This window comes from Micropterus salmoides, unplaced genomic scaffold (genome assembly GCF_014851395.1).
Source record: "Micropterus salmoides isolate LMB-PRFRI ecotype aquatic unplaced genomic scaffold, ASM1485139v1 Ms_hic_scaffold_4, whole genome shotgun sequence".
NCBI lineage: Eukaryota > Metazoa > Chordata > Actinopteri > Centrarchiformes > Centrarchidae > Micropterus > Micropterus salmoides.
In genome coordinates this window covers 7849758-7921846 of record NW_024043372.1, presented here as the reverse complement: position 1 = coordinate 7921846, position 72089 = coordinate 7849758, and the positions used below count along the sequence as shown (strand labels likewise).

General features: G+C 40.1%; 3 protein-coding genes across 4 annotated transcripts; 2 read left to right on the top strand and 1 right to left on the bottom strand.

The window, feature by feature from the left end:
- Window positions 1-16526: 16526 nt before the first annotated feature.
- tgm8 (transglutaminase 8) lies at window positions 16527-32841 on the top strand. The gene is made up of 15 exons (XM_038697984.1): window positions 16527-16738; window positions 18024-18194; window positions 19673-19927; window positions 20124-20242; window positions 20970-21098; window positions 21857-22034; window positions 22841-22976; window positions 24270-24379; window positions 25643-25758; window positions 25923-26049; window positions 26139-26281; window positions 28385-28559; window positions 28714-28877; window positions 29610-29743; window positions 30203-32841. Exons 1-15 carry the CDS (start codon window positions 16714-16716, stop codon window positions 30348-30350), a joined length of 2130 nt encoding a protein of 709 aa, XP_038553912.1. The 5' UTR covers window positions 16527-16713; the 3' UTR covers window positions 30351-32841.
- A 3498-nt stretch (window positions 32842-36339) lies between these two features.
- LOC119886892 (mitochondrial import receptor subunit TOM34-like) lies at window positions 36340-46006 on the top strand. Of its 2 annotated transcripts, XM_038697865.1 has the most exons (8): window positions 36340-36626; window positions 37958-38107; window positions 38842-38941; window positions 39062-39214; window positions 40070-40242; window positions 41379-41526; window positions 42118-42244; window positions 43926-46006. In XM_038697865.1, the coding sequence occupies exons 2-8, from the start codon at window positions 37978-37980 to the stop codon at window positions 44025-44027; spliced, it is 933 nt and encodes a 310-aa protein (XP_038553793.1). In that variant the 5' UTR covers window positions 36340-36626; window positions 37958-37977; the 3' UTR covers window positions 44028-46006. The 2 variants fall into 2 exon arrangements, with proteins under 2 accessions (XP_038553793.1, XP_038553794.1); XM_038697866.1 differs by lacking the exon at window positions 38842-38941.
- A 2722-nt stretch (window positions 46007-48728) lies between these two features.
- On the bottom strand, window positions 48729-69316 carry ywhaba (tyrosine 3-monooxygenase/tryptophan 5-monooxygenase activation protein, beta polypeptide a). The gene is made up of 7 exons (XM_038697867.1): window positions 69182-69316; window positions 61579-61738; window positions 60445-60585; window positions 56622-56745; window positions 54094-54257; window positions 53429-53524; window positions 48729-51618 (listed from the first exon to the last, which is right to left on the bottom strand). Exons 2-7 carry the CDS (start codon window positions 61729-61731, stop codon window positions 51562-51564), a joined length of 735 nt encoding a protein of 244 aa, XP_038553795.1. The 5' UTR covers window positions 61732-61738; window positions 69182-69316; the 3' UTR covers window positions 48729-51561.
- Window positions 69317-72089: the final 2773 nt, after the last annotated feature.

The following is a 72089-nucleotide window of genomic DNA, read 5'->3' as shown; positions in this document are numbered from 1 at the left end:
GGATGGTGGTGATTGCCAGGCTGAGCGTCAGCAGAACGAGCAAAAACGTTGTCTGTTTGGAAAGAACGCACGCGGTTAGGACCATTTTGAATGTATAGTACAAGTCAGTCTAAAAGGATTTCACTGGTTCTATTGGCCGGAGTTTCCCCCCTTTCCTTTATTTGGCCGTTATGAGAGCTTGAGGTCACCTAAGGGATCGGTGAATTCTGGAAATCTGTGTGTTTTGAAGTTTGATTAGACAACCCCCCCACTCGTACCTGAGTGGCGGGTGGACTCCTTGCAGAGGAATCCTTGGCAGTGGTTAGAGCTGTTAATGGTAGCCTGAGTAAGAGATACCTGGCCGATACCTTCTCAATGTTAGGTTTTAACCTTTCACGCACACAGAAACTCTTTCTTTAACCACTAGGCGCTCTCGTTACTGATTATTTATTGATTCAAACGGACATTGGCGTCCCCGACCTGTCTCATGGAGTTTTGGTGTGGCTTGATTTGGTTGCGGTGAACACATTTGAAGATGGGTTCTTTCTGACCCTTTTGTACTCTGATTTGGTACACGACTGGTGAGAGTTTGTCTGTGACCACGTGAGGGCCTGTCCAGTGGGGGAAAAACTTGCGAGCACGCCTTCCTGCACTCTGGCTATCCCTTTGCGCTAGTGGGGCGAAAATGAAATACCACACCTTGTCTCCCACTTGGAGCTCATTGTGGGACGCCTTTTGGTCGTAGTAGGCTTTTCTCCCTTCTGCACTTTTGTTCAAGTTTTGTTGGGCAAAGGCGAACGTGTCCCTGAGGTGTTTGCTTAGATCGTTCATATACTGGTGTGTCGTATATGCGGTGGCGATGCTAGCTTCGCCTGGCTGGTAGAGCAGGTGCAATGAGAGGGTCAGTTGTCTGCCTGTCATCATTTGAAAGGGGGAGATCCCTGTTGTCGTGTGGGGTGTTGCTCTGATTACCATCAGCACCAGGGGCAGTTTTACATCCCAGTCCTTGTGATTAGCAGTCACATATTTCTTTAATATGTTGACCACTGTTCGGTTTGCTTGCTCCACTTGGCCAGAGGACTGAGGGTGGTGGCTGATGTGGAAGTTGGCTTCCACACCGAACAGCTGCCACAGCTGTTGCATTTACCTCAGCTGTGAAATGCGTGCCTCTGTCTGAGTCGACGCGACAGGGCAGACCAAATCGTGAAAAGTTGTGATTCATTAGCGGTGGTTTGGGCCGTATCGTTAGGCGCCGGTAAGCCCTCCACCCACTTGGTGAATGCGCAAGTGACTGTGAGGAAATATTTATTTCCTCTGGCTGATTTGGTTAGAGGTCCCACCCAGTCGATCTGTAGGTCTGACAAGGGGAAAGAGATGCCTCTCCGCTGTAACAGGGCTCTGTGAAGCGGTGTTGCAGGTTGGAATTGGCAGCATACCAGGCAGCCTTTGATGTAGTCTGCTACATCTTTTCGCAGTCATGGGCATGTATTAGCATAACCCCCCTATGGCTCTGAGGTACCACGAACGCAGGTGAAGTGAGGGCCTCAGAGACATACACAAGGAGGCCCTTGACGAGGCGTAGAGACTGGCGTACGCAGTAGAGGTCATTGAAACCAGGCACGGAAGCAAGGTCATTGACTGAGGTGGTGGGAGTTACCGGTTCAGTAAGGCAGAGTACCATTTTGTGAATGGCAGGATCCTGAGTCTGCAGAGTGACCAAGTCAGAGTTTGTGAAGGCGGGAGCTACGGAGACCGTGGTTGGCTGAGGGGCAGCGGCCTGAGGCACATGCACCGCTTGAGTTCAGGTTCAGGCACGAGTCTGCCTGGAACTGCCAGGGTGTGACATCGACGGCACCTTGTTTGGCTAATGCGTCTGCCAAATCGTTCAGGTCTTTGTCCTGGCCAGGGACTCGGGAATGGCCCCTAACTTTCTTCCAGTAAACTCACAAGTCGTGTGTGTTTACTAGGTATTCTCAAGCTATGAACAGCTCTTTGTGTTTGTCCTGCTGTCAGGAAACCGTTGTGTTGCCATGTTGGTAGGTGACAAGAGAAACTGAGGCGTGCATTGTTGGAGTCAGTGCACAGCACAAAAGTTTTGACGTTGTGGGCAACTGCCATTTCAAGTGTGATCAGGACACCAGCTATTTCAGTGTAATGGGATGACTGAGATCCCAAGTGGAACCGGCGAGGTTCGTATGGGGTGTCGTGGATCCACGCCACGCCCACGCCAGCACGGACATGTGTCTTGTGGTGAAAGGAACAGCCGTCTACATATGCCGTGATTATGCCTTTGCAGACGTTACCATCGAAGTAGTGGTGACGTGTGTCCCTGGGGGGTGTGGGGTTGCAAAGTACCGCGGCATGTGAGAGGGTATCGTCAGAGCAGCGCCGGCAGGCTGTTCTGGGGCAAGCAGTGTTTTGCTGGCATATGCAACGACTCGTTTGTCCACGTCATGCAGTTTGTACAAGCCAGCGCTCAAGCAGTGGGCAGAAAGTCCCACTTCCAAGTGAAATTCTTTGGAGCAGTCGGGGTAAGCTAGACAGGGAGCTGTACCAAGTTTCTCCTTTAGCGTTTGCATGGTGTGCTCCTGTGGTTTGTCCCAGGTGAAGGGGACATCTTTCCTGAGCAAATTTGTTAGCGGTTTGGCTGGGTCTGCGTAATTTTCAATGACCTGTCGGGAATAACTGCAGACTTCCAGAAAGCTGCAGAGCTCTAACACGTTCGCAGGGGCTTTGATATTGGAGATGCCCTGTACGTGATTCGTTTGTGGCTCTACACCAGCGGAGCCTACGAGGAGACCGACGTAGTTGACTTTGGTTTTACACCATTGACATTTGGAGAGTGAGATCTTTGCGCCGGCGGCGGTTAGCTGTCCGAGCACGTGATCTATTTCCAGCAAGTGGGAGTACAGAGTGGAACTCCTCATCAAGATGTCATCGACGTATATGCGACATGAACTGGAATAGTACAGAATCCAGATGCCACATCCATTGACAAAAAGTATTTGGCATCCCTGATTTTAGGGAGCTCTTGGCCCAACTGAGTCATGGGCCACCTGGACAGGGGAACCTGTTGGTTTAACCGGTGGTAGTCAATGGTCAGTCGCCATTTGCCGTTTGGTTTCACCACTGGCCAGAGTCGAGCCGAGTAAGTGCTGTTACAGGGTCAGATGATCCCTTTCTCTAGCAGGTCGTCTATGATTTCCTGAACGGGTTTGTAAGATGCGAGTGGTATTTTGTACTGACGTAAAAAAGTTGGTGGTGCGTCAGGAGGAGTGGGAATGCGCACCGAATGAAGTGTGGTCAGACCACAGTCAAGGGAATCTTTGGCAAAGGACGCTTTGTATTTGAACAGGAGGTCACGGAGTCTCCCGCGTTCTTCATCATTATGCAAGGCGTTGGCTTCCGCTACGATTTGGTCTACCTGAGCTGTAAACCTCGCATCAAGTTCAGCAGTGGCATCACGTGGAGTGGCGCCGGGCCCTCCCCCCATGTGTTGTGGGAGGGGCATTGACTGTGGTTCTGGCGACACGTTGATAGCCGTGACGCTGACTGTTTCGAGAACCATGTGGTTGTCGTGGTTAAGGTCGACTCTGCAAACAAATTCATCGTTTAGTGGCAGGGAGGCAAAGACAGCAATAGCCCCGGAGGGTTTGGTATACACCACTTTTTCTTCTGAGGGATCAGGGGACAGGAAGGGAGGTATACTCCCTGTCACTGGGATCCTGAGCTCAAAATCATGGAATTCTGTGCTGATCAACCATCCCAATGGGGTGGATTTAGGGATCAGGATGTCCTAGTTGCTATTGTTTTCCACCAACAGGTGAGTTGATCTAGCGGCTAGTTCCATCAGAGGTGTAGCCTCGATGGAGAGCCCTAGTCCAAAAAAGAGCGGAGATGGCTGAAAGAATGCCTGCAAATGGTTAAGGTGTTGGCCCGGCTGCATGTCCACGCGTATGGACACATTAGCCGTGTTTGCCGGCACCATTGCATGGTACCCAGTAGCTACCTGGCAAGCTTCAGGTATGGGTTGGCCAGATATCATGTTTTCGGAATCAGGGGCAGGCGTGTTCTGGACCCCTGTTAAGGACCAGAGGATGTTGTTGACCGTGTCTATCTGCACATCTAGTCTGACAAGTATGTCACTGCCGATCAGACGTGGTATGGAAGACCAGGAATGACTAGAAAGGAGTGAGTCAGCTCTCTTTTGCTCCAGCACACTTTTAGAGCCCTGCTGTCAGCACCCTATGGGGAAGAGGGTCCAAAGGAAAGCGGAAAGATTTCTTGGCCAGCTGGAGATTGGGGCTGGTTTTTGAAAGTGCTTCAGGAGATATGTACACCGGGTGAACGAGTACCATCGGGCTTATGGTCATTCGAATCAATGCCATGGCTGTTAAAATGGTTGGACCTCAAGCACAGGTCTGTAGTTTTAGGTTTCTGTTAGAGGCTCGAACCATGGCCTGCAGTTTGTTAAAAAGAGCATATGACATTAAGGTAATGTCTGCAGCGGTGTCAAGGAGTGCTTCATGCATCAGTCCATCCTCAAGTGTGATCGACAGATAGAATTTTTGTGCCACAAGAACTGTTAACTGAAAAGGTGGGCTGTCTTGAATGTTTGGGGAATTTTCTTTGTGAGGACTTCCTTTTGAATCGGTCTGTACCACAAGGATTGCGCTGGGGGGAGTTATTTCCCCCGCCGGTGCGCCGGACGGTTCAGGTGCGGTGGCTGGTTCTGTTGAGACGTTGGCTTGGAGTGGTGGACTGGCTACATCGGGTCCCAGATATATGTCGTCCACCACTACTTCAAGTTGTTTTGTTGTAGTATCTGGGGAAGAGGACTCAGGTTTAATGGTGGCTATGGTCAAGAGATTTGCCGTCTTGTTGTCATCTTTAGGCAGGGTTTGGAGCCACCGTTTTGAGGGTTTTAAGCTCTTCCCTACTGAGTGCAGGTGCGTCAGACTTCAGTGTCGTCTTTCTTTTTGTCCTTATTGGGGAATCTCGGGTGTGTGTTTCCCTGCGATTGCCTGTCCTAGCTAGAAAAGTTTTGGGATTCGCGCTGGTTGTATCTCCCCCCTCTTTCGTGAAAGGGCCGACTGTCCCAGCAGTTGGCCGTGTGCTGGGGCCGGTGTAACTCAGACCTCTAGTAGTTCTGGTTCTTATCGGCCCAGGGTGGCCGCGAGTGGCCCCGACCTTGTTCAGGTCGGCGAGGCGGTGCGTGCCTCTGATCCTGAGTCGGCTGGGGAGCCTGTGAAGCTGTTTTTTTTGTTTAGCTTCTCGGTGTTTACTGTGGACCTTGACTTGTGATTTTAAGTCTTTTATTTCCCCAGCTGCCTGTTTAAGGAGGGTCTCTGATCGCCCAAGGGTCTTAGTTGTGTCTTTAAGTTTTGATTTAGTTAACTCTAACTCCTGTTCTTTTTGATGGAGTAACTGTTCAAGCTGGGAGTTCTTTCCCTTGAGTTCAGATTTCTCCTTGTCATCCTCGTCATCCTCGTCATCGCTTTGGGAGGTACGAGGAGCTTGCAACTCAGTGATGTGTTCTTGCGCTTCATTGAGCAGCTGCTGGGTGTTTTCCAGCTGCTGTTTAGGGGCTTGATTTTCCTGAAAGGCAGATTTCTGTGCGGCTGTTGACTGTGCTAACAGCCTATGTATGTGTTTAGATTGTGCAGACATCACAATCGCCATTTTCCCGAGCATCTGTGCAAGGGCTTTGTCTTTCAGCGGAGTGACTAGTGCAGTTGTTAGCAGCTGTGCCAACACCATCTCAAGTTCAACAGCATCAACATTTTGGATGTCATTTGAGTAGCCAGGTATCAAATCATCGGTCATGTCTGCCAGTGCCAAGTTGTCCAACGGGTTTTCCCCACTTCTCACAGATTTTTCCGATGTGTCTTGGTTTGCCATGTTTGAAAACAGGTGGTCGAACCTTCTGGTTAGGGATTTTGTTTTGGGTCCCAACCCAACAATAAGCAAGTGTGTTAACTCAGAGGAGATGTTTCTAAATTAAAATGGGTGTTGCTGCTATGGCTTACTGGAACTGTGTATATGGTCCTTTAAGTTATTTTGGAAGGTGGGGATCTGAAGAAAAGAAGAGTTCAAATCAAATCTATGGACTCTCAGTTACACAATTTGCTTTAAGGGAATCAAGTGGACTACAGGCGTTCGCTGGTACAGCAGGCCTGAGTCAGTTAGTTCAGCAGTGCGTTTAATAGTTGGGGAAAACAAAGGTGTGTCAGGTTGGAGAAAGCTGACTTTCAAATCAGACTTGAATGGTTAAACTGGAAAACTAAAACTAAAACACAGATTTAACAGATTTAGGATGAAAAATAAAATAAAAACTTTAAAATTAATAAAAAAACAAATGAAATTAAATCACTTGGGGTTAAAGTTAAATGCTCTAGATCAACTCAAAGTTAAGGTTACAACTGGCTTGGTAATCAAAGCTCAAAGTCATTGACGATCCAAGTCAAAGTTGAGAGACAAAATTAATACTATTTAAAAAAATGTATTTCCCTTTTTTTTTCTTTTAGATTTAAATTATTAAACTTTAAAATCAAAGTCAAGATTGGGGGAAATTATTAAAATTTGGGATTAAAAATAATTAAATTTCTAAAATCAAAGTTCGAAGTCGATGAGAATAAACTCAAAGTTCAAAGTCAAATTAACAAAAACCCCAAGTTGATTAATGTGGGTCAAATTTAAGATGAGAATCTATGATTAAATTGAAAGTCTTAATTATCCTGTGGTAATTATCAAAGTTATCAAAATCCAATTGCTATAGAAGTCAGAGTCCAAATTACATCTACCGTGAGTAGGGATTAAAGAAAGTCTGAGTGGGAAAGTGATCAATCCAAATGATCAAGCTTAATGTGGGCTTCTGAATTCCAATAATAGTCCAAATGACAAAAGCTAGCAACAATGAAATCAAGATGTTATTTTTTTTATGTATTTCTTATTCCTGCATGGATCAAAATAATAGCACTACAGAAAAGGCTTCAAAATGGCAAAGTTCAAATCAGGGATATTGCAGCAGTAGTGAGAATAAAGCTTTTATTCCAACATAGCTGGATCCAAAATTAGCTAAGCAAAACTTTGAATAAAAGATTGCATCAAATTATTAGAACTATTCAGTGTAGTTCCCGGTTAGGGTACAAAGTTGGCTTAGTACCTTTGCTAAAGCAACACCCAAGAGATCTTTAAAATTAGTCGGTATTCAAGGAAGGAGAGCTTGGGCTCTATCCTGCACTCAAGGAGCAACACTCCTAATTAACTTAAAACACTGGCTTACGTGTCTGAAGGCAGTTACCAAAATTTGATCACAAGATTCTGGTGTAATTTGCCAGACTCTATAGTTCCAGTTCTGCCACTAGTGACGCAGAAATCGATTTAGTGCAGAGCATGTAATTTGTTCCGCCAGCCAGGAGGGGAGCTGTGGCGCCGCCTAGGGCTGTTTTGTTCAATGGACCTGACTTGCCACTTGGAGCGCTGTGGGTCGGTTTGTTTCGCAATGTAGCAAAAGAAAAGAGGCTTCCTCTCTGGGCTATGGTCCTCGGACCCAGTAGCTGTTAGCCTCAGGCTAACGCAGTTAGCAGACCGTTGCCGCAGCAACGCAATAGTTCACCAATCAGAGTTCGCACTAGTTCACCCAGCTCTCGACACAAGTCCCGTACGCAGGGTCAAAAGGGGATTGTCTCCCGTTTATTTAATTCAGCTTGATCCAAGCCTCAATTTTAGCGTGGCTTGGCTCGGGGCAGGAACGCCTCCTAGTCAAGTTTCGGACGCTGTAAATAGCTAGTTTAAATAGAAACGGGAGTAGTTGCTGATACCTTACGATCAACGGCTCCGCGGGTGTAACCGTTATTTATAGCTGCAAAAAAAATTATACTGGCGCAGCGCAGCTATAATCTTTTGCCAAAACAATAACCGGCCACAGTAAATTCACAATTTTGGTTCTCGAGTTTATTTCGTCAAAGCGGGTTTGTCTACTCGTCAGCAGACAATTAAATGTAGCTCAATCTCATACGGTTACTGTAAGTTACTCAATCAGACATTAGTTCTGCGGCTGGAACGCGGTACAGTTTAGCTCAATTACAGATTATTTTAATCATAAACACAGGCGCGGCGGCCATTCAATTGCATTAAATTTCAAAAGCAGGTTAAGGCGTAGAGAGGCCTACTTTACACACACATTACAGCAATAGGTCAAACTTTTAGCAGTGAGAAAGCATTCTGAGGAGCGACATCAATGTTGGTTAATGTTGGTATTAAAAACCAATATGGATGGGGGATTTCAGTATTTCAGTTTATAATTTAACAGTGTCAAGGATTTCGTGTGTGTACTATCAGAGTCCAGAGTTTTTTACACGCCTGACACGGGGCACCATGTTGTAGCAGATCTAGGCTACGCATAATTTTAATACAGTTACGAAAATGAATACTTCCGGGAATATTAATTTATGCCTCGAAACTAGGAGCACCACCTAAAGATTTGCTTGTCCGCCCAAGGCTTTAGGCCTGAGAATTACACGAATTTCTAGTAATTCATTAGTTGTTAATGGTTCAGTTATACTGAAATCGTAAACTCTAGTCAATCAGTCAATCTCAAATCTGAGGGCGAGTTCTATGTATAGGGACTCTAGATTCTTAATAACACACATATACACAACATCACTGTGCTCAAGGTGAATTTATTAACTAACAAAAGAGAGTACAATAATGGGGTAAATGTGGTAATATTACAGCGACAACAGTCAATATGACAACCAGGAGGTAATGAAGAGGGTAGCCTATGTAAGGCTCGATTGAATTTCAGTTTATATTGTAGAGGGAGAGAATTCTACGAGTATGAGGGAACGAATGACCGAAATTATGTTGCAGATTTAGTTTGACTAATCTAGGGGTTTATTAACTGTAGATGGAGCCAACTAGAGAACACCAACGAGTCACAGAGTGTGGATTGTTTTGCCCTACCGTTGACGCAGGTCCCGTAGCAAGGCTCGACTGCCGGTTGGCTTGTGGAGTTGGTTCTGGCCCGACCCCAGTGGTGTTTTCGAGTTGAGTCGAAACCGGTGGATTTCGAACAACTGAGATCAGAGTCCTTTGTGGAAAGCGCTTGCAGCAACGGGCCGTCAGCCCAGGCTTTTACTCTGATCTCAGTTCGTTTGGTGTCGCTATAGCGGAACCCACTCCGGGTTCTGTCGTCAGAGCCGTGGTTTCATTCATTCAAGGCCATAAATGAAGGCTTCTGAGTTTCTGGTCCAAAGTTGTTCAAAATGATCGGATGATCAAACAACAAAATCAAATAAACGGGAATATAGGCTATTTAATGTTGCTGAGATTAAACAGGTCTGGGGAAAGACGCTAAGAAAATTGGGATTCAGGGTCATAGCTTTCTCAGCTCGTCTGAGAGAAAACTTAAGTACGAAATGAAAAAAAGATGGGAATTTCAAAAGTAAAGGAAGTTAAGAGAGAGTATTCGTTGAGTTTTTTTTAGAAGAGAAGAGAGAGACAAAAGACAACAAGGCCCTTTTATCTGCCTCCATTAGGTAGTGGTGACGTCAATTTGGGAGTGGGTCTCAGGGGAAGTCACCCCAAAAGAGTTAACTTTCTTTTGGGGATAAAGAAATATACGTTGCGCGTATTTCCCTTAAATCTCTCTCTCCACAATATTGTAGTGAACAACGGTGTGGATTTGTGCATTTTACATTGAATAAATTTGGAGCTACCCTAAATTCCTTTCTCCTCCCCAGAGAAGAAGGGGAAGGGTCAAAGTTGCTTTCTCTAAGTGCTATCCCGACCATAAAACTGGCACCTTTTTGATTCCGAAGTTGGTAACGCGGGGCCTGACTGTTAAACTGACAAAGGGACACGAACCAGCCATTGGCATTTCCCTAAACAGCCTATCAAAACTGGCCCCCCCACACATGTTTCCGTGGCAACTGACCTTATTCTTTGTTTTATTACCACATCAAAAAGGAAAACCCCTGTCTCACCCAAGTGTGACATGGTCCAGACACTGAACTTTCAATGTAAAAGGACTGCAGTAGGAAAGTGTATATGAAACATTTAACTAAAGCATTAGTTAATACTGAACAGACAGTGATTACTACGGAGTAACAGGGATGAATTAAGACAAAACAGAAAGAGGTTAGGGAACTCTTCAAGATTACTTTCTTATGGGTCTGCTACTTTTCAAACATCACTAAAAGGATAACAACGGGGTCATTATTTACTAAACTCAGAGGCAAACGCCACTGCTCACTTAGCAAGGTTATTATTTAAACAGAACAAACACAGTTATAATGGAACCTTGCTTGGTTTGAGAAACAGGGGTTGTTATGGTCTCTTTTCTTTGCATTCCTGGCTTATCATATTGGCTATTAGAGAACGAAATGGTGGTTTATGGCTCAGCCGTTCTGTGGAGGTGACCTGCGGGAGGGAGAAAGGGGTCAGATGGCCCTTTTTGCTGTCCTGTTGACTGTCTCTAGTGACACCTTTACGGTTAGGGAGGTTCACTAAGGCTCTTTGAATACATAATCCTTAAGCGATGCATTGTCTGATTGAGTCTCTGCCAGTCCTTACCAAACACCAGGCGATGTCTCTGGGTTTTGCATGTGAAAAGGTCAACTCTTGGGGAGGAAAACTTCCCTCCCTCTTTTGACACCATCTGACCTTCTTTGAAGTGTGTCTGGTTGAGTTCACAACAATGTGAAGTTGAAGGTGGGGGGATGGAAGTGATTGGCCAAACAGAAGAGAGTGTTGACCACACCATCTCTGCCTCATACCGGGTATAGATGGAGATCTCTGGAGCTTCTGTTCAATAAAGAGAATAGAAAGTAATGTCTGACGATACTTTTTAAGGGTGTGATTCACTACATTATCACCAAACTATGAAATAATCCAATTAAATAAAAAAAACATGTGCAACTATTTCTTTTACTTTTTTAATTTGTCTTATTAATCACAAGTAATCAATGTGCTGAGGACAGCAAATTAGATCATTTTCAACTGTTGTCCCACAGATTTATTAAGATAAAGAAGAGAAGGCAGGATGAGCATGCAGGGGGTGTTTCTATGACTTCACCTTAGCTATAGTTTGAAGTCAAAAGCTGATGATACACAGAGCAACTTTCAGAGCAATGGTGCTGGGGAATGCTGCTATCAATGGTAATGAGTAAAGATTACTACAGTAATCCTCTTCCCCCACCACTCCGCCACCCGCCCCGCCCCACCGCATTCCGTTCAAAAAATAGTCCGGCTTGCCACCAGCAAGATTGCCCAGCAACACTGCTCAAAAAGTTGCCCCCATGTATCAGCAGCTTTAAGACTTTACCTACATAGTCTGGAGCACAGTCACCCTGATTCTGGTTAACATTAATAAAAACATTAATTGCAAGTCTGTGATGACACTATGATCTATTAATATTTTACATGGCCATCCACCACCCACACCTTCACACTCGCATTTTCCACATCCTGAGGGACAGAATGGTGTAATATTTAAGTAATTCAAAGTGATACTGGGCTGGGTATAACAGACATTTAACAAAACCTGCTGCAGACCTGATCTAACAGACCATTTTACACTCTAAAGTTGTATTCTATTCTACAATGGTTTTCAGTTAAACTGAAGATGGTGATGACACTTTGTTTTTTTGCGTCAGGACAAATGCAGCAATGCTGATGATTTTGACTCGTCAAAATAGTCTGCAACTATGAGCAGTGATTTGGTGATATGCAGGTTGAAGAACGTCTAGGTTACATGTTGCCATTTAACTTGACAATTTTTCATTGTAAATCACTACTCAACTACACAGAAATATAGTTACTGAAATGCTGTTAAGACAATAGTTATGTGAACCTAGACACCCAAAGGCACATGTCCTTAAAGATTTTGCCCTCCAATGAAAGGACTTTCAAGGATATTCCAGTGCTTGTTGAACACTTCGATTTGCTTTAAAAAAGTCACAGCTACAGAAGATGCACTGCTGGTAATGTTTAATATAATTACTAAACATGACATGCATCCTAAAAAAAACGTACTTTTATTATTTTAAAGGAGGCTTTCGTGGATTTTTGTTCAGCTATTAACTCTTTAAAATCCACATGTCCTTTAACAAAGATTCATCGATCTTTGGATTAATGGTGACTTAATTTAATCGACCACAGAGAGTCTGTATCAGACAAACAATGTCTGACTTGCTCTCTACAGATGCCTCTCAGGGTGTGGTTTTTCTCATGCAAAAGTAGCAATGTATAGACCAGGGATGATAAGATTTAAGATGTGATCATCTATGCATACTGTCAGGATAAAGGAGTCTAACATATCATTCTCATCTGTTCTTTTTTATCTGTTTTGGACTCAGCACTCTTTTTTATCTATATTCTTTCTTATGTATTGTATTGTACTCTAGCCTTGTCTCAGTTGATATGTTACTTGTTTTACATGTTAGCCTACCTGTGCTCATGCTGCTTTTATGTTTTGGTGAGACAAAGACCATTTTACACTCTAAAGTTGTATTCTCTTCTATTCTGTCTAAAACCTTTTTAACCTGGATGTCTGGATGTTTGTCTGGGTATTTTACCTGCAAGTGATCAAAATCGTGCATCATACTGGGTACAATGTTACAGACAATGACATACAATTTGCATAACGTTATTACACAATGAGTTTCCACAAGGTCACAGATCACTTAATGCCCCTTAAAATGTAAAATGGAGAAATTAACAATGGCGTGGTTTAAAATCTGTCTCAGACAGACAGATACTGAGTTCAATGCCCCAGTTGAGCCTGGGAGGGGTCACGCTCAGTTAACTCAACTGAGGTTGTGCAGAGCCTGGGCCGGTATTTATCAAGCTTCTCAAAGTGCCATTTTATTCTTAAATGCTGAGAAATCATGAAATTTACTCCTACTTTTAAACTTAAGAATAAAAGCAAGTTATCAAATTCCTTAATGCTAAGAATCACTCTTACTCTCCCAGTTATTTAAGACAGCTGGAGAGGTCTCTCAAGTGGTTTGGAGCTGTCAGTAGGGCCTGTGATGGACTGTGGAGACAGAGACATGCTCAAATCTTTCAGGAGAGGAATATTGTTTCCGAATTATTTGACGCCGAGCAGTTAATCAGACGGGGTCAGACTGCGCAGACATACTCCTTGTCAGCGAGTTGGTGAGGGACGTCATCTCACCACTGACTTTACGCAGTAATGCTTATGGTTTTCAGTTAAACTGAAGATGGTGATGACACTTTGTTTTTTTGCGTCAGGACAAATGCAGCAATGCTGATGATTTTGACTCGTCAAAATAGTCTGCAACTATGAGCAGTGATTTGGTGATATGCAGGTTGAAGAACGTCTAGGTTACATGTTGCCATTTAACTTGACAATTTTTCATTGTAAATCACTACTCAACTACACAGAAATATAGTTACTGAAATGCTGTTAAGACAATAGTTATGTGAACCTAGACACCCAAAGGCACATGTCCTTAAAGATTTTGCCCTCCAATGAAAGGACTTTCAAGGATATTCCAGTGCTTGTTGAACACTTCGATTTGCTTTAAAAAAGTCACAGCTACAGAAGATGCACTGCTGGTAATGTTTAATATAATTACTAAACATGACATGCATCCTAAAAAAACGTATTTTTATTTTAAGGAGGCTTTCGTGGATTTTTGTTCAGCTATTAACTCTTTAAAATCCACATGTCCTTTAACAAAGATTCATCGATCTTTGGATTAATGGTGACTTAATTTAATCGACCACAGAGAGTCTGTATCAGACAAACAATGTCTGACTTGCTCTCTACAGATGCCTCTCAGGGTGTGGTTTTTCTCATGCAAAAGTAGCAATGTATAGACCAGGGATGATAAGATTTAAGATGTGATCATCTATGCATACTTTCAGGACAAAGGAGTCTAACATATCATTCTCATCTGTTCTTTTTTATCTGTTTTGGACTCAGCACTCTTTTTTATCTATATTCTTTCTTATGTATTGTATTGTACTCTAGCCTTGTCTCAGTTGATATGTTACTTGTTTTACATGTTAGCCTACCTGTGCTCATGCTGCTTTTATGTTTTGGTGAGACAAAGACCATTTTACACTCTAAAGTTGTATTCTCTTCTATTCTGTCTAAAACCTTTTTAACCTGGATGTCTGGATGTTTGTCTGGTATTTTACCTGCAAGTGATCAAAATCGTGCATCATACTGGGTACAATGTTACAGACAATGACATACAATTTGCATAACGTTATTACACAATGAGTTTCCACAAGGTCACAGATCACTTAATGCCCCTTAAAATGTAAAATGGAGAAATTAACAATGGCGTGGTTTAAAATCTGTCTCAGACAGACAGATACTGAGTTCAATGCCCCAGTTGAGCCTGGGAGGGGTCACGCTCAGTTAACTCAACTGAGGTTGTGCAGAGCCTGGGCCGGTATTTATCAAGCTTCTCAAAGTGCCATTTTATTCTTAAATGCTGAGAAATCATGAAATTTACTCCTACTTTTAAACTTAAGAATAAAAGCAAGTTATCAAATTCCTTAATGCTAAGAATCACTCTTACTCTCCCAGTTATTTAGAGAGGTCTCTCAAGTGGTTTGGAGCTGTCAGTAGGGCCTGTGATGGACTGTGGAGACAGAGACATGCTCAAATCTTTCAGGAGAGGAATATTGTTTCCGAATTATTTGACGCCGAGCAGTTAATCAGACGGGGTCAGACTGCGCAGACATACTCCTTGTCAGCGAGTTGGTGAGGGACGTCATCTCACCACTGACTTTACGCAGTAATGCTTATGGTTTTCAGTTAAACTGAAGATGGTGATGACACTTTGTTTTTTTGCGTCAGGACAAATGCAGCAATGCTGATGATTTTGACTCGTCAAAATAGTCTGCAACTATGAGCAGTGATTTGGTGATATGCAGGTTGAAGAACGTCTAGGTTACATGTTGCCATTTAACTTGACAATTTTTCATTGTAAATCACTACTCAACTACACAGAAATATAGTTACTGAAATGCTGTTAAGACAATAGTTATGTGAACCTAGACACCCAAAGGCACATGTCCTTAAAGATTTTGCCCTCCAATGAAAGGACTTTCAAGGATATTCCAGTGCTTGTTGAACACTTCGATTTGCTTTAAAAAAGTCACAGCTACAGAAGATGCACTGCTGGTAATGTTTAATATAATTACTAAACATGACATGCATCCTAAAAAAAACGTACTTTTATTTTTTTAAAGGAGGCTTTCGTGGATTTTTGTTCAGCTATTAACTCTTTAAATGCACATGTCCTTTAACAAAGACGCATCGATATTTGGATTAATGGTGACTTAATTTAATCGACCACAGAGAGTCTGTATCAGAAACAATGTCTGACTTGCTCTCTACAGATGCCTCTCAGGGTGTGGTTTTTCTCATGCAAAAGTAGCAATATATAGACCAGGGATGATAAGATTTAAGATATGATCATCTATGCATACTTTCAGGATAAAGGAGTCTAACAAATCATTCTCATCTGTTCTTTTTTATCTGTTTTGGACTCAGCACACTTTTTATCTATAATCTTTCTTATGTATTGTATTGTAGTCTAGCCTTGTCTCAGTTGATATGTTACTTGTTTTACATGTAACATATAGGGCGGCTGCTCAGTAGGTAGAGCGGGTTGGCTGTTAATCGGAAGGTCGGCGGTTCAATCCCTCGCTCCCTTGCGTGTCGAAGTGTCCTTGGGCAAGATACTGAACCCCGAATGTTCCGCCAGTGCATGAATGTGTGTGACTGGTGAATGCAGATGTAGTGTAAAAGCGCTTTGAGTGGTCGAAAAGACTAGAAAGGTGCTATACAAGTACGGAGCATTTACCTGTTAGGCTGCTTTTATGTTTTGGTGAGAAAGACCATTTTACACTCAAAAGTTGTATTCTTTTCTATCTAAAAACTTTTTACTCTGGATGTCTGGATGTTTTACCTGCAAGTGATCAAAATCGTGCATCATACTGGGTACAATGTTACAGACAATGACATACAATTTGCATAACGTTATTACACAATGAGTTTCCACAAGGTCACAGATCACTTAATGCCCCTTAAAATGTAAAATGGAGAAATTAACAATGGCGTGGTTTAAAATCTGTCTCAGACAGACAGATACTGAATCAAACAATCCCACCCCCCCCCCCCCCCCCCCCCCCACACACACACACACACACACACACATACACACACACACACACACACACACAAACACACACACACACACAAACACATCCATAGACACATTCCACACCTGAAACTTTCATCACGTCACATCACAGCATCAGTAATAAGAGATGTTACATCATTCAAGCCAACAGTGATCTAACTATTTAAAACGCTAAGGTAATATGGAGCAAATAGGGATTTATTCATTTTGAAACATGATTGTTATTACATCAGCACATTCAAGTCATACATGTTGCAACTTCCATCTATCACATAAGTGGAATCAGTGAATCAGTGTCACATCATTTGAGAGATAATGGTTGCAATGGTGGTATCAACTTGATTGATTCATCTGTAACAAGTCGAAACACAGCTTAAGCTCCTAGGAAATTAATGCAGGTTGCAAGACCTGTTATATGTTAATTTGAGAAGGGGTTGGGCCAGGACGATGCTTTAAAATCAATCAGCACTAAGTCACCTGTCACTGTGCATTTTCCTGTCTTTACATCTACTATTTTAAGAGAGAAAGTTCTGGAAAGATGACAGCCGACGTGAAAAAAAATGGTAAGTACACCAGAATTTTTAATATGGGTATCTGATTTAAGTAACTTTATCATCATATCTTGTCTTGTGTGGGTCTCTGCATTCAGTGAGACACCATCAACCTGTTTGCATACATTGTATGTGAATGAACGAATTCCTTAATGTTGTGTTTGGTTACATATGTTTGGGCAGAAGCATACACTTTTCCTTAGTGAGCTGAAATTTCATATTTTAGGAGTCAATGTGGACTGAAATTAAATTTAAAAAATGTTGTAAGATTACATTTCTCATCAGCTAGTTGCTAACTTTGTCTGGTTGTTTGGTGATGAGCAGGACATTTACAGTAGATGTTTTAACATGCTAAAAATGCCAAATGTCTGATGTTGACCTGTGGGTAAATATGGGATAAAACGCTATGCAAAATAAGCTATGGGACAGTAAAGTATGTAGAATTATTCACATCTTTAATGTTTTACCATTTAATATAATGATGCATGTAAAGGCATTGTGTTTGAATCAAAGGACTTTCAAGGATATTCCAGTGCTTTTTGAACACTTCGATTTGCTTAAAAAAAGTCACAGCTACAGAAGATGCACTGCTGGCAATGTTTAATATAATTACTAAACATGTCATGCATCCTAAAAAAAACTTACTTTTATTATTTATTTTAAAGGAGGCTTTCGTGGATTTTTGTTCATCAGTATCAGGTGTTTAAAATATGTAAACATAGTCAGCAGAGTGTAAAGTGTCAGGGGTAGGTGGCGCTGGGGGGGGGGGGGGGGGGGGGGTAATACAAACTCATTATGTGCACTGTGTCTGTACCTATAATTTAAAAAAAAGATTTGAACGTATAATGTAATAAATAATATTTACAAAAATTTTGTACTAACAGACAGAATGACAACTTAATGGCATTTTAATAATTTACAGTATGACTAACATACTTTTTTACATGACCACTCTGGGTAACCATAAAAATGATAGTAATTATATCTGATATGTTTCCCTTGTACACAAGTTCAGAACATGAAAAAGATCATAAAAATTGCATTTAGTCAAAGCAAATTAATGAAATGATTTCTTATTGTCACGGATGAACAAGGTCTTTGCTTCTTCTACTTGGGGATTTGCTATTTATAAGAAAAGTGGAAAGTTACAAATTACCGTCATCAAATAAATCAATTTTATATTAAAGAGTTGATGAACTTTTCATAGCTTGCTTTCTCTTTGATTAACCTGATGTACTCATATTCTATTAAGAGCTTCTAGTCACTTGTTAATGTTTGTATGTTTAATATCTTTCAGTTTATAAGGGAGTAGACCTCCACTGTCAGACCAACAACACTGAACACCACACCAGTGAAATCTCTGTGGATCGGCTGATTGTGAGGCGAGGCCAGCCCTTCACCCTGACCCTAAAACTGACGCAATGTTTCAACCCGGACCTTTACCCGCTCAACATCGTCGCAATGACAGGTTGGTCCTTTATTAAATGAATGAATTAATGTTTTTTTCTGGTTTAAATTATAATGAACAAAGAATGACAATTTGTGTGAATATGCAATTTACAAATATCCTATATTATGCCGACACCAATCCACTCACGCAAAATAACTTGCAACATTTAAAACCAAAAAAGGAATAGGCTGAAGCCCAAGGCTTGCCATTCCTTTACACTAAAATGCAGAATACCAGCAGTACAAAAGAAACAAAAGAAGAGATTTATACTGTTTCTCATTTTCCTTTCTTCGGTTTTGAGAAAATTCTCTATAGAGGCTATTTTTTGTTAGCCATGGCTTTCCCAAACTTTTGAAATTTTGTCTAGATTCTTTCAACGAAAAATGTCATAGAATGTCAAGAATGTATCTGAAAATGCATCATATAATACATTTGTATCCTCCACGTAAACTTCCTGTCAGTCGTGATTTATAAGTTCTTTCTTAAGAACCTGTTTTTGGAGAAGCTTTTGGACAATGATGGAAGTCTATGATGTCCTACAAAGGCAGAATTTAGTAACTACTGTACATATTTAGTAGCCTATAACTTGAGTTATGACTGAAATCTCACTAATTGGCATCTGATTTGTCATATGAAAACATATAATGTCATAGAAAAGTATAATTTCTGTAAAAACAGACTGTAATATTGTCACAGATAGACAACTAGCTAGACAGGAGATCAAGTGAAGGCAGCTCACCAACCCCTATTCTCAATAGATACATAAAAATATAAACAATATTGTGTTAAAATAAAGATGAACAGGTTCACCAGTAAATGATCAATCAATAATAAATACATCAAAACATTTTTTAAAGAATGTATCCGATGAATGCCTATAGTAGACTTTCCAATCAATCAGAATAATAATTTGATTAAATTGACAATGAGTTTTATCAGATACAAGACAATTTCATTGTCACGATATGTAGTTAATGTGCCTTCAAGTGTTTAGGAACAGGTCGTGAAGTCCTGAGAGTATAAATGTGACACATTCATAACATGCTATGTTGGACATGAGTTCAAATTCGGTGTTCAGATGACGTGACTTGCATGGTCTCACAGCGATTCGGCATCCTGTCTGCACAGAACACATTTAGTTTGTAGATACTATGTTTCCCCTGGTAATTGTCCAATGGCAGTTCTGCATTTTAGGTGTACTTTTCACTAGCCTGAAAACGTCACATTATTTGTACTCAATTTGCATACTTTTGCAGTCAACGCTCTCTGCCTTTTTTAGAGCAGTAGGCATAGAGGAAAACCCAGCTATGTCAGGCTTTGACGACACAGTAACAACAATATAATAAACAATACTTATTTGTAGTGTAAGTATTCCGGGTGTGGCCTTTTTAAGAGATTTGTTGACCATGAGGGAATCACAGTCAGTAAAAACCAACAGATGGTTTTGTTACAACAGTAAATGAATGTCTGCCTCCCTCTGTGTCTCCTCTCCTCAGGAAAACACCCGTCCGATGTTCGGGGGACGATGTCATTCTTCAGTGTCCCAGACAGAGTGCAGGGTTCACCATCAGCAAAGGCAGTGTGGAAGATAGCGCTTCACAAGAGTTCCTCCCCACTAACAGGCCTCTTGAACCTGACCATTACGCCCCCGGCCGACACCCCCATAGGGGAGTACTTGATGTATGTGACGCACAGGGATGAGAAAATGTTACTGGCAACGCCGGTGGTGCTCTTCAACCCCTGGTGTCCTGGTAAGATGTCAGTCTATTGTTATATAGATTGTTATTTTGATATATATTGCTATCTATATCTTCTTTTGATAATCTATGTGCCTTTTGCTGATGATGTACTTTTACTTAAGTTAAGATCTGAACTTATAACATATATTATCTAATCTATTGACCTATCGTCTGTCTGTCTGTCTGAATTAATTCACTCTCTCTGCAGATGACTGGGTGTTTCTGTCTGATGGGGAGCAGAGGCAGGAGTATGTAATGAATGAACAAGGAATCATCTACCGAGGAAGTGGCAGCTACATTTCCCCTATGAACTGGGACTACGGACAGGTACTCACTCACACATATACACACATACATAGACAAAACTGACTGACATTAAACCCAATGCACAGTCAGACCACAAATGGCCACATTAGTAACACTGTTGTTGATCAACGACATTTTTCTTCTTCTACGTTTCAACACGTGTGGCACGAATCACAATCAGGTATGGCATATCCAGAGCACCCAGGGTGTGCCAGCACAGTTTAATGTTTTATAGGTAATTTTGTGGCCAGTGGCGCTCTTGCATCATAAAATAAACTATTATCATACTTATTTTACATAGTGGATTATCGAGGTTGTGAAAGCCAATCACATTTGCTTATTTCATCCCCTAAACACAGACCTCTCCCCATCTTCAATCCTGTGGAGAGTTTTTTGGAAGCACGTAATGGCCATAAAGATTTTATGCTTATAAGGAATTGAATACCTAATTGTAAAATTGAATCACTGTTGAATACTTTCTGTTGACATTTAAATGCCATTAAATTTATATCACGGAAATTATCTATCTATCCATCTATCTGTTGTCTGATGTCCCAGACAGGGGTATCCTGAGTATCCCAGATGTTCAATTTAGAATTTTATGTCTTATATTTTAGTTTCTGACCTTTACCCGCTGCTGAGCAGTTGATACTATAAACATCTGCAGTTAATCCCAATGTATTACCATAAATAAAATACAATAAGAGCAAAAAGAGCATCTCCTCTTTTCCTGTCTGCTTCTGCCCAGTTTGAACACAACATGGTGGACATTTGTTTGAAGATGTTGGACATGAACAACAAACACTTGAATGGCCCAGCTGACGATGTTTCTGCGCGCTGTAACCCCATCTACGTCAGCCGTGTGGTCAGCGCCATGGTAGGTCACACTGTGTTTTTTAAACATACCTCCACAAACCTTTTATAGCAGCAAAGAAATGTTTCACAGATATTTATGGGCTTTTTTAAGGGACATTTTTGAGTTTTTTGAGTACCAAAATCCAGCAATGATGCGATGCCAATTGAAACTTTCCACCGCTAGATGACAGTAAAAGTGGGATTTTCAGCTTAACTTCTTCAGGGCTAATTAGCAAATGTTTGCATTCTAACATAAACTAAGATGGTGAACATGATACATTATACCAACTATACATTTATATACAAATATTAGAGTTATCTTTGTGAGCATGTTAGCATGCCTAGATCAGCGTTTAGCTCAAATCAATGCTGTGCAGTACAGAAAGAGGCCAGAGAGCACACAGTAGCACAATGCAGGTTCCACATAGAGATGTAAAATATTAAATGTAATGGTAGTGACAATAATAAAAATATGAAAACAATTAGAATAGCAATTCACAGGACTAATAATATCAATTGCAGCAGTAGGTATAGTGCAGGAAGATTAGGTGTGGTAGGTGGCTTGCAACCGCAGATCCAGACTCTACAGCTCCGGAGGTAGAAATACCTGCAAAAAGTGACAGAAGGAGAGAGGACAGTGACGAGGTAGAGAGTTTAAGATGTAATCCTCAATATATATGGCAAGTGTTTGGTGTGTTTGGGTCATTCTTGGGAGGGGAAGAATGAAAATGTAGTTTTGAGAAAAAAGTCACCTTATGATAATTTCCTTGTTTGTCTCAGGTCAACTGTAATGACGACCGTGGTGTCCTGCTGGGACGCTGGGACGGTTCATTTTGCGACGGGGTCCCACCCTTTCAGTGGAATGGCAGTCATGCCATTCTTAAGCAGTGGATAAATACTGACTGCAGCCCGGTCAAGTACGGGCAGTGCTGGGTGTTCGCCGGTGTGATGTGCTCAGGTACAGTAACATCTGACTCTGCAGGTCCTCACACCTGGAACAACATCTGGAAAGATAAATGCTAGTTCTGAAACAATTACTCAAATAATTTATTTGTCAGTTGATGGATTGTTTAATTAAGCCATTCATTAAGGTAAAATCCCAAACATTGGCTGTTACCATCTTCTCAAATGTGAGCATTTGCTGCTTTTCTCTGTTTTTTATTGCTTCAAATTGAATGTGCGTGGGTCTGGGACTGTTTGGGCAATGCAAGTAATTATTACTATTATTAAGTCATTATTTTGACACTGATCACATGACACTTGGATTGGATGGATTTCTGGATGTAACAGCTTGCATCCATAAATAACAGCTGCATTTTACTGTTTTATTTATTTTTTATTTCATTCATTTGATGAACAATATGAAATTAATTAGCAACACACACACACTTACTGTTTTACTTATTTATGTTTATTTTTTAATATTTGTTTTTACTTTATGTATTTTATTTTATTTTATTGTAATTATTATTTAACACACACACACACCTTTAATGATTTATTTACTTATTTAATGAAATGTATGAAACTAATTCTTTTGTAAAATTGACAGCAAATAAGTATGTTGACTCAAGTACTGTACTTAAGTAAAAAAGAAACGAGGTATTTGTACTTTACTTGAGTATTTTCTTTTCATGACACTTCTACTCCACTACATCTCAGAGAGTGATATTGTACTTTTTACCTTTATTACATTTATGTGACAGCTGTAGTTACTTTAAATGAACTTATTTGAATGACTCAAATCTCTGTGTGTGGTTCCAGTAATGCGCCTGCTGGGCATCCCCTGCCGTGTGGTCACCAACTTCGAGTCAGCCCACGACAACAACAGCAATCTGGTCATCGACATGTACTACGCCGACTACGGAGTGAGAGAGAAAGAATCCCCTGACAGTATTTGGTGAGACAAAGAATCTACAATTTCTTACTTTGAGAATGCACAGATGGCAAGATGCAGACCAGTGTGAGCTTCAAGTCCATCAAACTTGCACAACTCCAGAGCACCACTCACACCACACTGTTTTATTCACCAAACACTTTCGGTTAGCTTGCTTTATTTCCTTTTTCATTATAGAAGTTACATATATCTGTCATTTGACTGATATATCCATAGGAACCATATGTAGTAGTAGTAGTAGTAAGTATAAAATAGATAATAATCACATGCCATATGTCCATTGAAAGAGCTGGTCGCTGTTATCATTCCTCCTGTCAATACTGGCCATGAAAATACCCCAAATTCCCAAAGTAGCTGTCTTACTTTCCTTGTTTTGTGCAAAAATGCATTTCAGCTGAAGCTAATATAATGCTCTAGAAGTCTGAGTCAACAAATCAAGTAGGCATCTTCACTTAAGTCAGACTGCTGAAGCCTCAAGTTAACATTAGGTGAACTTTAAAAGTCATTTATGTGCAGCATGAGGACTGTTGAAGGTAATGCTTTACTGCCATTAAGGAGAAGAGCAAATATTTGTGTTAGTGGAAAAACACTGTAATCACAAAACTGACAAACGTGTTAGGAATGCATACATGCATCCAGCAGGCACAGTGCAATATTAGCATTTATTCAAATTCTCTCTCCTTTTAGCTCCGGTTTGGTCTCCACAAACTAATCTGGCTCTTTAGCTGCTAAATTATCCACTTTCTTCTCCAGCTGACAGCTAACTATGTCTGCTGTTTGGTGCAGAGCAGGTAGTGTACAGAGGGGATTTAAGAGCTTTTTATTTATTTTTTAATCAAAAACAGCAGCATCCTGAGGCTGGAAACGACACTATGAGAGTGGTGAGAGTGAACCAAAAAAAAACCTTTTTTACATATAAGCAGTAATGTGATCCATTGTCAATATAAAAATATTGATTAAATTAGATTTCTTTTTCAATAGTTTTCAAAATAATCCCAAACATCCTAAATGTGTTTTGTTTATAGTTATTCACTTGATGTTGGACCCTCACTGTGCAGAATGATGCATGTGCAGAGTTTGACACTAAAAGACACATTCATCTGCTGAAGGGGGCTGGACTATTCTATGTATTTTTAAGTCTTTAAACATGTTCGGAGCAGTTCTTTAAAGAAAGAGTATTATTGTTGAATATAATTTCAGGTGCTGTAGTATGTACACTTCTTTCAAACCAAAACCTGATAGATTGTCTCATCCTACTGCACTGCTGCAGAATCAGACTAATGTTTTTTGTTTTAGGAACTTCCACGTGTGGGTGGAGGGGTGGATGAGGCGGCCAGACCTGGCAAAAGACGGCAAATATGACGGCTGGCAAGTTTTGGACCCAACACCACAGGAGAAGAGCGATGGTACAGACTCACTTGTTTATCTCCATAAACTTAAACTGGTACATATTTCCTGTTCTAATGACCTTGTTTCTTGTCCTATTTGTACATCCTGACCTTCTAATCTGAGATTTTATTGATGTAAAATAAATCCATTAAATTCAATAAATCCAATTTCATCCAAATAGGGATTGTGAATAAAAAGGTTTTATCTTTTCATGCAAATTAACATTTCTAGAAGCATATTCTTAGTTTCTAATAATGATTTAACTTCAGATGTCTTGTGTGAACAGTTGAACATTTTGGTGGCACAAGCAGAAAGCTCATGGAGATGAATGAAAAGGTTTCATCCTTTGGGGTTCATAATTGTTCTCAGAAAATATCAGGGTAATCTGCCTGACAGATGTTTATATTTCTTGTGCTCAAGAGGAAACTTTGACCTCATGGTGCTATCAAGATCAGGAATCAATGAAAACATTATAATGATCCTCTGGGGGGCATGAATATACGAAACAAAGCATGTGTATAACTGGCTAGTAGTAGTAGTGAAGATTAACATCACTGCAGCAAAAAACTCTGGCTTCCTCATCATTGCTTCTGCAGAACACATGGGGAAGTGAATGCAAGGAAGTGCAACAAAGTCACAAACAAACTGCAGTGGCTAATCAAATATGTACAAGCACACATAAAAAGGGTTCAGGGTTGAACAAAGGAGTATAAATAAAAGAATGCTCAAACTGAATTTGCTGTTTTGCATTTCACCTGCAACAACACACCCACGTCATCCTGCTTGCTTATCCTGTTTGCTTACATGTAGGACAAATAAAGCCCAAAATCCTCACATTTGAGAAGCTGGAACCGACAAATATTTGGTATTTGACTAAAACAATATTTCAATTATCAAAATAGTTGTGGATAAATTTTCTCTCAATTGACTAATCGACTAATCCTCTTAGCTCTACACTTACAGTTACGCTGCCCGTTTTATTGATTTGCCATAGTACTCCTGTTGTATAACAGGACTATGTCTACAAGCTCTATGTGACTACAGCAAGTTATGATGGCACAGGCATAGGTTTTTGTTTGGATCAAAGTCAAACACAGCTTTCATCATGCGACCACCATGTGGCACCAAAGTAAGAACATTTTAAATCCTACAGATAGTGGCTTAAAGTCGCATTACACAATAGGTCAGGATGAAAACTGTTCTGTGGAACAAAAACCTTCAATGTCAGTTGAGAAGTTTGTTACTCCATTTTATGATTTTAATTGTCTGTCCTCCTGTAGGTGTATACTGCTGCGGTCCTGCCTCGGTCACAGCCATTCTTAACGGAGACACAGACCTGAAATATGACGTACCATTTGTCTTTGCAGAGGTCAATGCCGACTGTATTGACTGGCTGGTCAGTGAGCAGCTCAAATCTATATCTATATCTATATCTATATAGATAGATAAATAGATAGAGAGATAGATCAAATATATATTTGAGGTCTGCAGCAAATTTCAAAAAGCTAATTTTGTTTCAGATGTTTTGTTTCTATTGTCTGTGTTTGTGTGTCATGTCAGATCAAAGCTGACGGTTCAAAAGTGAATATCTTGTCTGATACTAAACGAGTTGGTCAGAATATCTCCACCAAGTCTGTTGGCTCCAACAAGAGGATGGACATCACCGACTCTTACAAATACAGAGAGGGTGGGTTCATCTGACAAACAGATCACACACAAACTTCAGCTGTAGCAACTGAAGAACAGTGGAAATTGACTGAATTACTACCCTAACAGGATCAGAGAAGGAGAGGTCTGTCTTCAAATACGCTGTCAGCAGACTCTCCCCCAATGTAAAGCCAGTCGAGAGTGGACCGATGAAGGTGAATGATGAAGTAACCCCAGACTGCATCACTCCACTGTCCATACGATTTGAAGAGGTTCGTCACAGTACCCAAAGTTTCCCTTTAGAGTTATTGAACAGGATGTTTTATATCTTATTTTAAGTGAAATTATTAGTTTCTGAGGTTTTTCTTTTTGGTGTTATAACTGTAATTATGTATGTGTGGTAGTGTTGTATAGTTGGTGGAGTTTAAGATTTTGCATGTAGATGATGAACACAAAAGACAATGGAGCCTTTGGGGGGACTGTCACAAATTATCCTTCAAGTGATTTTTACAGTAACTCCTCAAAGAGAGAGACATTTGTTTCAACGGGGCAGCATTTCCCTAAATAATTATGAAGATTATAAAATTCATCTTTCAGACCTTCATAAGCTAAAGAAGTGTTTACCAGAAGCATTGTAACTTAAGATGCTCTTAGAAATGATTGTAAGTGCCTCATTCCCACTAGTCAAAAGCTAAGAGCATCGTAATTATTTTTGTTCTTTTCTTGCATCTTGAAGTCTGCACTACTTTTATCATAACCACTGTTTATTGCTGATAAATTTCATGTAAAATTTATGACATTTGAGAAATGTGTAGGCTGCTGGATTTTTTATTTTTATCTATTTGGCATATATTCAGCATTACTTATGGTCAGTTAATTATGCCAAATTACATTGAAGTGTGGTTCACCATACTCTGGAGCACTACAGATAGCCAATGTTAAGAGGCCCTTAATGGCATGTGCACGCACTTTGTGCCCTGAGTATTTCTATAGGTATTTCTTTGATGTTGTATACAACCACCTTCACCAATAATGAAAAGCACCTGTATGTACTGTAGCCTGAGAGGCGAGCCCAGGGCAGAAAAGTACACCATGCAGGTGCTGCATCGCTCGCTGCTGTTTATTAAGCTTCTTGCTTTTTACTGTGACCGAGATGACCATCAGTGTTTTAATCAACTCAGATCTTCTCTCTTCTGGACTATGGGGGCAGTAAGACAACACTATTCAGGGACACTTTAGTAAGAAAACCGCAGCGGTTTGTCTGGGAGTTGAGCTCTGTCCCACCCCTATTGGCTACTGGGGGTCTTGCCTGCCTGTCGCTGGAGACAGTGTGGCCCGGTTGTGGCATCCCGCTCTCACTATGAACTACATTCTGTAACAGGCTTATTTACACAATTATATACACACACATACACATGTACAGACACACTCACCCACACGCACAGACACATGTAGACACACACACAAACAAAGGTTCTCCTCGGTAGAATTATTCTTGATGTTTTTCATTCAGTTACTTAAATTTATTGTTGTTATCTCAGTTTATTGTTTGTTTATTTATGTTGCCTGATTTATTTATTTATTTATTTTCCCTGTTTTCATTTCTCTCTTAATTGTCTTCCTATGTCAGCTGTTTATTGCTGCTATTCGGCTGGTTGTCTCTTTGTTTTAGTTTGTTTATTTTGTGTTTGTTGTTTTTTGTTTGTTGTTTGTTTTTCTCTGCCCCAAGCCCCCCTCCCCGTTCTCTTGCAGGTTTTGTTGCTTTCTGCAATTGGTGTTTCCTTCTGCTATTTCCTGTTGTCCCCACCCCCTATCCCCGTTCTCTTGCAGGTGTTGCCCTCTCTCTGTGCTGTCTGTTTATGTGGTGTTTCTGTTCCCCATCCCCATGTCTGTCCCCTGTCTGGCCTGGTGACAAATAAATTTGAATAAATAACAATACAGACAAAGGAGTATATTAATACTCTCTTGTTAAAGTAAAATCAGTCTGGCACAATATATGGTATCCAGCACCTCATACTCATTCCAGGCTGCCGGGCAGGACAGGTAAAAAAACCCCCAAAAATTAAGAAAACCAACCTGAAACTCTTAAAGTGAGGTGCACATGTCCCTCCATCCCCAGTAGAAATTATTCCTTTGATCATTTTTAGTGTCCTTGTTGGAGCCGTTTTTGCCACCATCCCTCAAAGAATCTCTGCAACCCACTGGTTAGGACTTTGGTTAAAAGTAAATAAAGCAGATGATTAGTCACTTATACTATACTGAAAATTGTTTATAGCTCTGGCTCACACAGGATTCAATGGGGTGATATCCCTGTATACAGGATAGGTCTGTGAATGACAGTACATCATTATTTTTCTCATTGTGGGGTGCTTCAGGTGTCCAAACCGATGAACGGCAGGGATGTGAGCCTAAAGCTGGTGCTGGGCACTGAGGGCAATGCTGCCAGGCCGCTGTCTATCAACATCAGTGTCCAAGCCATGAGGTACAACGGCTCACCAGCTATGACCATTCAGACTGAGGTGAAAAAGGAGACACTGCAGCCTGGGAGAGGTGAATCTTCGTCTGTAGATATTACTCTGGACAGAGATGTTGCTTTTGAATTTTGGATGCAAAATTCTCGAAGACAGATATCTCAAAGTACTGTATGTTTTTGTGAAACTGAACCGATGTGAAATCTCTCTTTTCTTCCTCTTGTCTCTTGAAGATCTGTCCATCCCTATCCTGGTCCCATTCTTGGCTTACAATAAACACATGGTGAAGTGTGAAAGCATGAAGGTTTCAGTCATGGTCACGGACAAACAGAAGCCAAATAACATATACCTGGCTGCGCAGGACATTGTGCTGCTTAACCCTCCCATCTCCATCACCGTCAGTAGAAAACCTCTGTCTCTCTGTCTATCTATCTATCACCTGTCATCAGACTTTGTTCAGGTGTCTGTTACACTAGTTAGAGCTGTTAGTATCTCTTATCATACTCAAAGTCTGGGTCTTAGTTATAATATATATATATAACAAGACAATTTATAAACAAGACCATATAACAGGACTCTACAGCCATGCGCAGCTCTGTGATGATGTATTTTTTTGATTGCTGTTTTACTAATATATATGTGTTGGTTTTACCTGTAAACTACAGGCTGTCTTACTTTTTGATATTTTTTCCCCACTGGTAAGATTATTATGTAAGTGCAATGTGTTCAGTGTGTGAGCTAAATCAGTGTGCTGCTGCAGGGTTTGCCCTCACACACATAAACAAAGAAACATGTACTTTATGTTTATGAAAATAAGTTTAGTCCCACTAAGAACCAGAATAGTATAAAGCATTACTGACAAAAAAATGTTTGCAATGAGGTTAATTGTTTTCTACAGACTACCAATATTTGGAATTTTGTGATTACAGACATGATATAATAAGATATCCCTTTAAGCATACTTTGCAAACTCCTCGGCATTAAGAACATACTGTACCTTTTATTTGGGCTTTCCCACCTTGTTTCTCCATTTTTCTCTCTCATCTTCATGCATGATGGGTAGTGTTGTTTCAGTTTAGTTACCTGACTGAGTGTGTTTGAATTATCTGTTAAAATGTGTGTGTTCCAGGTTTCCAGTCCAACCAGATGGAACTGTGAGGCATCTGGGGAAGTGGTTTTTATGAACCCAGTTGACGAGACGCTGAAGGACTGCACCCTGACTCTAACTGGAAGTGGCCTTTTGAAAGAGGAGATTGTAAAAACGTGAGTGTGTGTCTAAGATAACGTCATGGGGATGATCCTGTATAAAGTTTTATGCTGCTTACAGTAGGTCCAAATAACAAATAATTGTTTTTACAATGGATCAGTCTGTGGGTTATCTTTATTTATTTTACAGTCTATAAAATGTCACCAATAATTACAAAGTGATGACTTCAATTTCAACTTGGTCTGATAAGCAACCAGAATTTCCCAAAGTAAAAATTTGACTTAAATCAGGAACTGAGATCAAAGAATAAGCATACAATATTATGAATCTAATGAGAGATTGGAAACTAGCTTTTGGTACTTGACAGTTTTCAATATGTTATTGTGGTTCAATACAGTTGAGACATTTTACTGCACAACACTGCCATCCAAAATCTGGGTAACACCAGTCAATATAAATATACAGTGTGACCCTCAAACTATTGTTATTCTTATTACTCTTTGTGTTACCCACAGGTTTCCAGATCTGAAGCCAAACAACCGAATATGCCTCAAGTTCTTCTTTGTTCCCAACAAGATTGGCGACAAGACTCTGGTGGCCAACTTCGACTGCTCCACTTTCAGACACATCAAGGGTAGCTGCAGTGTCAATGTCAGGCTGTAAATTCTCAGTATCGCTGAGTAAGAATCATGGTTTTCATACACTTTCTGTAATAAAACATCAAAAAGCAAAAGTCCTCAGATAAGGGAACCTTGGGACAAAATCATACCAAATAATCCTTTTTGAGTAAAATCACTTCATTGTTGCTTTTGGTCTTTTAATGAGATTTACCTGCAAGACGAAAAATATAGAATATCACCAAACTAATCCTGTAAGTGACAAAAGGACGCCACTTTAGGAGTGATGCTCTCCATTTCCTTCATCCCTACAGAGTCATGGAAATAGTGAATTTGGCAAAGCTGATGTTAGCAAGAAACACGAGTCAGACGATCATACAGATTGGAAACAAACCTCCAGGTTAGCCAAATTTAGACAAGAAAAGCAAACAGTAAAATTGTTAGCCAAACTGTCCGTTGTAAACACTCAAAACACTTCCTGCTTGGACTTTGACCTCTTCTGCTTACTGTAGTTATGCACAGTTTTTCTGTCCACCAAGAGATTATTACAAACATTTCAGGCGCAGGTTCTATTTTGCTTTTAAATAAAGTGGTTTAGATAATCTGGATTATATCTGGATATAATATGGTGCGTTTACAACCTCTCTGGTCGTCTGACTGCTCATGTTTGTTGCCATGTTGGATCTGCTGAGTATCAGACAACACTGTATTTGCTAAAATAAATAAGACTATATTTTGAGGCATTGATTGAATAGTGATGCTGTTAATATTTGTGGCAGTTTCTTTAAGAACTGAGTTAGAGACCATCTGACACTGAATCTGGTACTGATGACTTTTATAGATTGTCTTCAGAATCTTTATCATTAATAAGTGATCCATCCCAAAGATATGCAGTGGAATCAGGATATTTTTCATTTGAATAAAAAAATTATTCCTACCTGACACAAATATCTCCATAGTTATGATGCTGCACCACAAGCTCTATATTGTTGAGAATTATTTTAGAGTATTATAGACTAAATTGATATCATTAATTGCTAGAGCAGTGGTGGTCTGCATTGGCATCATTTAAGGTATTATTTTATAGTGTAAAGTTAAGATCACAACGTTGAAACTCTATAGCTCTGAGTGTGGTCCTCTCTGTGTCTAATTGCCCGGAGGCAGTAGCACATGTGTGTGTGAGCAGGCATGTGTGCTCTGGGAGCAGAGTGAGTGAGCACAGCAAGACATCATCAAAAACACCAGCAAAAGTTAAAAAGTAGAAGCAGAATTAGTGAAAATGTGTTAATAAACATAGTCCATCACAGTAGGGATGTCTTGTGTTTAGCACACTGTACAAAAGACACCAGCTTATTCCACAAAGTGAGGCTTTTGGTGAAAGTAGCATGATCAGCAAATGGCAGGTCATCATTTTTGATCATTTTAGTATCCTTAATTAGTAGTAATCATTAATCATTCTTAATTCATCATTTTTAATCAATCATTTTATTATCTTTAATCAATATCAATAAGTAATCAGTCTTAATTCATCATTTTTAATCATTTTATTATCCTTAATTAGCATTAATCATTAATCATTAGTAGGTAGTTTATTAATTATCCTTACTTACTTCTTAATCTTTATGTCTTATTTTCTACTTAGAAGTGCTGTGCTGTAATCATGAATGCAGTAACAAGTTCACTGTGATTAAGATTCCTGAGTGGGTGCTTTGACTGCAGACACTGAGACTATGCACGCCTTGTTCAACTGTTACCTACTGTAGATTTATGACAGCAGGAGAGGCTACAGGTGTTCAAAATCTGCTGTGACAAGTGCATGCTTTGGTCTACTGATATCCACTGTTGTTATAATATGATGAACTGCCGAGGTATCAGTCTGTTGATATTAAGACTACATGCTTAATTACTGATTAAGGGGTTGATTGTCAACTTTCAACCACTGATGCTTAGAGCCTGTGTGAACTTCGAGTGAACTTACCCATGGGCATTTGGTGAACTTGCTGATGAAGCATTTGCTGACTCTGCTTGGCAGAGTGGGTGAGTTTCTACGGTAGAAAATGGATGCATAGATCCAGACAAGCAAAAGTAGTAAAAAGCCAGTATAACAACAAGATTACTGTAAGAAACCAAGCATCAATGAGAGGCATAGCACAACATATGTTATTCCTGTAGTTATTTTTTAAAGAAATATAACTGTGTGTCAAATTATATACGCATAACTGCTGAAAAAGGGTGACATTTGAGTTACAGTGTAAATGATGAGTTTCTTATCCTGTAATATAACAAAATATAGAAAGTTAACAACACAGAATGATGAATGAAAGCTAGAAAACTTGTAAAAGTGGTATAACAACACGTGTGAACAGCATAAAAGCAGAAGATAAGAAATTCAGCATGAAGAAAGGAGGGGGGCACACCAGCCCAGAAGGGATATATAAGGCTGTCTGCAGACCATAGGGTTGACTTCATCCTCTGACCTGCAGGGATGTTGTACTGGTTTGTTTGTCCTGTTTTGGAATAAACTCTTTTGCACTGACTCTTGACCGTCTCCAGAGAAGTTTTTGATTGCAAAGTTACTGACTATAATAGAAAGTTAATGGAGTATTTTTTGACAAAGTTTATAAAGCTGGTGAAGGTGGGGACCAGGCTTAACTGGCCCAGCCTGGTCGCAAATCTGACCCAACAATCTGCTGCAGAAACAGTGTAGTGCTGAAGCTGTCTATATATATATTTATATACACTTTTTTACATTTTACTTTGATGTTTTGACCCCGTCGACAGAAAATATTTAATAAACCAATATTAGCCTGCTTTACATTTTGACCTAAGGTACAAAGTCTTAACAGGAAATTGAAAGTTTGCATCACAGAAGAATGCAGCTAAACCTGATACACACAGACAACTGTTTTCTCAATTTGTGAGGAATGTTCAGGCTACAATTGAACCTGCAGTCTTCTTAACTCTTAGCTTGAACTGCACCAAAAAAATCAATCCATCAATCCATCCATTAATTCTCTACATATGCTTGTTACTGCCCCTGTGAGGAAATGAGATGGTGTTAAAGTTTGTCCTTGTGGCTAAACAAAATAAAAGGCCAAATGCTATGTAATCTGGACTGTGTGTGGTCAGTTTTATTTGCACTGTTTTATGGTTTTATTTATTTTATTGCATTTGTCTTGTAAATTTCAAAATATTAAACACTTTTACCTTCACATGAAACAATCCAAGATGGATAAATAGCTCTTTGGTTTAAACTCCTGTCCACACTAAGGTGTGATGAGGGTTCATACAAATCTAAAGTCACTAACAGGCAAAAAAAAAAAACACCTTTATTGATAAATTGGAGATACAGTGTGCTGGATTTTAGAGAAACATAGATACAATGGCACTTTCAAACACAGAGGCAATTCAAAGTGCTTCGCTTGCAATGTGCTTGCATCCGAGCAACCTTAAAAAAATCAAAAGAAAGAAAATGAAAGCAAAATCAACAAAAAAAAAGGTTGCCCCAAATGTAGCCTAATAATGGACATGAAAGTGCAAAAGAGAAAGTGATCACTCCAAGTCTGTCAGTCTGACCCTCCTTTCTCTAAAATAGAAACCAATGGACTTCTGCCCAATGATGCATTCATAGCTGTGGGAGTTTTCACTTCGAAAATAAAACAGGCAACCCCTAACTAAACAAAGTACAGGTGCATCTCAAACAGTTTTTTTTTAAAAGGTAGGTTTTTGGTCTGGTTTGTGAAAAAACACATTTTCTGTAACTAGTAGGATGTACATACGAATTTAATTTGGATTTGAAATCCGATTGCAAAGTTTGATGAATGCCTAGACTTACAGGCGTAGCTAATTTTTTTTTGTTTGAGATGCACCTGTATTAGGGTGCCACTCAATGTAATGGCCAATGTGTTTTTCAACATTTTCCAGGTCCCACCTCCTCATTCTGTTCCTTTTATGATGCATAGTTACTGTGAGAAGTTTCATTCAGATATATTAATATTTACTGGTACTGTACTGCACTGGGCTCAGTGTTTTTATATTTACTTTCATTGCGACAAAATGTTATTTAATTCAAAATTTCTCTACCAAAGTAAATTAATCCTTGAGTATGTATTGTTGTAATTTTTTATATCATTTAACTGCTCTTTTTCATATTCTGATTTGTTATTATTTGGTTTAAATACTATGTAATCAGAATAATATTTTTGGCTTAGCAATATTGCAGCCGTAGTCAGTAGTATAGTTAACTCTGTGCAGAGTGGCGAAGGGGCTGGACCCAATCCCAGCTGTCATTGGTGAACCCTGGACAGGTTGCCCGTTCATCACAGGGCTAACACACAGAAACAAACAAGTCATACACAGGTTCACACCTAAGGGCAAAGAGTCACCAATTAACCTATGTATGTCTTTGGACAGTGGGAGGAAGCAGGAGAACATGAAGAGAACCCACACAGACACGGGGAGAACATGCAAACTCCACAAAGAAAGGCCTGGACCTCGATCCACAGAACCTCTTGCTGTGAGGTGACAGTGCTGACCACTGCACCACCATGTCACATCTGTGTGTCAAGTTAATCTATATATACTTTATATATATGTTATTTTCTGGTACAGTAAAGAAGGACACTTCAAGAGAAGTCACTTAACAAGAGCTTCTTCTGCAGCTGTCACTTCTATTTGTTGGAGCGCAGTGCGGACGTACTCATTTAGGCTCTCAGAGCTTTCCACCGGGTTCAGTGATTCAGCGGCTAAAGACTGAAAATTTTCCGGTTTCGCCCCCAATTCTGAATGAACTGTCACATATTGGTAAATGGGCTGTATTTGTATATCACCTTACTAGTCTTTTCGACCACTCAAATTGCTTTACACTACATCACATTCACCCACCTATGAGCAGAGACCCAACTGCTCATCAGAAACAGAAATTAACTCATTCACACACTGATGACACAACCACCAGGAGCAATTTCGGGTTCCCAACCTTCCTTTAAGGTGACGACCGTTCTACCCTGAGTCAAAGCCGCCCACTTATGCCACTTTCATAATTAAGGTCTATCTGAAAGTCTGTCTGGTTTACATGTGCATGTGTTTTGTCCACTTCATAGAAATCTGCAGCTACTCTGTGAGCTGGAGAGCTAGCCTACAACAAAACACATGCAGCTGTTTTTTGAGCTGCAATACAGTCATTCTCTGGACACTTTTGAATACTTGTTTATTATTAACTTATGAAGTGACTGTTAGCAGCAGAGTTTTACATTATTCTAACTTGTGATCTTAAAGTTAATATTACATGATAAAATTGGAAAAATGTTGAATATTGTAAAACTTTGTCAGTGTTGAGCTGCCAGTAAAAATTATTAGGAAACTTATTTTTTTAACACATTTGGGGGGTGAGCAGATGAAAATTAGAAACTTTATTTTTGAGTGGCACCCTAACCTGTATTGTATTGAAGACTCATCTCTGCGTTTAACCAGTGAACACTGTTTGATGATGGACCAATTTTCTTCCAGTATTGTGGATTTTCCAAAGCAAAAACAATCCACTTAAATACTGAATCATTATAAAACTTTGACAGGAGTGATTTTGCTGTATAATGACTTTCTTACTTTTACTTTTGATACTTTCAGTGCAATTTTCTAACAACGGCATTATGTTTGTATTATTTTACTGTACTAAAGTAACATTTTCAATGCAGGGGTTCTGCGTTGTATGTGACTGTTCTCAGTCATACAGGTCATAGTTATCCAAGGAACCAAACCCAGTTGCCCTTGATTTGAACCTTCTTTGGATATTTATTTGCATTGTTATAATTTAAGAAAAAGATTTACTATGGTGTTTTTATATGTATGTATTCATGTGTTTGTGTGGGCATGTATTTATTGTTGTGGGTAAGATTTACACAACGACTTTATAATAAACAAGTTTTTGATTGATTGACTCATGTGTAACCTCTTAACATAAATCCCATTTGACCACCAGAGGGCGCACTACGTTCTTCCAAAGTCCTATAATTTCCTCAGTACATGAACGCGGCGTGAAAAACGAAGCGAAACCGATACGGTACCGTAGCCCCCCTAAGAACAAGACCGAGAAGTTACTAGAGCCGGCCGGCAAGTTCCTTACCTCAAATACCCCCGCACGGGCAGATGAAAACCTCGTGGGTCTGAACAGCCAGGAGAAAACAAGTACACAGTATTAATAACGTACTAACGGGTACAGATAGTTTTAGGTGCCGGTAGCCGTTCAGACGTTTCGACCAAGTCATTGGTGTTGTGAAGAGGAGGACTTCCTTGCTGCGTTGCTGTCTATCAGAATCATCACCCGGTAAGAAGCTGCCTAACGTTAGCATAGCTAGCAGTGGCGGTGTGGTTAGCTTGCTAAGTTAGCTATTTTAAAACACCGTTCAAATTCCACTTGTATTAGCATAACTTAGCTAGCGAGCTAACTTAGCACTTGACCAGCAAAAAGGGTGGAAGTTAACGCCTGTTAAAACAAACTCGAGAACGTAGTCCAGGTGTGCCTCGGTGTTATTCTAACGTTAAACTTTAAGTGTCAAAAATGTAATCTGCTGCAGCAACTATTAGTTAGTTAGCTAGGGTAACTAAGGTAACAGGCGACCGCACAACTTGTTAGTTAAGCTAACATGGATTTAGGATAAGCTGTAGGTAAAATAGAGTTAAATTGATTTAAGACTAATGCTGGTAAATGATGTGGGTGGATATCATTAGCATATACATTGTTTATTTTTTTACACTGACAGTTGTGAGTTTATTGAGTCCACCTAGCCAAAACTGAATCAGTATAATACAACAGCCTGGCAAGAAATGATACCCTTTTAATGAATTTAGTTTTTGTTGTTAACTTCTACTAAACGTTAGAAACACCTCAGTAACGCAGTGAGAGGTAGTAGCACAAATTACAGCCTTGAACATTACCGTAAAGGTGAAATTAACAGCTCTGTAACTAAAACCACCCAGTTAACTGGATCCAAAGAGTCTAATGTTTTTTGTGCAGATTGGATCAGGTGGATGCACAGATCCCATCCACCTGATCAGATCAAATATAATAACATAAGCCTCAAAATAATCTATAAACATCTCCACCTTTAGTAAATGAGTTATCTGAAGTTACAGTCTCGTATTACCTTACATAGGTGTTATCTGAATGACTTCCACGATTTGAGGTAGCGGTATTTAAATATGGGAAGAGGAAAGCACCAGTGTCGCACCTGTTCAGAATTTATGCATCGAAAAAGTCAGGTTGATGCATCCCTAATTTTTTTTCAACTCTTAAGGTGTCCCTGAGATCCCTGAGAAATTGTTCTTAGCACAGTTCGGTTTTGTAAGTGCAAAAGTTTATGGATGCAAATGGAGGAAATCAAATTCTTTACACAAATTCAGATTTTGGTGTCGGGGGATAACAAGTTGTTTTCAACCAGAATGAATCCTTGACAAACACTTAAAGAAGATCCACAATCCTCTTTGCTGGGAGCCAGAACATGGTTTGTTGTAGAGACCCTGAGTACTTTAAAAGGAGGCATATAAAGGATGTATATGAAGTTTCCTCTGGTAAATGTCTGTCAGCTGATCACAGTGCCAAATGGATTCAAAGATTATTATCATGTACAGATGGTAACCAGCGTTTAATCTTTTCAGATAACCATTAAAAAGAAGAGATGCCTCAGAAACAGAAGTCCAAGTCCTGGATGGAGTTGAAACAAAGTGGAAATGAATGTTTCAAAACAGGCCAGTATGGAGAGGCCACCAATCTTTACAGCCAGGCAATCAAAGAGCTGGAGAAGTCCAGTAAGTGTTACTTAATAACCTGTGGATACATACAGTGCACTTTGAGAAATATTGACTGCACAGTACAGTAGGTGCACAGCTGTTGAACTACTACATCAATTAAAGGTCTGCATGCTAATTTCAATTTACACATTTAAATAGAAAATGTTTTAAACAGCTATTACCACAACAGTATGTAAGCCGATACGTTTGAGGTTCTGTGGATACCCACCGAGTGGCTACTCCTTCAGTAGTAGATAATGCATTGATATCAAACATATTAAAACAAAGACAAATAAATGTGTTTTGCAAACTGTTTTCCTTTGTACTAATATTTTTCTTGTAATTTATTCCACAAAAAATTTTTTTTTCATAAAGCAAAACAAGAAGCTGAAAAATCGGAAGATGTAATCAAAGTGTAACATTTCTTCCAAACAGCTTTTTAAAATTATCTTAAGGGTCATTTTCAACCAAACAAATCCTCAAACATTTTCTCACCAACATCTGCTGTATCAAGCAACAACATGTCTTTCTAGCAACATTTTCCCAGTGAATACACAGACGTCACTGTCAACAGTTTCACAGTATTTCATAGTGAAACTATTGTCTATCATGGATACCACCGTTTTTTGTTGGTGTAATTTTATGTGTCCTGACTCTTCTCTTATTTCTCTTTGTGTGTCTTCTAAATGAACATAGCAGAATGATTTTAGACTGAGACTATATTACTAGTGAAATGCTGTTTTTCCTCCAAGGCAAGAAGAACCCAGAGGATTTGGGCATTTTGTACTCAAACCGTGCAGCTAGCCACTTGAAAGATGGCAACTGTGGGGAATGTGTGAAAGACTGTAATATGTAAATGGGTTTTTAATTTTTTTTTATTAATTGATTTTTAAATTCTGTGCAGTTGTCTTAAATTTAGTTTTGTTGTTCAAATATCACTTTAACGTGTAAACTGTACATACTGTCTCTCAGGTCTCTGGAGCTGTTCCCGTTCAATGTGAAGTCTCTGCTTCGTCGCGCTTCTGCCTATGAAGCTCTGGAGCGTTACAGACTGGCTTACGTAGACTACAAGACTGCTCTGCAGATTGACTGTAACATAGCAGCTGCTCACGACGGCACCAACAGGTAACTGGGCTGTAGGCAGACTGAGTGCTGATGGCGTGTCAAATATCAGAATAGGGAAGGTGGGAGTTACACACGGTAGCTCCGCTTTAATCTTGAAAAAGCTGCAGAGCTGCCGTCTCTATTCATTCAAGTTACACTGTAAATTTCCAGCTAAACTGAGGCTTTTTGAATACCCTTTTCTCTCTCTCTCTCGCCTGTCATTCACCGGTCTTGTGTGAGTTTTGCGTGCATGCTGTGCTGCTGACAACTACATGCATGTTGCGGTTACTCGCGGGTCTATTTCAAGTAGCCGGCTATTTAAAAACGATAAAATATTCTTTGTGTGGTTCTTCAACGGTTATAAATTACCCGCAAGTCCCACAGGTTGCGGACAACTCTGCATAACACCAGTGAAGCCGGGGCTCAGTCTCTTCAGCAAGTGTTCCTCCTCCGCCACCACTTTCAAAAACATTTATTGAAAGTTTTTTATTATTTTTGCATGTTTATTTACAGCATTAAACATTGAAATGTGTATTAGTTATTGGAAGAAAACTGGTAGTTCTATGTAAAATCAGACGTTGTGCACCCCATATCGCCAAATGGCATGATCCTTTTTTCGCTACGAAGCTTCGACTGTGAGATTGACAGTCGAATGAGGCTCCGTCCATCGAAGCATCGAATCTTCGACTATTGGGGGTCAGTCCTAAACAACACACCAGCAAAATCTGTTTTCTGGTTCTTTCTGTCAACTTCTTTGAACACCCGCCAGATTTTGTATATTTCCAGGCATCTTTCAGTGCATGTAAACGACTGAACAAGGTGTTTTGGATTCCACTTCTTTTCACTGTGTTTTTTTGTATTTTTATTGTTTCTCAGGATGTCTAAGGCGCTCACAGAGGCAGACGGTCTCTCATGGAGAGAAAAGCTTCCTCCCATCCCCACAGTTCCTCTGTCTGTAAGAGAGAAACTAGCCTCACAAACTACAGTCATTGCTCCACAATCAAACCCTGCACCGAAACAGAACGGCATCAGACAAACAAACAAACCTGGTAAGTAGATTTCTGTTGTATTGCTAATCAGAATGTAATTTTAATCATTTAAATTTCTAACTGGATTTGTCATATTTACTTAAAGAGGTGGCTTTTTGGCTTTTTCCCTCTCCTTTTATTGAGTTGAGTTGTGCATGTAATGGGTTTGCAAAGTGAAAAAGCGTGTATGTGTGTATATATATGATAGATAGTACCTTTGTCCAGCCCAAAGGGAGTTCCCATCTCCCACAGAAAACTCTGCTCTGAACTGCATGAAAACAGCTCGTTTGTAGTTCAGCCGTTTCACTTTCATCCCTGTCACGTCACAACGATGAAAGCTAAATGCGGCTCATATAATGCTCGCCAAGCGGCTGCTCCAACACTCCCTCAAAAACACCGGTGGAAAAGCACTGAGCTGCAGCACACCTCTCCTCTCCCTTCCAAACACTAGCTACCCTCCAGGCAGTCAATGGACATAAAGTTGTTACTGTGATGTAGAGACAGAGCTCAGTTAAAACTTTATGGATGAAAGATACATTTGTTACAGATTAATAACTCACCACTCTGAAACTCTGTGCATGTTGCCAAGCAGGTCGGCAACATGCACAGCTGAAACAAAGCTGTTTACTGGCTTTTCGCTGACCTGCCTTTCTCTGCTTCTAGTCCTAGTAGTCCTTAACTAGGAACTAGGAGCTAATAGTCCTTAACTAGGAACTAGGAGCTAGTAGTCCTTAACTAGGAACTGCACATGTGCAACTCCCAACAAAGATCATGTAGAGACAAGATGTATCACTCCATAGCTAAAACAAAGCCTTCAACACAGGGTGAAAAGACGAGCTGCAGCAATGTGTGCAGTATAACAAGAAATATGGCGTTTTTTGAAAATTAAACCATGTAAACCTGTTCTGGTACAACCCCTAAATAAGATTATGAACCTGAAAATTAGTATAATACCACCTCTTTAACTAAAAATACCTCATTTGTATCAGCAAATTTATTGTAGTGATAACCAGTTTGAAAGTGAGATCTTTAAATGTTAAAGCAGTATGTCTTCAGCTCTATGTATGTGAAACTGGAATTATGAAAAACATTTTTATGAGAATTTTTATCACTGACCCATCACATACTTCTCTTCCCCCTGCTTCTCCTCTCGTTAGCTCCCAGTGATAAAGACATAAAGAAAGCCCAGCTCCTGAAAGAAGAAGGCAACGCCCTGGTGAAGAAAGGAGAGTATAAGAAGGCCATAGAGAAGTACAGCCAGAGCCTCAAACTCAACCCCACTGAGGTCACAACCTTCACCAACCGGTGGGTCAGATCTTCATTCACACATCCATATATTTTTCCTTGGTTATCCTGATTGGAACTGTGTTTGAGGTGTCATTTTTAAAAATTTAACTAAAACCTCCCAGCCAATCAGAAATTTCAGTGGCAATACATTTATCAGATATGAGAAATATACTGTAATTAAATAATGGGGATTACCCACATTATGTAACACATACAGTATTTTTGGAACTAAAAAAAAATGACTGAAGATGGAAAAAAATAAAAATAAATGTTTAGTGAAATTCTGTGAAACAATTTGGCATCCACCCATATGTGTAATGTGATCAGAATGTATTATGTATGTAAGGAATGAGTTCAGATTAAAAGCTTCCCATATTCATATCATTTATACAGGACCATATCATATATCAGAGCAACACTATTGATAGCCAATGAGGTAGTAAATAAAAATTATGGCTGTAATACTGATCTGTATTCAGAATCATTCTGTGTATTAAGTGAGTTTCTTTGGGTTAACGGTTGGAACAGCCCAGCAGCTTTGTGTCTAGAAATTCCTTTATATAATATATAAGCTCTCTGATGTTTATGGTTTTCTGTGTGTGAGATCAGGGCCCTGTGTTACCTGTCAGTGAAGCAGTACAGAGACGCCGTCAGAGACTGTGACGAGGCTCTGGTGATGGACAGCAACAACATCAAGGCTCTCTACAGGAGGGCTCAGGCTCACAAGGAGCTCAAGGTGAGAGCCTGAATCTTCGTCACCGTACTTCAGTTTCTGATTCCCACGCAGAGCAATCAGACGTTAGTTTCAGTGTCTGTCTGTAGGTTTTCAGGGCGGTTGACAAAATAAAAGGATTTCCTGCCTTGATAATTGCCGATGTTTCCCCAGGCACCGTTTCCTTTTCAGTATCCCATACACATAAAAGGTCATGGTTAGCTCGGCACTCATAGCTCCGCACAGTGCAACTGTCGACTCTGTTTGGAGGTTTGAGTTGTGTGAATATGGCAAGAAAAGAGCCATTATGATCTGGTTTGTTTATTGAAAGCACAACAGTCAATAGCCACAGAAAGCTAATCTCTGATTTTCAGCCCGTTTCCACCTGGTTTTAACACACATCTTTATCTGGGTAACTTACCTGGAGCAGAAAAAGAACTTGTTAATGAACTCTTACCTTCATGAAGGTTATATTGTTCAGCTTTTGCACAAAGTGTTGATTCAACTTTATAGTAATTTCAGATCCTGTAGTTTGTGGTGCTGTCGAATTGAATCGCATAAGATGGGTGTGGGAGCCAAATGTGGTGTTTTGTGCATTTTGATATTGGGTGTTGTTTCTTGTTTATACATTGGGTGTCGCTCTAATATTACCTGAGGTGAAGGTTATATAGGTAGCATCCAAACTGTTGGAGGCAGGTGTTTTTGACCCGGAAGGGCAAAGGGTTTTTGAACACTGTGGCGCTGGCATTGGCGCAGAAGCCTTTTGTTTGACAGTCTATTGTATGCATGGATATGGTTTTGCCGTTGAAACTGGATAGGCTAAACATTTTACTCTGCACGGTAAAACAAATAAACTTATTAATCAGCAACACAACAAAGCCTGGAGATTCTTAAACAATACAGTATGGTAACACACAGACAAAGGTACAGTGCGTCATCCAGGGCACTCCTGGGCTAAACCACCTCAGTAGCCCTCAGTATTAGGCTGAGTAACTACAACAGGTTTGTTTAATATTTTGTCTACGCTATGCATATCGATGAAGGTAGACTACAGGTCTAAGTACAACCCATCCAGCAACGTAATTTCCCTTAACCTGGGTCACAGCATGTTTTCCACAGGTGTGCTAGCTGCCTTCCTAATCTGCACATTGAGATTTGATCACAATGATCACAATCACAGAAAGAAGGTCACGACAAGAACGCTTGTTTATATCGGGTGTAAATGATCTAAATAACATCAAGATACAGATCACATGTTCATGCCAGGTGCAGATGGAATCAGAATTTTGCCAAGCATTTAAATGTGAATGTTTCCGAGTTGGCAACATTTGTCAGGTTGAGAGATTTGTTTTCTTCAGTTTAGTGTTTGGGATGAAAAGCGGTAAGTACTTTTTAAAGAGCCATCAGCGCACTAAAGAATAGATTTTCCAACATTATTCATAAATGGTAAACCTATTGCTTTATGTTTTCTCTGAGATTAAATCATGAAGCACAGCCCTGATCCACCCGTTTGGTCAGTAATGGTATTTCATGAGAGAGATTTATCATTTTACGATAAACAGAATTAATAAATAGAAATTTATAAAAGGGCACACATGGTGCAAACCTGTGGAGGCACCTACAATTCCTAAATCTGCCTGCAAATTTACTGTTCGTTCTCCTGTACCTTTAGTTTTAAACTAAATTTTTGTTGTCATTCCTGCAGGACATCAAAGCCTGTGTGGACGACCTGAACACCCTGCTCAAAGTGGAACCAAAGAACATGGCTGCCATGAAGATGCTGCAGGAGGTGCAGAAGAAGAAGTGACAACGCATCAGGGCCTCTTGAGACGGTGGTAAGGATCTGTCACTGCGCTGCTTACAGAAAGGACGACGACGAATCACTTGTTTAGATAAGAGTCAGGCGACGGCAAACAGTCGAGCAGTGACACAATTCAACCGCAGTCAAAGACTGGGCCTGTGTTTCCCAAAAGCTCCCTGACACTGAACACGTGTTTGATCCGATCACTCTCACTGAACAAACATGAGTTTGGTCTCGAGACACTTCTGGAAAACGCAGCTCCGATCGGTGAGAACTGAAGGTGTATTGGGAAGGAGGGGTGCTGCCATTTTCATCTTTGGAAATGTTTGGATTTCACCAGTTTTATTGTCAGTTTTAAGTCACTGAGTATTTATGGTTATTTATAAGAGCTGTAATTATTAACACAGACGTCGTATTTCTAACTCAGAATAAGCCATTACAATCACCGATTTGTAAAAGTGAAGTTCAGCAGGTAATCGGCCATCATTTGGAATTTCCTGCTGAACACTACCACAGTACAGCAAAATGTCAGTTGACAAATTTACCTAGTCTTACCTTTTATACCGTCATGTTTTGCGTGTTCTCGTTTCAGTACTCACTAGAGCTGCAACTAGTAATTACTTTCACTTTATATTACGGTGCTGATTATGTTCTTAATTAGCTAATTATTTGTTAAATGTGAGGGGAAAAAATGGCCATCACAGTATCCTGGAAACTCAAGGTAACATTTTCAGTCCGAAACCCAAGATTATCAATTATATTATCACATACAAAGAGAAGCAGCAAATGCTCACATGTGAAAAGCTGGAACCTGACATTCCTGGAGATTGTATCAAATATCCAAATTTTGTAGATCGATTAATTGTTGCAGCTCCGCCCACACAGTTTTAAAATGTGAAGCCCACTTCATCAGGAAACCTGCCCATCTAAACATTGGTGATTGTAAAGGTTTATTCTGTATTTGAATTACAAGTAAACAGCCATTTTTCACATAATGTTCTACACTCAGGTAGTTGACTTATTTATCCTATATTTGGCTTTCTAAGGCTTTGTGTATGAATGTCTTTCTCAGTGGATTGAAATTTATTTTATTCATGCCATGCTCACGTCATATGGGACAGGTGGTAGAGATGTCAAGTGTCAACATCAGGCAACATCAGGATGGTTGTATGAATGCAGAGTTGGTCGTGTAGTGTTAAGTAGCATGCCATGGCAATATAGCATGTTCAATTCAGTTTATTTACCTTGAACACCGTACTTGATACCTGATATGAGGCAACAGTATTTCCTTGCCTTTTCATGCACTTCCAGATTGTTCTGGAGTTTCCCAGTTTGAGTTTAAGTGAACCCTATTTACAAGTCTAACTGGTAGGTGAGATATCTCTGATATGACGTGAATGTAGCATCAGTCTCTTATCATTTGCCTATTTTGCCTTCTTTCCTTCCTTGGTTTAGACATCTGAAATGTGTGTCACTCCACTGAGTTATGTATGTTGTTTACTACTTTTAGGATCAGTGTATTAGTTTGCTCCCATTTTGTTGTGAACCAAGTGAAACTATCCTCAAATGGGTTATCACATACAAAGTACTGTCTCATTCTGTGATTGAAGTCCCCCCCCCCCCCCATTTTATTATATTGTGAAATGAGAATTCTCATCGGTGATCCTGGCAATCTCCATCTTGCCTGAAGTGCCTGTCTTCATCCTCCATGTGCTGCTCTGGATTAGTTTCTGCTGGACAGCTGCAATGTAAAACGTTAGTTCCTGCTTTAAAACAAACACAGAAATCATACCTCCAGTTATCATGCAAGGGAAGTTTGGGAACACCTGCACTTATTCATGTTTGCATATTCGAGCCAAGAAGCTGCACAGTGCGACAACAACCTCTTGGAAACTGAGATCCTTTGTTTTATCTCATCACATTTCTGCTGTTTTTGTCAACCTTCTGTTTAAACTGAAAATAAATGTAAGAAATATACAGACCTAGATTAACTGTCTTTTCTACATATTTAAGTCTACATTTTGGGAAATATGCTTACTCACTTTCTGATGGCAAGACAGGTGAAAAGATGGAAACAACTGTTCTGTTAATGACGAAGCTAGAAATTGGAAACAGATATACAGCTAGCCTAGTTCTGTCCAGTGGGAACCAGGGGTGGGAATCTTTTGGCACCTCACGTTTAAGATTCAGAGGGCTGCAATGCAATTATAAAACGATTATCGGTGCATATTTTTTTTCTATACAAGATCTCTGGATAATTACTAAGCTTCTGCCTGATGTTCTCAACCCTTAACAAGTAGGTTAGTTAGAAATGACACAGCTGTGTTAATACTTCTTTACTAATTTAACTAATGTTATAAACAGCCGGAAACGTGCTGTATGGGGGAGATGTTAGCTAGCACAGCCTTCACTTTTTCAGCAGTTGGGGAAACTACAGACTTTTAGTAAGGGAAACACTGTGACTAGCTAATTTTCACCGTCATGTTCTGCTGCTCCCTCTCTCTCATTCGCTCGGCCTCACACACAGGATACACAATTGTTGAGTGTCACCATGCTTGCACAGTGCGAGATAAAAAAAATCAGTACTTGCGCATTGATATCAATGATTGTGTGACATTTAAGTAGGGTGGTTATTCACTCCGCAATGGTGGTGTGCTGAATACAAGGGGGAACGCTGGTCTTTCTGTTATGTGCACGCCACAGACATTATGGCCGCTGCACTTCTGCGAGTTCTGCCTTTTGCGTTCCGTCAACATTTAAATAATCGATTTTTTGACGTTTTATAATAGAGTCAGAATCTTCCACGTCCACATCGCGATGCATCTAAGAATAGATTTTTTTCTCGCACCCTTAGTGGGAACTACATCTGACTACCAGCAACCTCTAAAGCTCACTGATTAACCTGATTTAAGTGTAAAAACTACTGAGTTTTACAGGGTAATCTATACCAGACTTTCATGGCTCTGTGCAGGAGCCAGGAAACCAGTTAACTCTTGGACCACCCTGCCTACCTCTGACGTTTATTGCAGCTACCTCACACACGTGATGTCAACATGCACAGTGTTATCTATCCACATTGAGTTTGCCTTTGATAAATATAATAAAAGCATTGTTAACAAGGTATTCTGTCTACATAACCACTAGAGGGCTTTTAAAGCAACATTATGTAGTATAGTTAAGAGTCAGATATTTATGCTCGTCTGGCCTCTTGCTCAGTCACTCTCTGTTCGACAGACTTAGTCTTCAGTCTCTTCGCACCTTCTGCCATGATATTCATATTGAGAATACTGAGCTAGCTTCTTCCAAAGAACTTTCATTCTATACTTACATTATATAACAACTGAAGACAATGATGTCTGAGGAAGAGAGAGTGAGCAAGAGACCGGACCAGAGTAAATATCTGACTGGCTTTTATTAGTTGCCATGAGCTAAAAGAGCTGAAAGGATGACAGACAGATGCTGAACTGGCTTCCTTGCTTTTGGACTTAATGTAATGATTGTAAATAATATTGCTGTCTTGTGTTGTCACACTTGCTTGATGTTTGGCTGTGTTAGAATATTGTCAATTTGATAGTTTCCGGCACAAAAATCCCAATCTTGCGTAATGTTGCTTTGATCTGAAACGGACACAGGTAAGGTTAAATTAAAAATGTTGTCTTGGCAAGAGATTTTACAGAGACATTGAAACTATTGTGAAATGGATGACCATCAACCGATAATTTTCACTGACCCGCACGCGGTAAATTTCAAGATGATAATCCACTGCACACGGGCTAAGTGGCTGCTCTAACCTGTTAACATGGGCGACGAAGTGAAAAACGAGGTTCTGCACTCAGACATGATTCTTCTTGTTCATCTGGGTCAATTCAAACCAAAGGGGGGAAGCCAAACTTTAAGAAGAAAGCACTCACACTTAAGAAGGAGCACGGCACAATTACGACAGGTTGTCTTGGGCCAAAAACTACATTTATTAGTGTTTGGCAGCTTGTTCAATTGAAGCATACTGTTGCCTTTAGCAGAGACTCCAGCCTGCAGTCAGTTTCATTACATTGAATCTTTACCAACGACATGTTTGGTCAACCCTCTCGGCTGTGCTTTCTAATTGGGGAGTGGGTTAAATTAAGTTCAAGCGCCATTCCTTTTAAGTTAATTTTACTTCTTGAAGAAAAAAAAAACTCTAGTACATTAAAGCCAGACAGCATCTGACCTATGTCTAACCCTGTTAATGAAGGAGCGGTGGGCTGACTCGTTGCGATAGACCGCAGAGGCGTCGCTCTGTTTGTCTGAACGGTATATTAAGGTTCTTCAGCCCGTATGCACATTAGTACTTTTCAGTCGGCTTCCTTGTCTTCTGTGCAAACCAAATGAAAATTAAAAAATAAAGATGTTATCCTGGAGAACATGGCAGCCGCCTGTTATCCTGTTGAATATTTGCATTTCTGTCCCAAATGTCATGAATTGTTCACACTGGAGATACCCAAACCTTTTAATAAACTGTCACATGTCCACAGATTCTCTGAATTTCAACACCTCAAATGTTTTTTACGCTAGTCCAGTGTTTTAAATGTGTTTTCCTTTCTTTCCAGACCAGCTTAGACTTCCTGCATGCCATGCATCCTTAATCAAGTTACTCAATATGAGAAAAAAAAACAAAAAAAACATGCGGCATTAACAGGCTAGAGGTGATAATAAACAGAACAGGGCTGATTCGGAACTGATAAAACCTTTATTTCACTTTAAATTGTCTTTTACATTTTGTCCTGTTTATAACATGTAAGGTGAAACTAGTTGGAATTTTTTTAAAAGACATACACAAATCTAGTATTACGTCAACCACGGTGGGGAGGGGGAGGTGTTGAGGGATTTTTTTGTGTCATTTTCTCATTTTTTATTGATGTCCTTAAGCTAAGTCTAAATTTTCACAACCACGTGCGCGCTAAGCAATAAAACCGTCACAGAAGCAAACTTTTTTGTTGTTTTTTTGGGTTATTTTTTTTTCCATTTTTATTTTAAGCAGAATACTGGTCAGTAAAAACAAAATGATTTGAGATACCAGATATACAGACAGGCTCGGTGCCACATTCACTACTGCATGGGATCATTTTTTTCCTTATAAAGCGTAGAATAACTGCCTTTTTGTTCAGCTAACGAGAAAAAGAGCGGCAGGGAGGAATATTTTTTTCAACTTCAGTGCATGAAAACAATTGTCCCCAGCAAAAAAACAGAACAAAAAAAAAAACAGACAAATGACTTTTCTACACCTATAGAGTGGAATGTCGAAATGGTAATGACAAGGTTATTGTGACACTGAGTGGAGAAGAAAGAAAAATTTTACTATTTCTACTTTGGAAGAAAAAGTTAATGATATTTCTTAAAATTTGGGACAAGATTTTAGGAATTTGAATTGCTTTTGAACATCTTGCTACTGACGGGGCGTAGTCTAAAATGAGAAATCACAAGAAGCCCAATTTCTGCCAGTTCAAATATTCACACTGGAAAAGATCCGATCCGAAAATAAACCCGAAAATGTACCGTTGATCGAGTGGTCTCTCTTTTCTAAATGCATTCGATAGATAATCCAAAAGTCAACTCAACACGCAAGTATGTTTATCAGCTCTAGCCTGAATACATTAACCGTGATCCAAACTACAGGTTCTCACTTCCACAAACAGATGATTGGCTGATCGGCTGCCGGGAGATTTGGCTCCTTTAACGCACGTACCTGTTGTGGACCGAAACTGCACCAACGGCAACACTTAAAATCACTGCTTCCTTCTTTTTTCCCCTGACGTGAGATTGACTGTTTATATAAGTTAGCTGGATTTGACCAAAAAAGGCCTCAGTTTGCAAAAAGTACTGAATCAAACTGATGGTTTTGGTTACACCTTTCTCTGAGTTTGACAAGTCTTTCTATCAGGTCACTGGAAAAACAGTTTATAGTTTGGAAATGAGGAAGCAGGAAGTTTAAGTGTTGATTTACAGAAGGTACAATTCCCCACTTGATGCTTGTGAATTGATTTACATGGCGATGACGACATGCATTTTTGTTGGCAGATCACACCATTCAGCAGCAAGTGGACTTTTCTAGACTTGTCAGTGCAAGCAGTTAAGGGGAGTAAGAGGTTGGGGGAGGAAGAGGGGGGGAAAAGTACCAAAAATAAGATCGTCAAAAATGCCAAAGCATAAAACAGCAGCTGACTGTAACGGCTTCAAGGTTTTCATTGCAAGCAGGTGTTAACGAACAACATCGACAAACCGTTTAGTTTTCCAAAAGACAGATTTACAGTTAAGCTCTAAAAATGTTTTACAATTTTACAGTTTTCAAAAACCGGAAAGAAGGGTTTGATTTGGTTATACACAAACGCACACCAAAAAAAATAAAAAAAAAGGAGAGAAAAGCAATCGCAAAAGGGAAACGAACAACCTTAGGAATGGCTGTACTGATGTTTGACAGCGCCTTGACAGGAGGTGGATCCAAGGAAGCAGGTAGGTCCCAATTTGTTGTGAAAATGTCAAATCTTCTCAAACATTAAGATGGAATGTATGCTTTTTGTTTTTTAAAGCTTTTAATCATTTTTCAAATTAGTTTTAGCTCTGAACTATGAAATATGTAGAATGATGTCAAATAAAACTCGGGTCATGGTTAGAAAACAAAATAGAAAACAGTGAGTGTTTGATTACACAGCAGGTAGAACACTTTTGTTTGTTGTTTTTAAATTTGTCAGTGTCACAATACAGCCTTGTAGGAGGACCCTTCTGTATAGACCTCAGCAGAATTGCACTGCTGTTCAAACACACACCCTCCCGAGCTGAATATTGTTTTGCCACCAAACAAGGATCTGGTGGCACAGGTGGAGGAAAAACTAAGCATCACAGTGTTCGTTGAAAATAAACGGACAGTTTAATAACCTTTTTCGTTTTGTTTAAAGTGGAATAAAACCAGCCATTCGCCAGTACACTAAGAAAAGCCAAAAGAGAAGGGATAGACAACTATATAAATGCATTAACTCTCTAGAGAGAGGAGGGAGGGAGGGAGGGAAGAGGGTGCGAGAACATACTGAGATGTTAGGAAGGAGGGAAGAGGAGTGAGGGAAGAACAGAAGGAATGGAGGAGAAAGATTAAACAAGGAGGGTAAAAACGGGGGAAAGTGGCCTCTAAAAGATATTCATTTATTTTGTGGTTTTGGATAAAACCCTCCCTGCGTGCTATAAGACTGGACTGGCCAGTGGTTTTAGTCTGCTGGCCTGCCTTGGAGTGCCATAATCAAAGGGGGTGGGGGTGGGAGGAGGGATGGTGGGGTGATGGAGTAGTTTGTCTTTTATCCCCCCTCCTTTGTTTTGTTTTAAATATCCGTTTGTGAAGGTCAGGTACTATTCATGCTGTTGGTTATACAGAAGGGAAGTCGGGAGGCTGGGCTCGAAAAAGTGGGACGAGGGAATGAACGGGCTTTTTATGTGTACGAAGAGAGAAGAAGAGAAGAAAGAGGAAGAGAGATAAAAGGAGGAAGAGAGTGGGGATGGGTTAACAGTGAAGTGCGCTCTAGTTCTCTCCATCGCCGGTTTCACCCTCATCTCCCTGGTTTTCTGATGTCCACAGCTGCAGAAAAACACAGAAGAAATATCTTTCCGTCATCCTATCACTGTAAACAAGGACGTCACAACCTCGTCAGTATTAGTAGTAGCATTTTCATTAAGGCAGTAGTCTATAGTATCTGTATTAATAAATCCCATGAAATGACAAAAACCAACGATGACTGTATCTACTAACAAGTATTATTTGTGCATCCAAGACCTGATATCTCTTATTCCGCCAGGTCGTAGAGCTCCATGTTCCTCCGTAACCATTGACACAAACACGGTGGTTTATTTTGACTCAATCCCATGTACACCAACCTTTAATTCAATTTTATTTATATAGAGCCAATTTACAGTTACCTCAGTGCGCTTTCCACATAGAGCAGGTCTAGATCGTACTCTGAAATACTCATAATGCACCATTTCTTCATGTTTGAGTAACTTGTGTTAAAACCTGCTCATCTGTTTTAGGAAATTACTGAGCGTTAAATAAAACTTTACATCAATGTACCTTTTCTAAGATTTACGTCTTTAGTAGGAAGCAGTGAGGCTTGGAGAGCCACAGACAGGGTTGGGTAATTGTTAGATATTAAGAATTTTGCAAAAACACTTTTTACGCATGGGGTGTTTTTTTGTGTTTGTGTTTTTATCCTATTAATTTAACATTAGACTTTATATTTTAATCTACACAATGAAATGATACAAGTTACATGCAGTTTAAAAAAAAATATAAGCTTCATGACAGTGAAACAAAAATCACAAACATGCTCAACAGCCCTGCACTGATTCTGAATAAAATGTTGTTAAATTGGTTAAATTTCTCACGTATTAAATTAAAATATTGTACTGAAAGACTCAATGTGAAACATCTTCCAGGTTAAAATCCGCCCACATCCTCAAACACTGCTCTGTGTAATCATCGTTATCGCTAACAGGTGCTTGTGGTCTGTGCTCAACTATCCATTGGCATATTTTGGTGAAGCCACTTCTTCTTAATATGCGCCATCTTCACCATTTTTTCAACGACCGAGAGTGGACGCATTGGCATTAAATAATAGGTATGGTCGCTAACTAGCTAGTTGGAGTGAATGTAGGAAACTACTGTAGAAAGACTCAGATGTGTACAATACTTTTTTTTTTTAGAAACATGAATGTTTATGTGCACCAACACTGATTACCAGGCCTAAGACGATGTGTGACAAATGTGGTTTAATTTTAACAGTTTCTCTACTAAAACACTGAATAAAAGAAAGTCAACTCCTGATAAATATTAAATATACTATAGTTATTTCATATAAATTAAAAATAATCCATCCACATTTTAATAATCAACAGTAACAGGTATTACTAAATTTATATAGTAGGTGCTTCTGTGATGATGAAGCAACCAACTACACTGTTGTTCTTCAGTATCTGATCGGTGCTAACAAACAGAATAGACCGAAACATTGATGAGCGCCTGCAAGTCGCACACAGCTGTTGTGTTCGCTGTTGTTGGCATTAACTGTGAAGCAGGATTTGTTATAAGCGCGCAACATGTATGATGCATTTTGAAATTTTAGAATAGTAAAATACTGAGGGGAACAAATTTGTCTTTCTTTTTAGCTTTGGCAGGGATCTGTTTCTCCCATACCCGACGGGAATTATACCACGGTCGTGCGTGTATAAAGCCCTGTTGTGTGTAGCTTAACACAGCAGTCTGCAATGAACAAAGCACTTCAATATTTTCACCTACTTTACATTATGATCAGATTTAGGATACAACCCAGCAAATACAGATGTTCGTGGATCATTTTTGGCGTACAAAATTGGGTGTCAAATTGCATACTCACAGTCAGGTTGTCCCTTAGTAGCTGCATGATCAGCGTGCTGTCTTTGTAGGAGTCCTCGTTCAAGGTGTCGAGCTCGGCGATTGCCTCATCGAAAGCCTGCAGGGAGGAACAGAGAGGTTCACAGATGCAACTATCTGAAAATGTTTAACATGCTGATTGAATTTTTCTCACTTCCATTTCTATGTTTGCTCTTTTTGGTGTTCTTGAATAAAAAGGGCGTTTGTAATTTGTAGCAGCTCTTTGAGCTATTTTTAAATTACACTTATTATTATTATTAATTGTTATTGTTCAATCAAGTTGGGTTCCTGTTTAAGCTTTCATTCCAGAGCTGCTTGACTTTTGTTATTACTCACTCAACTCGAGCGGTTCTGTCAGGTAGTGTGACATTCCACTTTCACAAAGAGACGTCCTGACCGTGGGCACAGCCTGCCTATTTGAACTACGCCTTTCTCAGTCTCCTTAGGTGTGGTTTTATGGTTTTGATTTGACCGTTGTGTCCAGAAAATGTTGCAAGTCAGATGCCTGAGGACTGCAGGTCTGCCAGGTGTAAGAGCTCAGCAGCTGGTGAGACACTGCTCCATCTTGACTGTTAACTGGCAGACTGTACTACCATAAAACATTAAAATTCAGTGCTCTTACATAAACAAACAGTATTATGCACCCACCTGCTTGGCCAGAGCGCAGGCCTGCTCGGGCGAGTTGAGGATTTCGTAGTAGAAGACGGAGAAGTTGAGGGCCAAGCCCAGCCGGATGGGGTGTGTTGGCTGCATGTCCTTCTTGCTGATGTCGAAGGCTTGCTGGTAGGCCTGCTGAGAGTTCTCCACCGTGTCTTTACAAAACAAATAACCACCAGTCACTACATGCTGGATCCTGAACATTTATCTCAATTACTTAAATCAACAAACCTAGTACAAAGGGGACTGCCTTTCAATGGGGACCCTGTTTACTGTGACCTGCAGGGAGTACTGACCGCTGACAGCAGCAACCAACCACATTGTTAGCATGCTAATTAGCCTTAATACTACAAAGTACAGCTGAGGCCGATGGCAATGTCAGTTTTACAGGTATAAAAGTTATAATTCATCCTGAGGGATCATGAACGTCTGTACCAGATTTTGTGCTAATTTGTCTCGTGGATGTGGAAAAATTGAGTTGAGAATTTGACTAGCTGGTGGTCATGGCAATCAGCCCAGTTATTTGTTGAGATATTTCAGTTTGGACAGCCATGGACTGAACAAGCAGGACTAGAGCCCTGTCGCTAGCATGGCAAAACAAAAATCCTATCCAATAACAAACCTGGAGTTGAGTGCTAACTTTGTCACCATCTCTACAATGGGTGCACTGGCTTATTGCCATGACAACCAGAGTCAGATGATTGATAACCCCATCAACAACGCATTATGTGTTACTGTCTCTTGGCAACGGACTGAATTAGTCTGTACCGTTAACAGGAGTTTTAGCAAAAAAATATATTTTACAGCAATTGGTGAAATAATTATGTATTTTTCTGTAATCTCTAATGATTTGTATGTGAACATTTGAGTCACCGACTTGAAAAACCTCAGTATGACCAATGTGAACAAATGACATGACTGAGATTGTTCCTATAAACCCTGATGCTTCATGCATCCTCTAACCCCTCTCTGCCATCTTTTCACTTTACTGAGGACAAACAAAATGATACACATTTTTATTCTTTTTCATTTCCTAAACCATCTGGGATTATGATAAAAGGCTGAATTTTTCTCAAGTATTTCTCTCAGTTTGTGCCTTCAAGCAATTTAAATGCAGTTTAGAGACTGCTAGAGAAAGAAATCTTTTCAGTAACTGCCTTATTCGTTTACAGTACATAAGAACATTCAAAACTGGTATGTGAATTGAAAATACTCCTCTTAAGGTTCAATGTGTAATATTTATGTTGTCAGAAATGCAATTTCTGTAACTGTTTTCAGTGGTGTATACAGACTTTACATAATGAACCGTTGTGTTTTTATTACCTTAGAATGAGACATTTCTATCTACATATGCATGGAAGTTGCCATGTTTCTACATGAGCCTTAACAGACAAGCCGCTCTACAGAGAGCGTTTCGTCACTACATTGAATACAAACAAAGAAGAAGGAGGAAGAAGAAGTGGTCGTCTGGTTTGTTAGAAGTAAGAAGTTTAGAGAAATTAGGACAAATGGAGCTTCACACGTATTATTTAGTACGCAAGAGCCAACAGAGCGTGTGCTTTTCCTACGCATTTGCAAAGGGAGGGGTGAGTAAGTTGTTGGTTGTATTCACAACCCTTACCACCAACACTTACACATTGAACCTTTAAGATGGGGTATACGATTTAATAGAAATCCAGAATCATGACAAATACCATGATAGCAAACAAAGTCACCACAAGTAACTAGCATTAGCGAAGTTGTGGGTTAACAAACTGTGGCTACATTTGCTGCTGCGAAGCAAACATGCAGAGAGGACGAGACAGTCCCAGAGCATAGCACACCAGCTCCAGACAGTGATACTCACAACTCTCTTGCTGCTATAGCTACAACATCATGTATTGTTGAACTAGAAAGTAAGCTGAATATCTGTGGTTAAGTCATTTAACATTACCTGACACATAAATCATGGCTGGAATGGTGTTGTGGCATGGTCCGATACACTTTGTTTCCAATTTACAGAGTCAGGGCTGGGTACAATATATTATTTTGCCCCTGATTTCCACTGTATATTTGCAGAATTTACATCTACCACTGATGATGGTTGGTGCAGACTCAACAGCCGCATCAGTGGATAACTACTTAAAAGGGAACTTCTAGCTCTAAGCAATAAAATGGTCTTTATTGCAAGCAGTAAAAATGTTTAGTATTTACTAGAGAGTATTTACTCTGAACAGCACAGCAAACAGCAACTGACTTTTGTTTGAGCAATAAAACCGACACTCTGTTAGGCTCCGATTAGCTCAGTGCCACACTGGGTAAATCCTCCCTGGGTTCAAGCCCCCCGCCCCCGAGTCAAAAACATCCTTCTGCTCAACTATCCATTGGCAAGACACTGAATCCCACTGAACACCAGGGCAGCTGCACTGTAGTTCAACTACATTATCTTGCTCCCCCTTTAATAAGGGAAGAAAGCCTTGCTCATTTCTGTAACAAAGTCAGAGTTAAAGAACAGTGAGAAAATTGACCCAGAAACTCACCCTTCTTTGAGTCCCCAGAAGCCACCTCCGACAGGTATCTGAAGTAGTCTCCTTTCATTTTGAGGTAGAACACCTTGCTCTCCGCCTGAGATGCATTGGGAATGAGGAATTTGTCGAGCAGATTCTGAAACAGACAGGCGACCAGAAGGGTTCATAAACAGAAAAATAAAACAGGCCAGTAGATTTTGTATTTATACGGCAATAGCAGAGTAACACACAAATAAACCTGTCAGGGCACAAGTAAATTGAAACCTTGACTACACTACATTATTGCCTTTGCACTGCAGCCTTTGCTTAATAGAACACTGACACATAAGGACCACTGGCTGACTTTAACCCCTCAGTGTTAACTGGAGTGGTTAGCGACAGTCATGAGCAGCTACAGATGGGCTTCACAGTCTCCAGTGGGAAGGCATGGAAGCTGGCGGTCGTTTGGCAGTCACTAAAAGCACATTTAAGCCGTCGGTATGCTTCTTCAGATAGTTGAATAGCTTTGGAAACCCACTCCCCCAAGACCTTTTTGATGATTAAAAAGTAGCGACGACTGTGTCCCACCATTTCTGTAACTGTCTGAAACCCAAAATCTGACATTCACACCTACTTCAAGCCAGGATCGGTCAGCTGTGACGAGGCGAGAAGCAGTCTGGGTTTTAAGTTGTCATGTGTACAAATATTTTTTTTTAATTAACAGATGATAAAGCATCATGAAATGACAACTGTCTGAGCGCAACTCAGTAAATGTATTCCAGGAGAAACTTTCTGAATAGGAGGATGAAGGCACACATTTTCAAACATCGTGTTTCGCTTGTGAACCATTAAAGTAAAGCAATATCCACTTCTGACTCCTCATCACATGTTATAGCTTTAGTGTGGACATGACAGCTTTTGGGGAAATTAATTACTCAGATTGCTTAATCTGAAGGATTTTTATAGGTTTAAGAGTAAAAAGTATTCAGTATTTTGCAAGAAGTCAAAAATAATCACGATTGCATGTTAAATGTTTGGATCAATGAGCAGGACTGACTTATGCCACTATACGGGAGTTTCATTCATTTGATAATAAAATAACACTAGTGGGCTCCTACTCGAAGACATCTATCCATTTTGTCAAACTCATTCAGAATTTCTTTCTCTACATTTTTATCCATCTCGACCTTGTCATTTGCCCCAAAGTGCCCACTCAGCATAACAAACTATACACAAAAAAAACAGCCAGAGGTCTGCAGTGGCTAACACGCCCAACAAAAGTGCAGTGTGATCAACCAAAAGATGACAAGCAGAAGCATCACTCTCTTTGCCATCCAGCAGTCTGTACCAGGTTGTGGGGCATTCTAACAGCGTTGGACCTGTTCTGGTTGTTCCCTGTATCATGTTTGTTCGCAGTAGACGTAGCATAGCAGATCAGATGTTAACTATGTCATAAGAAAATTGCAACAACAGTATCTGCCCCACTTCAAAATGAAACAAATATAATGGAGGGAAAAATTAAATCTTTGCTATTGCCAGCCTCTAGATTAAGGTTACAGTTTTTTGTCTTGTGCATGCATCAAAGCTATCCCCAGACTTCCTGCTGCTTTGAGGACAGCATGTCTCCACCCGTCCTTCCCTCCCTTCATTCCAACAGCATCGCATCACTGCAGAGGCTTCCAGTTTGACCTTGAAGATATTATTAGAAGTCTGCTCAGGCGCTAAAAATTTGAGTCTGGTTTGACCTTGAGCAATTTCTGTTCTAACCTAGTCAGGTCATGGTGCTGGGAGGTCTTAACTGTACAAAAACTACTGATGATATATTTTCCAGAACACCTCGACAGCATCTTTGAACTCCAAATCTGAGCAGCTGAGTGAGACTTTCTACTCTGTCTAGGTCACTCAGTAACTACAATTACTGAGCTTTACTTCAGCCATTGTTTAGCTGATGCTCTAGAAAACGTCAATCCGTCTTTCCCAAAGCCTGAGAAGATGTCCTCAAATGTCTAGTTTTCTCCACAATCGGTTTATTGTCATAAACAAGCAAAGAAACCAGAAAATATTCACTTTTAAGAAACTGGAAGAATTCTACTAGACTATTCTTTCTTAAAGAATTATTTAAACCGATTAATCGATTATCAAAATAGTTGACAATTTATTTAGCTCACTCTCTGCCAGGCTGTTGCATGTTTACTTCAGCCTGAGCCGAGATAACTGGGTTGTAACTGCTATAACTTGCTAGTCACCATTATTAGCTGAAGTCCACAACATTTTACAATGCAGAAATTTTCTTCTACTAGCTTAACAATTAACGTATTAGTTATACTAAACCAGGTGTTTTAAGCCTTGCTTTACCTGGTCCGTGCTTGTATTATAACGTATTACCGGATTTATACTTTTCTCAAAGTTAGTTTAAGTGACTGTGTCTCTTTAAATTAAATACAATTATAAAAATTCAATAAATTAATGATGTTTTCTAAGTCAATCAATAATCGTGTTAATAATCGTGATTTCAATTATGACAAAATAATCGTGACTATGATTTTTTGCCATAATTGAGCAGCCCTAGTATATAATAAATAACACTTTAGGCAAGTGTTTGAATGAAGGTGGAGTGCTAACCTGTATGCATCCTAGGTAGGTGAACATTTGTTCTGAAAAAAAAACAACAAAAAAAAACATGCCAAGTTATGTCCAAGCCAGACAAGGGCTTTCAGACAAGAACAGCACTGTGTTAAAAAAAAACAAAAAAACATGGGACCTGGTGGCCTGGACAATTTAGGCTTTTTTGCCAAGGGTACCCACTACATCAGCACATGGTGGCCTCATTTAAATTAATGAATATGGTGTCATTTTTCATGCAATGCAAATACTGAACACGATCTTATCCTTTAGTCAAACACAGGCCTAGAGCCTAAAGATGGACATATGCTTGAACAAAACTGATAATGATGCACACTTTAGGCCTTCTTTCATGGAAGCATTCATAGTGTTACACACTGACAGAAAGTGACCTTCTGACAAGCAGTTTGGTTGGAGCACACCAATGCCTTCAAATGTGTGTTCAGACCGACTCTGCTCTATCAAAAATCTCCTCATTCATCTCAGACCACTGTGTGTCTGCAAATACAGAGCACCTGGCTGGAGGTTTGGGACAATACATTGTAACATAACTCCAGGTAGATTACTTTGCAATTACATTGGCGTAATTCTACGGTTTACATAAGAACTGCTGTAACAAAATGTAAAATGACTGTTGCTGTAGTACCTTCCCTGTAAAATCATGTGCCATGTTATTATAAACTACTGGGAAGAGTTCCATCATCTGATAAGCCTTCAAACTCATACATGTATTCCCCAAACTGGACTTCCTGGATTGGGTTTCATCCTCTCAGCCCGTACCTGTACCAACACATCCACACCAACCCAGCTCCTTGCAATAATAACTAACAAATGTCCCAGGTATTTGAATCTGCATTTGTCTTTCCAGTCAAGCACTCCTTTGCCTCTGTACCAAGCACATAAAAAATAAATAAATAAAAAGATAAAGCAAAGATAACCAAGTGGTGTGGCGAGACAAAAAAATGAGGAAAATTAAAGCTTTGTTTGACAACTCTTAACAGCTGCCAGTGCTGCTGCTAGCAACGTTTTTACAGTCTCCACGAGTAACACCATGTGACTGTTTCTTTATTCTTTCCTCAGCCAGGAGGGATCAGCTCCAGTTCCATCTTCTTCCTTCACTGCTCCCTTGTTATACCTTCTGTCCCAGTCCTCCCCGCCCATCATCACCACCCAGCTTGTACTTTCTCTCTCTCCCCCCTGCTCCCTGCCTGCCATTTCCCATCCTTCTCCTTACCAGCACATCGTGGCAGATTTCTTGGAGTTCAGACTCGATCTTCACGCGGTATTCACGGGCCATCTGCTGTTTCTTCTCGCACCCCTCCGTCTTCTGCTCAATGCTGGAGATGACGCGCCAGGATGAACGGCGGGCTCCCACCTAATGGCATCAACAACAGCATCAACGTCAACCAAAAAAAACTAATCATCATTCCTGAAAGACACAGCTGAAATAATACATAATACAGATTTAGTATGATAGAGTAACCATGATTAAAACCACAATTAGTGGTTAATTTTGACATTTCACTGCACACCTGCACACTGCATTGCACATGAGCATCATGATGATTTTCACACAGATCAATAAACAATTTAAATTTTATTTAACACTTCAGAGAAATGTGACAGTTTCCTCATAAAACCTAATAATGCTGAAATGATGTTGAGCAATGAAAATATGGGAGGCTAACCTTTAAATCAACCAATGAAAAATAGTATGAATGAAGACTTTTAGAATAGTTTATTTTCTTTAGATTGTATGACTATTGTCACTGAGCTCATTTCATAATGTCAGAAGTGCTTGCTTATGCTATTCCCTATATCCTGACTTAATATACCCACAGAGTGACTTAATACCATCCTCCTGGCTGGGTTACAGCTTGAAACATGCAATAAAAAAAGTACTGAATGCTACTCAATGCTGGCGAGCTTTAAAAAAATAAAAATTAAAAAAGCAAGTAAAGTTCAGTGATAAATAGAGCAGCAGTGCTGGAAAACCTGAAGCTGCACTTACATAATTTGTGCTTTTACAGTTGGACTATAAAATCTTCATGAAAAACATAAATTACAGCAGCACAGCAAGTGAAGACTATATTATCAGGATAAAAGCGGATGCCCCTCAAAATCCACTCCCACAAAACACATTTTCATGCGCACTGAGTGCACGGGCAAAGTGCGTGCAGGTAGGTAGGTAGACAGGCAGGCCGGTCAGCCAGCCAATCATTTCATTCATCATTTTTAACACGATTTCTCTTGAAATCACGACAGTGTTAAAAATAAGCAGTCAATGGTCAGTTTCCTCCAATGACAGCTACTAAGTGACAGCTCAGATGGGAAGGGGGGCGTTTAAGACATTAGATTGATGCCATACCACATTCTTGTAGGCGACAGAGAGCAGGTTGCGTTCCTCATTGCTGAGCTCCAGGCCCTGCTCCGTCACGGCTTTCATGGCAGCCGCCATGTCGTCGTAGCGTTCGGCCTGCTCTGCCAGCTTGGCTTTCTGCACCAGGTCGTTCTTATCCATTTTTAGGCTGTAGGGAGAAGAACAGGGGACAGACAGACAGAGTTGGCGTTTGTACTTAAGCATTAAGGGCCTCCATTTACCAGCTGTGGGGGGGGAGAAGACAGACAGGGTAGAGAGATAGACAAGTGTGAGAAATATGGGTGGGCAAGATCTGAGGGCCCATGATATAAGCACGATTGAGAGAATACAGAAAAATAAATGATGCTTAATAATAACAATCACAAGCAAAAGCTAATTAATAAACTGCCAGTGATTGAATCCTAATATTGCATAAAAAAGTAACATAAAATAAACTTCATAAACCATCTAAAACCCTTTCCAGCAAAATGGTTGCTCCCAGTTATTTCATCCCCGAGGGCTTTCTGCTCTCCAGATGAATCTGTAGGTCTAAGTAGGCCACAGCCTCGCCTCCATCTCCTTTACATCTACACATCACACAATGGGCGAATAGTCTACGTTTGAATTTATTTGAATAACTTGAAAATCCTTTATTTCTACATTTTCCAAAACATTATTTCACACTAGAAGAAAAATATGTAAATACACCCACACCCTCACATCTGCACACTAACAAGTTAGTAAGTTTGATAACTTCCTGGTTTCAATGCATGGTGTCCACCTTTCCACTAGCGGGAAACTCACTCTGTCCAAGTGTCCTTAAGGCTTACCTGGCCCCTGAGTCCCTATAGATGCAGTGCCTTTAAGAAGAATCCCCCTTCATGGACCTTTTAACATTTTGTTTTACAAAAATGAATGACAGCTTTGTTGACACCAAATCCTGTCCTGCCAAACATTCTTTATTGGACTGAGGTGTAACTTAACCACTCCAGGACATTTTGTTTTAAGCCATGCCTGTGTGGATTAAGATTTGTTTCAATTAAAAACTTCACTTTTCATCATCAGTTAATAGATCCTTCTTCAAATTTGTTTAAGCGTTTGTCATGTCTTCTTGCAGACACTGAGGGCTGTAATCAATTACGGCTCGTCACAATGAAATTCTGCACCTGGTGTAAGTGAGGATTCCCCGGAGAACAAGCTGAAGCTAAAAAAAACCTCACGTACAAACATCAGAAGTGTGGGAGCATTTTAGACAGAGACCCAACATTGTGGTGCTCTGTAAGCGCTGTAAAATGGATTATCACAGCAGTTCAACTGGTGTGCACCAACACTTGAAGCAAAATTATCCAGGAGCGATTTGTCAAGACGGCAGCACCGCAAATCCTGTTTACTTCCCCACACTATCACGATATATTAGGATTATCAACCAGAGGAACGTGTTTCTGTTAGCAGTAGTAACTTGAAATGATTTCCTAGATGTTTCTTCAGCGCCCGCATGATGGTAGTAGAGATGCACCAATTGCAAATTTCGATTTCTTAAAGGTCTGCACAGCATAGACAAACATTTTTGTAACTTTTCTTTAAAACGGACAGTTATTTCTTTCGTAGTTAGCATCAGCTTAAGCATTGGCTATTCTTCCTGGAGTTCATTTCATTGTATGTTCATAATAAAACACTGACTAAACTTCTTCATTTTCTCCAGAACTGCACCAGGTTAAAAGGACCTTGTCTCCATCAAACATTTCAAAATAAAAAAGTGCCCCTCGTTAGTGGGCAGAGCTTTTTTGTACAAATATATGCAACTGAAAATAAACTGCTGGCTCAGAGAGACCACTGTGTTGAAATACATCGGCACAAATACGTGTGTTTGCAGTTGTTTTACCTGGTACGTGCTTGTAAAATATCTTCTAACATAACACCAGATAAAATATCACTCTGTTTCTCTGCAAAATGCAAAAAATGGGCCACCAAATATAGCCTACTATGGCGACCATTCCACCCAAGTAAAGTCTGTGTGGGAAAATACTGCTTATTTTCACTTTACAGGCATTACAAATTGCAGAAGTTGCGTCTTCTCTCACTGTGAACAACTTCCATGCTGACCACATGTTTGAGCGTGTGTGTGAGCGGCCGATCGATCGGTGCACCTCTAGTTAAAATTAACATCTACATCACAGTGCACGTAACATTACACCATGGGTCATCTAACATTTGGCCATTTTATGTTGTATGAGAATGCGTGAGAAAATGGATTAAACTAATGTTACAGACATCCAACTAAGGTTAAAGTCAAGGGCAACTGGACTTGGTTGAAGATACTGGAAGACGTTTCGTCCCTCATCCACAGGACGACTTCTAATGTTACAGACTGCTGTTACAGTTACTGTCTGTACCAAAAATACATTTACCAGTGATCATCTTACTTCATATTACTTCAGTGATTAATTAAATCTGTCATAACCTTTTTTAAGTTTTAAGTTAGATACTTAGTAAAAATAACAATTCATTGTGACAGTGTTAAAATTACTCACAGCAATCCTTATGAATTTGAGGTGTTTTTGACATTTTGCATAAAATTATATTCACCAAGTATTTAAAAAATAATCGTTGAATTAAGCTATAAAAAAAAAAAAAAAAAACTATCGTTAGGTGCAGCCCTACAGCCGTTACACATAGACAAGGTACTGTGCAATTTGTTTCACCAACAGTTTCTCTTCTTTAGGCCCACTCTGCTGTTAAGCAGCAACTGGTACAACAAATGGGAACCTGGAGCTCCTTCAGAGCCCTCTTGGTGGCTTCACTACCTAGTGCTCTTCTCACATGGACATTGAATTTTCCTTCTGTGGGCAGATTTACAGATGTGCCATATTCTCTCAAACGCACATCATGAGATTTACCTCACCACCACCAGACGGCACAGAGGCATGCGTGGTGACTAATACCCCTTTGCTTTGTGTACATGACAAACAAAAGAGGCGGTTCTATTGTGACTCTGACATTTTCTTTCATTCAATTCATGGTGTCAGATAAGTGTGCCGAATCATTTTTCCCCATGAGGAAAAACATTACTTTCTCAATTTAAATGTTCATGATTGTGAGCTATTGATAATCCTGAATAAATCAATAATAATTGGTCCCAGGTATTGGCCCATGGGTAATGTCATAAACCAGTGACCAGATCGCTGAACAGAAGTACTGGAATTGTGAAGGAATTTTGCATCAATGTAATGAAGTATCTTGATTCATCAGGTACTAATTTGCTGTATTAGCCAAAAATAGACATTCATGCCCGGTTATTTTTTCCATTGACAACTGATTGACTTTCCAGAAAATGTACAAAATCATATATATATATATATATCACGATTAAAAATATTGCATACACCATGATAGAGGACTCCATACTGTTCACTCCTTTGACACAACCAATTTCCATTCAATTTTGACTTGCACTTAACTGGTATTTGTTCTAAAAGTAGCTGAATTTGTAAAAACTAATTGCTTTTTGAAGATCAGTGTTATACCAACAGTACTTACAAATGATCACTATACATAAGTGGTATACCTATATCTAATTTGATATTAAAAACTGATAAACTAAATAATAGTTAAGAGCTTAACAAAAGTTTAAAAGACTGAACAAGAGCGCTATTTCTGTAAAGAGGATTTTTCAACAAACCATACTTTGTGTTCACCTTATATTTATAAGGGGATTCAAATTCAGCCTGTATGATGAGAATGCAACATAACAGAAGTCTATATAACCCCTTTGACTTGAGGTGATAGCGACATTTTTTAAAGCTGACTAGGGCTGCAGCTAACGATGATTTTAGTACTTTCATCGATTCATCGTTGAAGTACTTTTGCTTGCGGCGCGACGACCCCCCTGGTAACGGGATCAGCTGCGTAAGTTAACTCATGACTGTGACATTACAACCCAAACTCACAGCCCAACCAGGCAGAGAACAACAGATGCACGCGTGTACATTTGCAGCTGAGGATTGCGGCTTAGTTTTGCTAGCCTTCAACTCAACAATCAATCATGGGTTCAATTATCTGCTGATAGAGTTCCATTTGTTTCCCCCCCAAAAAACTGGTGAGACCTTTAGTGCACGGGTTCATTATGAATTTAGATTCCCATTTCCTCCATTATCAGGACACTCACTGAGAGGAAACTGTCTATATGCACTATTAGTTGTGGTTGACATAACTGAAATCTGATTGTTTTGTATTGGTCAAATCTCCACCATGAATGCTCACTACATGGTTTCAGTTCTTGATCTGAGCATGTGAGGGATTTCAGCAGCACCTTTTTAAAATCACATTACGCGTCTTGATAGTCATACATACAAAAACAGACAAGACAGTTTGATTTTGTATTGAAAACAACAAACCAGTTATAATTGTTAAGGTGCTGTTTACTTTATGGATTTTACAACTCTAACCAGAGTTGGAAATCAGCACCCACCACAAGTGGAGCATGCATTTCCTCAACCTGCCAGACACGGTGGTGGGTAAATAAAAGAAGTGTAACGGAGCGATGTGTGACATTCAACAAAGCAGACTGAATCATGAGTCTGCTTGTTTCATGCTGACACTTTACCAAGGAGACACAGAAAAACAAAATGCCGTTTCAGTCCTTGTCTCATACACAATGGTCTCTCCATTGCTGTTGTAACATTCAATGACCAGGAACCTGCAGGCGGATCTTCCAGCTCTGCTATTCTATTAGCGCTCGCCATAGTGTGACTGACTTGCACGCCGATCCGCTTGTTGTGCGGACCTCAGAACCACTGCCCTCAGCCTCATCCGCCAACTTGTCCGTACCTCTGGCCTTCTGACCTTCAGACACATGCCCATTCTGAGATGACGAGCTAACATTAGCTTGTCAGTAGCAAGTCACAGTTTTCTTTCCCAACAACTGACTGTTAAGTGCCAAACACTGACAGAAACTGGAACGTTACCCGCACTGCCGTATAATTACGGTGAGTTCCATTTGACATAGGGAGTTGGAATTTCCGAATTCAAAGTCGAAAATTTCATAGCGAGCATCCCCTTAAGTCGGACTTCTGACTTAGAAAGTCGGGAGAACCACACTACTTCAACTTTGTGATCCAAGATTGTTGCTTTGAGTATCAACAGTTAGTGGAAGCTGTAGTTTATACTGTTTATTAGCACTTCTGTGTACTTGTCTCAGAAATGTTCATACACAAAGTGCTGTCCAGCTGCTGTCTGTGGACGTGTTGCTACAGTGTTTAGTATGAATAAATACCGCACAATGCGTTTATTTATGCGTTGTCCCCCCCCATCAACTGCCGCAACGATAGCTAACCTGGCTAGTGGTAAACAATAGCTGGCCGAGCGATGTTTTCCCGACTTGTTAACTGAAATGCTGTCAACTCGGGTGTGACCTCCGACTTCAGAGGTAAATGGAAAGCACATCCAAGTCACACCAAACACAGTAAATTGTAGTCACACCGCAAAAAGTATTTATTTATGACAGTACAGAATTTATTTAATCCTACGAAAGGACAATACAAAATTTAAGACCCTTTGAAACAGAATTTACTACTTTGTAAATGAAATTTAATACTTTTTCTTATGTGTAGAATTCAAAATATAAGACCCGTGGGTACTCTGGTAACCAATTAATCATTCAAGCAAAAAAACATTTGATCATTTGCCGACTTCCCGTGCCTTACATGATAGTATATATAGATTTTCATGGGTGTTTCACTATTTTCAGACATTTTGCTGACCAACTGTTAATTGATTAATGAGTAAGAAAAATTAGGTTGTAATTGAATGGATTTTGCGACTCTGACAAACAGGAACTGAGTTAATAGAAGAAGAATTCTTGTCTTTTCATCTTTCAGAGGTCTTAGTTCCTTTTTATCTTTATCTTACCAATAAATTGACTAAATTAATTCACTCAAAGTTATTATATATTTATTGGCATGAATATTTGAAGTGGATGTTGATTTCATCGCCCCCCCAATAGAAGAATTGATTTCACAGGCCTTTAAATAAGCACACACAGGGGAAACATGTACAGTGTAATAAATACCTGGGAAATAGTGAGACTTTTTTCAGCAAAGTTGAATGAAGAGAACGAACATTCAACCTGCATGTGGCATTCACACAGTGCTGTCTTTTCGACAACCTGTGACACATCCACCAATCTAACCCTGAGCACGACACTTAACCCCTAGTTGATCCAGAGGCCCACGACCTCTGACATATATAGCAGTTGTAAATCGCTTTGGATGCAGGAGTCATCTAAATAACTAATTATTATATTTTTATTATTAATATACGTCTTGGAGGCTAATCGGTTTGATTTTAGCACATTTTAGCATGCTCAATAGCATTTAGCATCCGGGTAAAACGCCTCTTATCACGGTTACAGGCGCATTAATTAAGCGTTATTTAGTTAACCGCAGCAGCAGCGACACGCACATAGGTCAAAATTGCAATGCTGTTATCCAACCGCCAAACCTGCAGTTAAAGGTTAACGGACATATGCGTTACCGACAAAAAAAAAAAAAAAAAAAAAAATGAGGAAGCCCATCTTCCACAGCAGAGATGACAGTGAATGGCTTAAATACCAACCGTTTTGACACGAACGGTTAAAACCGGCCCTCTTGGCCACGAATATAAGAGTCTGTAAGTCAGCGTTTCTAGTCGGCCTTCCAACAGCTACCGCCCTCCTTGTCGCATTCCCCTGCGGAATTTTAAGATGGAGAGATAGATTACCGCCAGCTAGCATGCTAAGCTAACTGAACGTCACACCACGGCCGCTGCCTGCCTTCAACTGTTAGCTTAGCATGCTAACGGGACCTGACCCAGTTCAATATGAATCTGCGGTACAATGTGTGCCACTGGGGCTAGAGTAGTAAAATACGACAGTTTCACATATATCCCCTCGGCTATAGAAAGAAAGTTATAATTTTAAAACAGCGGTCGCATTGCTGAGGGGGGGGGAACTCCCGGGAAATAGGGAGTGTGTGTGTGTGTGTGTGTGTTAGCTTCCACATCGTTTCACTATTACGCCATGACGGAGCTGAGCTAAAGACATCGCCGATCTGTCTTTTGTCAGTTGTGCGTATAATGAGGCCAAATATGTCGGTCGTCCGGATACGGTTGAGTAAGTCACCGTGCAGTGTATTTAATTATTTCTGGCAGCTAAAATATCTAGGCTGCTTGTTGCGACGGCCCCTCGGCACGGCTGCTGCTATGTAAGCTGTCAAAATGGCCAAACTTGGGTGCTGCTTCTCCCTCCCTAACACGGTCAACGCGCATGGCATCGACCGGAGTGTGGGCCTTAAAAGAAAAAAAAAAATCTACGATCTGTATTAGCACATTCGACAGCACAACGAGGAACCGGCGAGCTACTGTCCAGGTGTCTTATGGATTATTTCTCTCTATTTTGGCCACAAAGTCTCGGCCTAAATTCTCGCACCCAGCCCCAAAACCACAATAGGCACCTTCCGCCGCAGAGGCAGGGGACGCGTCCACCGCTGGGGCTATCGTCCCCCTCCCCTCTCCCTCCGTAAGACTGACTTTACCCTGTATATAAGACAATAATGAAGTGATATGCAAGTGGACTCACATTTAGAGCGTACTACGAATCCCGAATTTATTCGCTGAACGATCGGAGTGTATCAAGCCGTCCTCTGCTCGCTGCTCAGGGTATTCAGGGCAGTACCACTTCCGCCTGCTCTGACACTTCCGCTTCCTCTAAACCCCACCCCTCCCCCCGCCAGTATCCATGGTGACCGCGCCAGGGGGTTTCCTTAGCATCTTGCGAGGGGCTCTGACGTCAGGAGGACTAATGCTGCGTTCCGGACCGCTCGGATTTAAACATAACATTGATTATAACTGTGGTTTTTACAATTTGGAAAGATAAACTATATTTCATTTTATTTTTACCAATGTGTATTCTGGAAAGATTTAGGAACATTTTAGTAACAGAAAAACGGGTAAGAGTTAATTAATTATTTTTTCTACTAGACTCAAGTTGGAGCATTTAGCCTACTAATGTGCTATTCATATTTAACTAGGCAAGCCGTGCCTAATGGAGCAACACGAATAATAATTAATCATTCAGCTGATACTTTTATCCAAAGCAACTTACGTTTGCTATATAGGTTATGTCAGAGGTCTCACGCCTCTGGAGTAACTAAGAGTTGGGGAGTTAGCGACACACTGGTTGATGTTGCAGAGGGGATCGAACCCTGGTCTCCCACACTAGAGTTATGGGGCTTATCCACCGCTCGCACTGATTTTGACAGCCGAGCGTTCAATCGGTCCCCGTACAAACTCTGCAGTGACCCCCACGTAATTTCAGTTTGAGACTCTTCCTCTATTGAGCGGTAAATGGTGATACGAGCAATTGTGAATCATCAGCATTAAAAACAAAATTAAGAGTATATAAATTAATGTATTTGATGTCATGTTATATTTTGTACTTCATGGTCCGGACAATATTAACTAAATTCTGCAGCTCCTCATCGTAGTACTTGGAAAGTTACACATTCACAAATAGAAATGGACTGGATCAAAACCTTGCCTCAGCTTTCTGTTGAATACTTAAAAAATAAAAAAAGCGAAAAAAAAGTTTTATAGAAGAATTTAATTTAATTTCAGCTTCTGAAAAAGTAAAATGTAGTTGATTATTTGCCTCTTTTGCATTTTTGTTACTCTCGGAGTCGGGGTACATATTTGCTTTCCATTTACCTCGGAAGTCGAAAGTCGGAGCCGGGAATTATGTCACACCCGAGTTGATAGCGTTCCAGTACAACAACAGATTTAAGTTGGAAAACCAAGATTGATGCCTCTGGCCATTGTCAGCAATTGATACATTACTCTATATTTTGCACACACAAATACCATAGCAACATGTCTACAGATATAAGTTGGACAGGACTGTATTTATTTAGACACAAATAAGACAAAGATAAACAGTATTTTACTACAGCTTTCAATAGGCTACTGTTGATTCCGAAAGCAGCCATCTTGGATTTTGAGGTCAGGGTTGTTGAGGCTCTCCCAACTTTCCGACTCAGAAATTCGTCCTAAGGGGGGCGTTCCCGTTGAAATATCGGAACTCGGAAATTCTGACTTCCCATGTCAAATGGGATGCATAATTTTTCTCCGAGTTCACAAGTAGAAAAGTGGCATCCATGGTACTTTTTCTAGTTGGAGGTCTAAAATTTCCGAGTTGCTTTGAACGCAGCATACAGCAACCGCAACAGGATGACGTGCGCCGGTCTCCGTGGCAACTGTCTCCGTGAGGCTGCTGCTGTCCTATCTGAGTTCGCCATCGTGTCAGCTGACACAGCTCCGCGTGGGCTACGCTGATTTATTACAAGCGTTCATACTTTATAACAAGCAGGTCTGTTTCTCCCACCACACCACCTACACTGCCACTGCAAACCCTGAAACACGTAATCCATCAACAGTCCTTACTGCATCTTCATTAACACCATCCTCTGATTCATTTGAGCATTTTATACAAAACATTTAAAATATACTCAGACATGACAAGACAAAAGCTGTGTCTGAAATCTCTCTCCTTCACTAATTCACTGTTGTTCACTATTTGCTTTATTTATTTTTTATTTTTTTAACCTTTATTTAACTAGGGGAGGACTCATTGAGATAAAATCTGCCTTGGCCAAGAAAGGCAGCAGGACAGCAAGTCTGACAGTAGCCTACAGACATAAAACAACAACAATACAATCAAAGACAATCTATTGTTTTACCTTACACATAATCAACAGCACACTATAAAAACTACGTTAAGACACCTTCATGCAGGCAGATAAAATACACTAATGCAACGCCTGCTTATTTAAAACATTTACATTCATCTTTAAAAATCTCCATATTCAAAGATTTGAACAGTCTTGGCAGTCTTTCCCAAGAATGAAGTCACACTATTTTAATTATAGGCTACTATACATGCATATATAGCCTATCCATAGGCACATCTATGCTCTCAATGTACAGTACACACACAGAACAAGCATAAACAAACAGGATAACATATCAGCAAAAACAGAGCTGGTATTATTTTGTAGGCTACATGAAACATACATACATACATACACTCACCTAAAGGATTATTAGGAACACCATACTAATACTGTGTTTGACCCCCTTTCGCCTTCAGAACTGCCTTAATTCTACGTGGCATTGATTCAACAAGGTGCTGAAAGCATTCTTTAGAAATGTTGGCCCATATTGATAGGATAGCATCTTGCAGTTGATGGAGATTTGTGGGATGCACATCCAGGGCACGAAGCTCCCGTTCCACCACATCCCAAAGATGCTCTATTGGGTTGAGATCTGGTGACTGTGGGGGCCATTTTAGTACAGTGAACTCATTGTCATGTTCAAGAAACCAATTTGAAATGATTTGAGCTTTGTGACATGGTGCATTATCCTGCTGGAAGTAGCCATCAGAGGATGGGTACATGGTGGCCATAAGGGATGGACATGGTCAGAAAAAATGC

Coding starts and splice junctions, on each gene's coding strand:
- tgm8 (XM_038697984.1), top strand. CDS start 16,714: ATGACAGCCGACGTGAAAAAAAATG. Junction 16,739..18,023: donor AGCCGACGTGAAAAAAAATG/GTAAGTACACCA, acceptor AATATCTTTCAG/TTTATAAGGGAGTAGACCTC. Junction 24,380..25,642: donor ACCACAGGAGAAGAGCGATG/GTACAGACTCAC, acceptor GTCCTCCTGTAG/GTGTATACTGCTGCGGTCCT.
- ywhaba (XM_038697867.1), bottom strand. CDS start 61,731: ATGGATAAGAACGACCTGGTGCAGAAAGCCAAGCTGGCAGAGCAGGCC. Junction 60,586..61,578: donor CTGTCGCCTACAAGAATGTG/GTATGGCATCAA, acceptor TGATGCCATTAG/GTGGGAGCCCGCCGTTCATC. Junction 56,746..60,444: donor AAATCTGCCACGATGTGCTG/GTAAGGAGAAGG, acceptor TGTCTGTTTCAG/AATCTGCTCGACAAATTCCT.
- LOC119886892 (XM_038697865.1), top strand. CDS start 37,978: ATGCCTCAGAAACAGAAGTCCAAGTCCTGGATGGAGTTGAAACAAAGT. Junction 38,942..39,061: donor TGTGTGAAAGACTGTAATAT/GTAAATGGGTTT, acceptor ACTGTCTCTCAG/GTCTCTGGAGCTGTTCCCGT. Junction 41,527..42,117: donor GTCACAACCTTCACCAACCG/GTGGGTCAGATC, acceptor GTGTGAGATCAG/GGCCCTGTGTTACCTGTCAG.